Source organism: Saccopteryx leptura, chromosome 2, assembly GCF_036850995.1.
Source record: "Saccopteryx leptura isolate mSacLep1 chromosome 2, mSacLep1_pri_phased_curated, whole genome shotgun sequence".
NCBI classification, from domain to species: Eukaryota; Metazoa; Chordata; class Mammalia; order Chiroptera; family Emballonuridae; genus Saccopteryx; species Saccopteryx leptura.
Genome location: NC_089504.1, coordinates 373,420,685 through 373,473,927, shown reverse-complemented (window position 1 = coordinate 373,473,927; position 53,243 = coordinate 373,420,685). Strand labels below are relative to the sequence as shown.

At 47.2% G+C, this 53,243-nt stretch overlaps 1 protein-coding gene and 1 long non-coding RNA gene across 2 annotated transcripts; one reads left to right on the top strand and one right to left on the bottom strand.

Moving 5' to 3' along the window:
* Positions 1–14,319: 14,319 nt before the first annotated feature.
* Positions 14,320–35,159, top strand: ADAMTS8 (ADAM metallopeptidase with thrombospondin type 1 motif 8). The gene is made up of 9 exons (XM_066365243.1): positions 14,320–15,458; positions 23,082–23,321; positions 24,151–24,286; positions 24,900–25,067; positions 26,174–26,475; positions 28,477–28,660; positions 31,313–31,485; positions 31,626–31,801; positions 33,726–35,159. The coding sequence occupies exons 1-9, from the start codon at positions 14,697–14,699 to the stop codon at positions 34,294–34,296; spliced, it is 2,712 nt and encodes a 903-aa protein (XP_066221340.1). The 5' UTR covers positions 14,320–14,696; the 3' UTR covers positions 34,297–35,159.
* Positions 35,160–35,342: 183 nt separating this feature from the next.
* On the bottom strand, positions 35,343–38,663 carry LOC136392732 (uncharacterized). The gene is made up of 3 exons (XR_010748977.1): positions 38,587–38,663; positions 36,852–37,017; positions 35,343–36,628 (listed from the first exon to the last, which is right to left on the bottom strand). It is a non-coding gene; the product is annotated as an uncharacterized lncRNA (long non-coding RNA).
* Positions 38,664–53,243: the final 14,580 nt, after the last annotated feature.

Genomic DNA, 53,243 nt, shown 5'->3' with positions numbered 1-53,243 from the left:
ATGTGGAGAATGAGGCTGCCTTCCTGCCTGAGGAAGGGCTGAGGGGCTGGTGGACAGTAGAAAAGTCAGCAGGTACTTCTCCCATGAGATTATTTCATTTGATCCTTAACCAATTATAATGCAGGGCACTGGAGTTAGAGACTGAGTGCTGGTCATTGGGGACAGACCATCAAGCCATAAATTCACATCTAGTTTGAAGAGGAGTCTGAGGAACCCTGTTTTGGTTCTGGTTCTTGAGAACCTCCTTGACTTTAGGTAAAAATCAACTCTTTTCTTCTGGCAAAGAAGAAAGGCAATTAGGGCATGGAAGGCTTGCCTTACTTCTCCTGATACCTAGAATGTCTTTCCAGGACCAAAAGGCTCTGAGTTGAGTTTAGAAGAGGAGAGGACAGGATTGCGAAGCATAAAAAGGAGGTGGTGTGGAAGAATTTCAAACTTTTCTCAGGGAAGTGACTGCTCAAATAAACAGTTCTATTGTTGAAGGGACGAGAACGTTGGTTCATCAGTGAAGAGCACTTTTTACCCATTATCTTCTCCCCATAAAGGATCCACTCTTCCAAGAGCCCCCTGGGGCCTTGGAACAGGAAGACTGCCCAGATGCCTACAGTTCTCCAGGGGCCCCTCTTTAATTGAGATTCATGGGGCTGAAATTCATTATGTGATGAGTAAGACATGGGTGTTTATGCTCTCTAAATGAAAGGGAGAGTGTGCATATGGGAGGATTGTGTGCGAGAGAGAATGGGAGTTCAAGTTTACAAAGGCCTTGTGTGTTTGAGTGTTTAAAGAGGGCCTATAATTAAAGAGAAACTCAGACAACCGAGGGCAATCATAAGCCACTTATATAGGGCAAGCAATTGTTTTCCTATACCCAGCAGTTTTAATGGTGGGTTACAAGGTTTCCAAAGACATTTCACTCTCACTGTGATCAGTGGAGTTTGGCAACGGCTGCAGCATGTGAATCAAGCGTCTCCTTCCCCAATCACAGCCCAACTGTCTCACCCCTGAGCACAGAAACCCAACATTTCTGTGTGGACTTTCTCAAAAGCACTGGCATGTATCAAGCACTAACTCTGTGCTAAGCACTGCATCAAGAGTTTTATGCACATTATCTTATTTAACCGTTGTCTCTCCCTGCTTGGGAAGCTGCAGTTCTACTCAATTCGTGACTAGAGATTGGAGATCTGGGTATCTGCTGGAGTAGAGTATGTAGAGCACTAGAGCAGGAATTATGAGAACTTGAAATTGAGACTCTATTTGCATCACTGATCTGATTCTCTGACTCTTAATTTTCTTAACCTGTCAAGAGAGGATGGATTAACCTCGGTCAGAGGTCTTCAGTCACAAGACTGCATTAGAAATCTCGGGTCTAGCTAAAATCTAAGATCACTTCCAGATCAAATATTACATGACTGTTTGAGGCTTGTGGAAGGCAACATAGCATGATGAGGAAGAGCCCAGGCTTGAAGGACCCAGGAGTGCATCGTGGTCCCACCAATCTTAGCTGTGTGATCATGGATAAGTTAGTGTACTCCCCAAAGCCTCAGCTACTTCATTATTAAAATTAGGATAATACTACTACCCATCTCTAGAGTTAGTATGAGGACTAAATAAGTTAATACTTAAGCAGCGCTTAGAAGTGCTTAATACTTAGGAAATTGTTTCTTAAATATTATCTAACTGTGCTGTTAATACTCTCTATTACTATTACCACCACCAAGCCTTACTTGGCCCTCCAGGATGACTGCATCACCACCTTCTGGAGTTTTCCGGTATTCCTAACAAGGAAGGAGAAAAGCTCATGGGAACTCCTCTCCCGGCTCTGCTCACGGACTTCCAAGGGTACTTTGGCAGCCCTACGTCCACATTTGGACTCTATAATTGGCATCTTCTTGTTTCTCCTTGTCCTCCATGATCTTTGAAAAATAAAAAGCAACTCCTTTCCCAAAAGAAAGATTGGGGGTGAGACAGTTGGGCTGTGATTGGGGAAGGAGACGCTTGATTCACATGCTGCAGCCACATGCTGTGAAAGCAGGGTACCCCAGCTTGGCCTTTCATGCCCTTTGACAACTGGGCTGTCCTCTTCCTGCCCTCATGTCCCAGCCCAAGTGCCACCTCCTCAGAGAGGCCTTCCTAGGCCACCCAACGGAAGATGACCCAATCATGACCGTGGTTCCATGTTTTATCATCTCCAAAGCATCTACTTCTATTTAAACCTATTTTGTTCACTTGAATCTTGACTTTTTTATTGACTTCCTCCCCCTTCTCCCCCAGCCAGGATGAGAGCGGGACCTTATCTGTCTCGTTGACTGTTGAATCCCCCAGGGCCTGGCACAGGGCCTGGCAAACAGGAGCTCTTCATTACCACCAACTGAATAAACGGACTCGATTCTAATCTCGGCGTGTTCGCTCACAGCCTGCGGAACATGGGACAAGATACTTCGTCTCTAAAATGAGGATAAGGCTCTCTCCTAGGGAAGTTTGGAAGGCCTAACACACTGCTGCCATAGCTATAAACTTCCTGTACTTCTGTGACAGCCACCTTAGCCAGTGCCCCCGCCACCTGCTGCAGTTCTCTGATTTCATAGTTGAGGCAGCTCCGGTCCAGAGAGACCAAGTTCCTTGTCTAAAGCGACCGAGCCAGCTGCTCTGCCTGTCTTGTAAACTCATTTCTCTTTACCATTTACATGAAAACCTGGCTCAAGCGAAATTAGCTTGGCTTCTTCTGCTCAGAAGCTGTTGTTTTGTGTGCACAGCCTTGTGTGAGCCGTGCCTCCCACAGAGGATGTGCTCTCGTCCGGTCTCCGCCGGTGCACGTAACTACCACCTCCCATTCAGGAAGCAGCTGAATTGAGCTCACACGGACTTGACTGCTCCATCTTTCTCTCTTTCTTCAGCATACGTGTAATCCATCTCTAGCATAGGAATATCCCATATGAACTTACCTCCCCTTTGCTAATTAAACATGGAAACCCTTTTGCCAAGACTGGGCTACAGCTGCTCTGGACAGGAAATTCATCAAAACCAGGGCTTCTTTTTCTTTTATAACAGTCTCCCTGACAGTCCCCAGAGCAGGTGCCGGCAGCTTGGCTGAGCCAGGTGGGTGCAGGAGGTTCCAGGGGGAAGACGCCCAGTCCAAAAGGATGCAGCACAGAGGCCAGAAGGAGGTGCCACGGAATGCAGCGTGGAGACGTAGAAGCCGCTTCGCTCAGATCCTGGCCATTCACCAACATCGACACCAAGCCTGACTCTGCCTCCCTGGAAAATCAAGCATCCTGGGGCGCCTCCCCAAACAGGAATAAAGAATTAAGGAGAAAAGAGAATGGGAGCAGGAATAAGAAATAAGCTCTGGGATCTCAGCAAGGTTTTAATGGGAAAGGTAGTGGCTGAAAGAAATCTCTCAGTTCCTCAGATCAGATAGTCTTAAATCATGGACTTACCATGTGAGGATTCAGACCATGTTTGACACAGAAATAGATTTAAGAACTTACCATATTTGTGTGTGTGCTTTAAGTCTCCACCATTCTTTGTCAGAGATCCCTAAAAATCCCAGATGTGTTTATCTGCTCTTCATGGAAACTGTGCCACGGAGCTGGGCAAAGTGGAAGACATCTAGAAAGGCACAGGCTCTGGAAGCGTCTTGAAAGGCTCGGGGAGTGACTGCATCATCCTCTGGCTTCCCCCGATGCTGGTCCCCTTGGCCAGTCCTCTCCCAGATGTGGAGACAGCTGAAGCAGCTGGAGATTCATCTATGGACCTGTGAATTATAACTCTGGGCCCGGGGCCATCCTTCTCCACTCAGAGGAAATATTAACCCTAGTTTTTCCCTCTCAGGCACCCATTCTGGTTTTTTTTGCTCTGGGGCTTAACTCCTGGGTTTGTTGTCTTGGAGCTAGGAGGCTAGACACAGGGTCCTGACTAGACTTGGGGAAACACCAAATAACAGGTCCAGGCTACCTTCTCCTGGTACCTTTAATCCCCCTTATACAGCTGGGTTACTTGAGAGTGCTGGTTAAATGAGCTGTGAACTTCTTATCTATGAAAGAGGAAGAACAGTCTTACAATCATCAGTTAGAACACATTGAGTCCTCAGAGTGAATAACATTATTTGGGACTCTTGTAATTGGAAAGCACAATACAATTCTTGCTTCAGGAGGTTGAAATTTATTTGATTAGTTCTGCTGAGAAGAACTGAGCTGAGCCACAGACTCTTGCTCTCTTCATTTATTAGGCAAGTTAGAGGGTAAGTGCCATGTTCCTCCATTTTCATCTCCTCTTAGCACAGCCCTCTCCCTTCCACTTCTACACTCCTGGTCTTGCCTCACTGCCCCATGCTTTCTGTCAACCCTCTCTCATTCTCCTCATGCACCCTCACTCTCCTTTCTCAAGAGTTGCTGCTGCCAGCATCTTCGTATACACTAGGATGGAAAGATCCCATAACAGCTTTTAAAAGTTTCTCATTTACATATATTTAAAAGAATCAAATCCTTTTTCAAAACGAAGTTCTGATAGGAGAATGTCAGATAGTGACCAGAAGGGAGACTCTTTAAGAAGGGAAGAGGAAGAAAGGGGTGACCGAAAGGTCTCTGCAGGGAGGGTCACCACAGAGGTTGCACAGGGTGTCCGCCGCCCGGCACCGGGGGGGGGGGGGTACTATTCATATAAGTGAGAAACAAATGATTCCGTCTATCCTCCCTGCTGTCATCCACCATTCTCACTAAACCCAACAGGTTGGGAGCATTCTTACTGTACGTCCTACAATGGGAGGGTTGCCAATTCATAAGGTTACTGCCCTCAAAGTTTTTCTCTGACATCCATTTATAAATGCTCTGTGGGACGCATACCTCTGTCCCCATCTCTCACCGAACTTCATCAAAGCGCGTTACCTCCTCCAGGCTTCGTGCCCCTTCATTTCACTCTCGAAGTGGGGAAGTGAGTGGGCAATGGGAACGAGCGTCATAGATAGCCAAGGTGATAGCAGACAGCCCAGACTGGAAAAAAGAATCTCTGAGTGTCCACACCTCGTAGGCATGAGGCTTATACACGTGAGTTTTCTCTGATCCCCAAGAACATTAGAAATTCAAGGGCAGAAAACACTGGTATTTAACTAAAGAACATAAAACCACCCCTTAACCCGGGCCAGAGGCAGGAGAAAAGTTGTCTGTGGCTCTCCTGGCTCAGTCCACTTCCCACTGAGTGTGGGTCCCAGCGCGGGGCCCGAGGGCCCAGCAGATCCCACTCTCCTCCCACACCGTGGGTTCTCCAGTGCTCTGCAGAGAAGCCAGATGTTATCTCCTTTGAAAAAAAATAGGTGGTTCGTGCTTTGCCTGCCCTCACTTCTTCCTCCCTGCACCTCTGTGCAGCCTCCCTTGTCACTGTTGAGAGCCAAGAGGTGATGGGATCCAGTAATGTCACTTCTTAGCCAACCTGGCAGGAGCAGCCCAGCAAGTTGTCCAATACTTTCAAGCTGTGGTTGGTGAGACTCCAAACATCAAGTCACTCCAAGTAAAGATTTCTCCCTTCCTCCCCTTTTTCTCTCCGAGCTAGCCAGGAATCTTCTCCTGCACACTGGGACATCCCACCCTGACATTTTGAATCAGCCAACAGACCAACGGGAAGACTTGTAGACCACAGAGCCCTACTGGGGGAAAATCACTGCGTTTCATCAAGAAAAACCAAAAGTGCTCAGTGCTTCCAGAAAGGCCCCAGATGCAAAGGGGGGTGACAGCAAAAATGGTGACTGGACAGGTGGATTTCACCTCTGCTCTTGGAGCTGAGGAAAGAAAGAAAAGTGCAGGAATAAGGAAGCTGAAGGGGTGAGTGGAAATTTAAAAGGAAACAAAGAGAATCCCTAATTTCAGACATATTCAGCGTGTACAGCAGAATACAGCTTCTGGCTCCAAGTCCACATTCCCGGCCGCATCACTGCCCGAGCAGCACTGATAGGCATCCGACTCCACCTAGCTCCCCCAGAGGGTCCTTAACAGATTGAAAGCCAAACTCCCCTCTATGCGCATTCTCAAAACAACATACATGTACATACCTACCTACTTCCTCCTGCTTTCCTCAACTCAGCCACTGGCATCTCTAGTCACCTCACCACGAGACTAGTCATCCTCACCTCCTCTTTCCCTTGGCCCCTGCACCCACCACCAGTCCCAATGGACTGACTCAGGAAAGCTCCAATGTATTCCCCTCCCTCCCATCTCCGCCCTCACGTCCTTAGCTCAGACCACACCATCTCCGGGAAGTTCATCCTAACAGGTCTCAGCTACTCCACCTTCTTCCTTAATGCAATCTTCTTGCTACATAATTGCTAGAGTTATCTTTCTAAAAGACAAAGGCAGTCATATCAGTTCCCTTCTCAAAAGTCTTTAATTTAATGAGTCTGCATCACCCTCTGGTACCACTTGACTGATCTAACTTCATCATTGCCTGCCACTCCTTGGTACCTGCCATTTCAGCCTGCAGGATTCACTGCACTCAATTACTTTCCCAAATGCAAAAGGTTATCAGGTGTGTGTGTGCATGTGTGCATGTATCCCCACCTTTCTGAAATGGTTGATTGGTGATCTCCCACGCATTCATTAAGTTCAATAAAAAATAGCACTCAAATGAAATCTTTTTCAATCTGATCTTTGCCCATCAAAACCTGGCTATCACTACTTTCTCTGTGCTCTCATAATTTATTAATCAATTTACTTCACAAATTGTTTCCTAGATTCCCATTTTTTATGCCAGGCTCTTTGCATATGGCGTATTATTGTACTTGTAACATTATATTGTAATGATCTGGCTATTAAACTGTCCTGTTCAACAGACTAGGAACCATCTGGACAAAACAGATGATCAGAATACAGGAACTACCTATTGTATTTCTTTGCCCACACTGTCTAGGACCACTTCTGGCACATACTAGGTTTATGAAATTATTTGCTGGGAGTGAAAATACTGTACATTGAGTAGGGAGCTTATAATGGAAAATAGGAAAGAAGAAAATTCAGAAAGAGGAGAAAATTGAGTAAAGTCCAAGAAGAAGGGAGAAGACTGTGTCAGGAGCTACAGGGATAAGAGCATAAGAAAGTGGGAAAGGAGAAATGGAAAGGTGTCCACTTCTCCCATCACCATCGTGTGTGTGTGTGTGTGTGTGTGTGTGAGAGAGAGAGAGAGAGAGAGAGAGAGAGAGAATGAATGGGTATGAGTGAGTATGAAATGGGTATGAATGGGTATGAACACACATACACACACACGAACACAAGGCAAGACATGAAAGAGGCCCTCAGCATGGGAAGCACCATGCTGTTCCCATCCCTATGCCCTTCCCTTTCCTCCCCTGCCACATGGCTGCTTCAAATACCATTCTCTTCCTAAGTCCCCAGCCTCTCCTGTTTCTCCTCACTTTTTGAGACATCCAAGAGATACCTCCACATCCTGAGTTACATACAGTTAAACTTTTTTGTAAGTCATTAACATGGCAAAGTCCTAAGTACTTTGACTTCTTCCGTGATGAAAGATTCTTTTACTGAGGAAAAACAGACACACCAAAAGAGGAGTTCTGAATGAAGATAACATGGGCAGGTGAAGTGACAATGAGTGCTGAAATAGAACAGCATGTCCCACTGCATTGCACGGACCTGGCTGCTCCTGCCAGGCCCACCACCAGGCAGCTCTGTTACTTGGGTCATGTCACACAAACTCGGAGCTCAGGTCCTGCTCTGCAGAAGGGAGTGGAATTAGATGTGACATGCAGAGAACATGGGACTGAGGACCCCCTTTCTATCCCTTAATCTTTGTCGATCAGCTGTGTGGCTCTGAGAAAATGATGTCCTCATATGTCTCAATTTACCAAAGTGAGAGGTTAGAAAAATGATTCTCCTGGCCACCTCTAATGTCTATGTCCCTCTTTAAAATCCTCTCATGCCTATGAGCCTGATGAGACGTCACACAGAGCCAGCTGCAAGGAAGAATGTTCTGAAAAGAAATAATCCCAGAAATCTCAGGGAGTGGGCTTGGTGGAGAGCTACACAATTTTCACTAGATCTAAGTGCCAAAAAGATTTTTAAAAAAAGAAGAAGAAACTAGGTTTTCTTAATCCAGAATCAAAAGAATGCTGATTTCCTTTACTACCCAACATACTTGAACAGTAGGATAGATGGGCTATAATGTTCTCATAATCTCATCTCCCACCGAGCTCAGGGACCGCCTTCACACGCCTGCAGGTGCACCCTGTCTAACACTTGGGCACCTTGACATGTGTTCCTGGCCCCCGGATTTCTCCCTTGTGCTGTAGCGACAGTGTCTGAAATTCTACCATTAGTTGTTTGTTTCTTTTGGCTCCCCTTCCTTAGGTCTCTCAAAATTCAAACACTCCCAGCAGTACTTGTTATCACAGCAAAGTGTTCATGATTTGGATTCCCTTCTGTCCATGACAGCAGAAGATCAGGTGAGCACCCTGGGCAACCGTAAAAGGAGGGAGACCCTGAGGGTGAGGACCAGTGTCAAGATAAACCCCAGATGCTCTACAACTATTCCGTCTGGTGAGGTGGGAATATACAACTGTGTGACTAAAAAGACAATGATGATAGAAAACAGTATGATGACAACAATGATGATAGAAAACAATGAACATTTGCATATGCTTACCAGGGTGCAGAGCACTCTTCTTAGCTCTTCGCATTCTAACTAAGTGTAAGCACGTTTATTAGGAATGGATAGTTTTCATATCAAGATGGCCTTGAATAAGCACCTCATTTGCTCTGATATATCACCTTCCAACCTGAAATCCCGGCTCCTTTCCTTTGTCTCTCTTCTCTTCCATTTAAAACAAGCAGAAAGGGGTGGTGCAGCTTGGTAAGTTTGTACAATAAAACATAACATTTATACGTGTGTCTGTGTGTACGTGTGTCTGTGTCTATGTTATCAAAAGTGGTTAACTAGATCCATTGTTTAGAGATTTCAGACCTTCTTGAATCAGCTATAAAAGGTAAATGTGATGAGGCTCCCATCTGGTGGCTAGAATTAATAATGAAGATTTGGGGGAAATGTATTGTTGACATTAAATAATTAACCAGTATACAGAAACCAAACCGTTCTTGGGATTAAGATGGTCCCAGACTCTAAAGGCATTTCAGCTTGACCAGCTCGCCAAGACTGTCCAACTGGTGATTTGAGTTAAGAGACACTGGTCTGAGGAAGACTAGAAATCAAGATGAAGAAAGCATGGTAGGAAGGAGAGAAGTGCAAGTTATGTTAAGCCTGACAACCACACAACACCTCCTTCAGCTTTCTCCAGTGCCTAGTTGTAAGAACTCTAATGAACACCCAGGGTTTTTTTTCATTTGTACAGTTTTGAAGGACTGCTGTCTCAGACTTGCATGACATGATAATGATTTCTGACTTTTGGAAAAGTTGCTCTGAAAATTGTACAAAAGGATAAATAACAAGTTTCAACAATGCCACCTGCTGGCCATAAAGTGGTAAAACAAGCATGACCTAAGCCTCTGTTACCATCATGGCCATTGTTACTGCATGTGAGACTTAAAATGTGCAAGTAACTCTTCACCACCAGTCACATTAGGGATCACAGATTACAGGCTGCAATCACAGACACATTCCACATGGAACTTCAGGAACCTTTATATTTTTGGTGCCCCACAATGAGCCCAATTTGTGGCAGTTAATCATTGAAAATACAAATGATAGGAACAAAAAGATTTGTTTGCTTCTTGCTGTAATAAAGCCGGTTTGCTCAGTGGATAGAGAGTCGGACAGGCATGTGGACTTCCTGGGTTTGATCTCCAGTTTGGGCACACATGAAAAAAAACCATCTGCTTCTCTTCACCTCCCTCTTCCTTTTCTCTCTCTCTTCCTCTCTTGCAGCTAGTGGCTCAACTGGTTCAAGCATCAGCCCAGGCAGTGAGGATAACTCAGTTGGTCTGAGCGTCAGCCCCAGACAAAGGTTGCTGGGTGGATTCGGTCAGGGCGCATGCCGGAGTCTATCTCCCCTCCTCTAACTTAATTAAATAAAATAAAATAAAACCAATTAAAAGTCTGATCAGCAAGCAAGTCAATGTCAGTATCACACTAGAGTTTGTATAGATCTGGTTTTCAGTGCTCTATAGATAACAAGACTGGGAGCACACCCATTGAGAGTGTCTGTAAACAGCAGAACAGCTAGATGAAGGAAGGAAAACCGTCAGAGTAGTTAGCACTTTACAGGAATTAGGAAATTGAACTTGAAGTAGCCCCGTCTTCTATATACTGGGTGAAATTACAAAGGTTTCAAATGATAAAATATTTAGAATTAAGAAAGAATTAAACAGATAGAAATAAACAGTAATGCTTGTATGCATATAAATGTTGACCACAAATACCAAAGGGAATACCAGGTGAGTGCCAGCACAAAAGAGATGTCAAAAATCACACATGGCCTGCCTGGGATGTGTGCTCAGCAGCATGACGCATAAGGACAAGAAAATTCTCTCTCTGTTATAGGCACTGCAGGGCCATGGCGATTACACAATAGCCAAAATTAAAGAAATAAACAAGAATTGTGGCAAAAGGGTATTATTTTGATTAGAAAGAGAGAACTCTGTTTATATTTAAGTGCTAGAACAAGCTTTAATAAAAGTTGTTTACTCCCTTCTTTGAGATCTTTAAAAATGAAGTCCTAGAGTCCCTTCCAGCTCTGTAATACCATGATTTAATCTCTGATTCTAAACAAAGGAACACTAATTCAGTGTACAGCATCATCACCAGAAAAATATTAAATTTAATTGGTAGCTTACGAATGTGACCTTGGTTAGGAACACTTATTAAATGAATGACTCTAAGCAAGTTATATAACACCTCTAAATCTCTTTCTTTATCTGTAGGATATCTTTTTCAGGGAATTGTCATGACAATAAAGTGAAATGAAGTTTGTGAGCTCTTCAGCACAATGCCTAGCCCACAGCAAGCCCTCAAAAGTTGGAAGCTATTATTACTAAAAATTAAATTAAAATGAGTATTTAGAACAATGCCTGGCCCAGAGTAAGCATTTAATTTTAATAAGAAGGCATGAATTGCAAACAAAATTTAAAAGCAATATAGTTTCTTTATATTCAAGCAGGAGGTGCCATACTATCTTAAGAGAAAAGAAAATGCCACTAATTCTTCATCTTTGGGCAAGTCACATAAACCTCTACATTTCTGTTTCTCCTCTGCAAAATGCAAGTCTAAGTAGATTAGATGATGACTAATGTTTCTTCCAACAAGAAGGAAATTCTTGGGAACACCAGAGCTTAGGAGACACTATAAATTTATTTTTTATTTATTTATTTTTCCATAGTGTCTTTCCTAGCTTACATTCCCAACAGCAGTGAATGAGGGTTCCTTTTGCTCCACAGCCTCTCCAACACTTGTTATTACTTGTCTTGTTGACAATAACCATTCCAACAGGTGTGAGGTGGTATCTCAATGTACTTTTGATTTGCATATTTCCCTAACATCTAGTGAAGTTGAATATCTTTTCATATGTCTATTTCCCATTTGTATGTCTTGGGAGAGGTGTGTCTGTTCAGGTCCTCTGCCCATTTTTTAAATGGATTGTTTGTTTGTTTGTTTGGTGTTGAGTTGTATGAGGGCACTATAAATTTATGACATACGTTCTATAAAATTCGTTATAAAAATAGGAAATACCAGTTACTAATAGTTAATTAAAAACTCGAAAGTCACTATAAACCTATAACATAAGGTACTATAAACATAAAAGTCCTTTAATTATTTAAGGGCTAATTAAATAACAAATAATCACTTGATACAGAAGTAAAGATAAACATAAATATTTTTATTTTTATGTTATTTCCCCTATTTTTATATCATTTCATTTTTTAGCTTATTTCATAAGAATCACAAATACTGAGTCGAAATAATCCCACATTTGAAATTTGAGGACTCCAAATCAATGCTGCTTTACTGTAATTCAGGAGCCAGCAAACTTTTTCTGCAAAAGGCTAAATAGTAAATGTATCTTAGGCCCACCTAACCCTGCCCTTAAAGCACAGAAGTAGCCAATTTGTAAATGAATGGCTAGGGCTGCATTCCAATAAAACTTGACTTTATTTTTGGACACTGAAATGTGAATTTCATGCCGTTTTCAAATATCACAAAATCTTATAGCTTTTTTTTTTTTCAATCATTTTAAAAATATAAAAAACACTCTTAGCTTGTGGACTGTAGAAAAACAGGCAGCAAGCAGGATTTAACCCTCGGGTGGAGTTCCCCAGCCCCCGCAGGAATTTGTATTTGGGGAAAGAACGTGGTAATGTAGGAAATCCCGCAGATACCCCTCTGGGATTCAAACTGGTTGGTTGATTGGTGTTTGTTTTGTTATACGGGTTTCATCTGCCTTTCTCCCAAGGACTTCCACCACACACCAGTTTCTCAGTCCCAGTGGTAAGGACACAAGCTTAAGCATAACTAAGGCAAGCCTGACACCTTGAGGTCACACTGCAAGTGGCAGGCGCCACCCTGGCTGGGAAGTATGAATCCAGGTTGGGTTGGAGGGAGGGAGAGGGCAGCCATGCAGACCCAACCTAGCAGTGAGCCAGCCAGGAGTTGTTGAAATGGGGCAGGATAAAGTCATCTCTCCACAGGAGCTTCCAAACCGCTCTCTTCAGGGGCATTTCATTCTATTTTTAAAGAAAAACCTCCAGAGCCTTCCCAACTGAAACCAGAGGCCCCCAAAGACATTCAAGACTTTTCCCTGGTCTGCTTGGGTGTTCCACTTGTAGCCATTAATACACATTCAGGAGGAGAGGAAGGGAAACTGGGCTTCACCACTCCATCGCACCCCTCGCAGGTGCTTACAAAGGAGAAAGACGGAAGACCTATAGAGACCTAATTGCTATGAAAAATTAGGAGTTTCGCTCTGAGAAATGGCAAACCAGGGGCTTCAGGAAGCAAAGACCAGTGATCAAGCCTGAAGCAAAATGGGATTCAGCCTTGCCTGCCCGGTCACTCATTTTTGGAAAAGGATTGAAGAGGCCATCCTTTCCATTCCTCCACCTCTGGAAGTGTTTTGGGGAAAACATCCGAGACTCCAGTTATTCTTATCTTGTAAATTATCCAGGAAAGGCAATTCTAGAGCATGCTGGGTTGGGAAGTTCATCTTTTCCTTCATCTAATCCAAAGCCATTCTTCTGCTTTTCTGAGAAAGCAGAAAGGAATCTGGCAGGCTTCCTCCAGGGTTCTGTAGTCACAAAAATTCTTTATGGCTATGAGAGCCTTCTCTCTGGAGGTCACAAGCCCTGAGAGTCTCAGGTGCATGCCGAACCCCCACCGCTGTTGGAAGGAGTTGGATGGGCTAGGAAGAAATGTGGACCACTCAGCTGTCGGTGCCCCCAACACAGGCAGAACACTGGTAGCAGAAACTTGGAGAACAGGACCCTGAATCCAATCTCCAGACCTGTGCCATTAATACTAGGGGCCATGAAGTGCTGTGTTTTGTGGTCTGGAGAGAGGGCTATAGACTATGTCGTTCCCTTCTCTGTGTTTCAGTCCCCTCATCCCAGGGGGAGGTGACAGTGTGGGACAGAATGAGTCAACACTCATACTTCTTTGTACCCATAGCCACCTGTCATGAAGTCCCCCAGGGAACTGAGCAGAGTTCCAATCGAGTTTTCAGGACCAGACTCGCAGTTCCTGGTGATCTGCTGCCCTCCTAGGGAAAGGATCGCCTTCCCTGTGGGTGACCCCCTTTTGCTGCCAACCTCACTTCTGGTAATTTACCACCAGTGCTTGGTTCTGCCTGCCAGCCCCTGTAAGGGGCAGTAACAAGAGTCCTTGGTTCCATTAATGGGGGGGAGGGTATTTTTTCCCCCATCCCAAGCTTGAGGTGAAAATGTGGTTTTTAGTGGGAGGACATGGTTTTATTATGACTTCTCCCACCTCTTCACTATGAAAAGCTCTAGAACCTTCTCCTGAGACTTCTCTTCTACACAGTTATATGCCCAGAGTGACTCTGCAGGGATCCCAATACTATTGCTGGGGCCAAGGCGGGGAGCCACTCAGAGAATGTGTCCTGGGCACTTGGTCTTAAAGGAGGGAACGACTGGCCCTCCACAAGAACTGCCAAGGGCCACTCCAGCGCTGTAGGAGTTAATGTGGGACCGTGCGTCAAGGGAAGGGGAAAAAGTTGGAGTTGACACTTAAGGGGGGGGGGGGAGTGGAGAGGGGAGCAAGTCCCGCTGATTCCTGATTGGTTTTACATTTCATCCAATTTTTTTTTCTCTCTACACTCTCGCTCCCTCTTTTCAGTTTCTCTCTCCGATCCCAGGGGAGGGGAAACGGGAATAGTGAGAGATCAAAAATAAACTTCTTATGTCAAAGCCAGGAAGGAAGTATAAATAAGAAGGGCTCGGCAGCCCACTCGGTGCTTCTTGGGGTGGGGACGAGGCAGGGGAGGAGGGCGGGCGCGCGCGGCTCCGGGCGCCAGTTGCTCGCTCTCTGATCCGCAGGCAAGCGCGGTGGAACCGGCTGCGCGGCCAGAGGGGCCGCCCGGGGACCGCACTGCGGCCAGGCCCCCACGGGCTGAGTCGCCCAGCGGCCTGATTGATTTCCTTTTTCCTAGAGGGAGCGGCCCGGCAGCGCCTGCGCCGCCAGCACCTGCCCGCGCCGGGCCGGCTTCTTCTCTTGCGCGCGCCGCAGCCGGAGCCCCCATGCCCCGCGCCGCGCCGCAGTGGCCGCCGCTCCTGCTGCTGTTGTTGTTGCTGCTGGTGCTGCTGCTGCAGCCGCTTGCCCGCGGCGCCCCGGCCCGGCCGGGAGTCCCGGGCCTGGCCTCGGAGCTGGTGGTGCCCACGCGGTGGGTGGACGGCGCGGGCGAGCTGGCGCTCCACCTGTCCGCCTTCGGCCAGGGCTTCGTGCTGCGCCTGGCGCCTGACGCCAGCTTCCTGGCCCCCGAGTTCAAGATCCAGCGCCTTGGAGGCTCTGGCGGGGCTGCCGGGGGCGAGCGCGAGCTGCGCGCCTGCTTCTTCTCGGGCACAGTGAACGGGGTGCCGGAGTCGCTGGCAGCGGTCAGCCTGTGCGGCGGGCTGAGCGGCTCCTTCCTGCTGGACGGCGAGGAGTTCACCATCCAGCCGCTGGGAGCGGGGGACTCCCTGCACCGGCCGCACCGCCTGCAGCGCTGGGGACCCGGGGCACGCCGCGCCCAAGCCCACCCCCTCCCTGGAGGACCCGAGTGGGGGGTGCAGAAGGCCCATGATCAAAGGCAGGAGAGAGACAACGAGGCCGAGAAGAATGAGGAGGAGGAGGAGGCACAGGAGAAAGAGGGCGAAGAAGACGTGTCAGAAGACGCCAGCGAGCTGCCACCACCCCTGAGGGCCACGAGTAGGACCAAGCGGTTTGTGTCTGAGGCTCGCTTCGTGGAAACGCTGCTTGTAGCTGATGCGTCCATGGCAACATTCTACGGGACCGACCTGCAGGTAGGACTCGCTTTGCCCGGAGGTCCCCAGTCACCTCCCAGGGTGTCCAAATTCTTCTCTTCTCTGTCCTTCTGAGAAAGAGCAGGGCTCTGCTTAAATTCTGAAATCCAGCACCCCTCACCTCCCTTCCAATTTAAGATGGAGGTCCCAGCGCTTCCCCCTATCAGCTGCCTCCCACCCCATTCCTCCCATCTGAACCTCTGGCAGTGCTCAGCAAACTGACCTGAAAATGGATTTAAAAGCGCCCCTGGGCACCTGCCTCTCCCATTAGAGACCAACAATGAACATTTTGGAAGAACATCCACCCTACCCCTATTTTTTAACCTTCTATTGTCTCCAGACCTAAGAGGTTCCCATGGAAAGATGTAGCTATTTCATTCCCTTGTGTGCAGAACCAAGATTGCCACAAATGAAGGACCTTGTTTGGAGGGAACTGAACCTGGAAAGGGGCTGCCCCACTTCTGTGTGCCCAGCTGGTTCTGATCAGGGGGTGGAACTACCTTGCCAACCTGGCGCTCGGCCCTGTAGCACTTGGCAGTGCCAGCATCAGCGAAGAAGGGAGGGGAGCGGGATTTCTGCCTGGGGGCTCAGTCCGGAAAACTGCAGCTTCAGTGGGAAAGGGAGGGGAGAAGAGAGTGGGGATATGAACTTTCTTAGTTATTGTTCCTAGTGGGATCATAACTATACTTGATCCACCCCAGCTGATCTAAGCCCAGACACAGTTCTCTACTGAGCTGGGGCAGGAAAACTATGTTCAGGGGACAGCCTCTGTAGCCAGATGGTTTCTAACTAGAACCAAAGATGGTGTAGAGTCAGCAGGGGGTGTCTGTATTGCCCTGGCCCCAACATCTCCCCCACAGACCAGGTGAAGTGTAGGGGCTGCACTTTCTATTACTGCAGTAATGTGTCAGGTGGAGAAGACCTGACCGTTGAGGACCCTCTTCTAGGCTCAGCCTGTGCCTGACTGTTAGAAGCACCAAGCATCTCAGCATCACCTGTGCAGAATAGTCCAAACAAGGCACAGTCAGCCGTTCTGTTTCTCACCCCTTCTTTCCCACTCTACCATCACTGGGCAATGCATCCTAGATGGACCGATGGGAAGCACTAGTTGGTAAAAGGTCCATGTGTCTGCTCCTCTGGCCCCTGCAGGGGAAGCTTAAGCCCTGAGCAGGCTCCTCTGCACGCTGTCCGTCGCAGACATCACTTCTTCCAGAGCAGGGCAAGACAGCTGCAAGCCCTCAAGCCCTCAGGCTGTCTACCCCACAGGCTTTGCGTCTACACTGACTTAATATCTGTTTCCCTGCCTCCCCTGCAAGTCCTAGATAGGGTGGCAGGAGGGGTTTCTCCCATCTCTGGAGAGAACAGGCAAGCCTGGTTACTGGGGGCAACAACAGAAAGCAGCTGAAGTAGTTCATTGCAAACCCAGAGCTGAGCTGCTGAGCCCTCCCCTACCCATGGACCAGTGTCTACATCCACCTGTGAATCAGGAGGTATGAATAACATGAATACAAAGAAGCAACAGAGAAAGTAACTGCTTGTCAATCTCCGGATCCAAAATGCCCTTTCTAATGCCTTCCTACCATCTTGCTCTCTGAACTCTTCACCTAGAGTAGACACTTAAGATACTGAGTATTTGCCTCAAGGACGTATGTGGCCCCTGCAGACCTCAGAGCCATCAGAAGCAGGCTTGTTTGGTGCTAGCCTTCGGGGTGCCCAGACCACTGAGGCAGCATGCTTGGTTGCATTTTGATGCAGTTTGCTGTACCAGACAAGTCAACTTTCCTTTTGCAGAGCCACCCAGGATGATGCCTCATACAATACCTGGCTGGACTTAGCACATACTTATTTCATCCCCTCCCCCTCCAAATACATCCATAGACATGCACCTCTGCCCCAAGCCAGCCTAGGTCAGGAGAGCACATCGGAATGGACATCAGGCACATGTGATCAACCTGGGGCATCTACTGCTAGGTCTTATACCTCAAAGAGAAGTCCTCTCTCAGCTGGACCAGCCCTACCACTTCCCTTTTAGTCTCATTACGTCACAGCCCATGTGTACTCCAGCTGTGGTGAGGCAGGGGCTGAGGCACAGCTGTTTTTATGACTGCCCACTGGCCCCTCTGCTCTGACTGCTCACCAGCTGTGGAGATGCCACAGAATAAACCTGAACTTCTCAGCTCAGTCCCCTGAGCTTCCTCAATGGGTCCATGAGCTCCACCAAGGGTGAACATCAAGTCCTAGTTCCCCAAGAACTTGCCTGCTCAGACCCTTCTCCCCAAAATAGAATCCAGTTCTTTATGAAGTTCTCCAAGAGTCTCCCTGGAAGTTCATTCACACAGATGGAGGCACTTGTGAGTGGTTTAGCAGCTGGCGACACGATGAGGAAGAGGAGAGACTTTGCCCCGTCAAGGGCCTGGATTTGCTCATCTGTGAAAAGATACTCCTGGACAAGGTCATCTGTAGGCTGCCTTATGATGAGTCTTCTGGAAAGTTCAGCATTATATAGGGGAGCCGCTCTGAGTGCCTTCCATCTGCAGAGTGGTTGCCACGCTCATCACCTCAGTGGAAATACCTGTGGAGGAGTTAGACAAAGAAGGTGCAGCTCGCTGAGCATGTGTGACCTCCTCCAGGTCACACAGCTAGCAACCTAGGTGAGGGGCTGGGTGTGCCACACGAGCTGCTGACCTGGAGCACAGTGCTCCTCACTGTGCCCGGCTGCCTTTGGCTCGCGGAGGGCCTGTGACTCTGCGGCTCTGCGGACCCCCTGACACTTGTCCATATTGTGGGAATGGTTCCTTGAAGCCAACAGTCCAAAGACATGCTGCCAGATTACTGAGAAGAAACCACCGTGAAGGCCAGAGAAAGAACCAGCCCTGCTCAAGGCGGGTCTTGCTGCCGAGTGACAATGAAGTTTTCCAGGACTCGGTACACTTGAGTTCACTTAATCCCTTGACGGAGGGGCCCCAGCTTCCCACCTTCTTATCTGGTTTCAGAGTGAAAGAGCCCAGACAAAGGGGGCTTTCTGAAAGGAGGGACCACCTCGGAAGAGACCATTAACTCTGTCTGCATCCGGCTGCTGCTAATTGCTCTCTGGATGAAACTGGAGCAGGAGCAGAGCGAGTGGGGGCTGGGCAGCACCCACGCTCGGTCTGGGAAGTCTGTCCTGCTGGGAAAGCAACTGCAAGCTGAGCTTCCGAATTCTCTGCTCGGCAGAGAGGCTGCTGGGAGTGGCCCTTACTGTCCCCAGAGCAGACCAGAGGTTTCCCCAAGATGTCAAGCTACTAGGAAATGATTTCAGAGACAAGCTAAGTCATGGCCATCTCATCTCCCCCTTAACCATATCTTCTGGGGACAATGTCTCCCATAAACTCTAACACTAAAGTGAGCATGGATCCCTCCTTGCCCAGCATAATCCCGGTTTAGTACCGTCTCTAATAATCAAAAACGTCCTGCTTTGGAAAAATAACAAAAACAGGTACAGGCCCCACTCACTGTAGCCACCCAAGTCTTCACTGGATGAAAGACAAGTGTTGATTATGTGTGAATTATGCTCTCCCACATGAAGTGCTTTCCAAAAAAAAAAAAAAAAAGCCTTAATAGTAAAAGGTTTTTGATTCACTATTTCTCCCTGGGGGGAGGGAGGGAAAGGGGAGATGGGAGGGGGTGTGTACATAGACAACGGCAGGGCAAGCTCACTTGCTTGAGTCTGTTTCAGCTATGCTGTAGCTTTCTTTGAAACAGCAAAATCAGTGTCATGATTAAGAGGATAGGCTTTAAAGAGGAACACAAATAATGGTGTTCTTGAGCAAGTTACCAATTTCTCTGTACCTCAATTTTTCACCAGCATAGTAAGAACAATTATACCAATGTCCTGGCATTGTGTTGAGATGCAATAAAAAGTAGAAAGCACCCAACCAGTGCCTGGCACATAGTAGGCGCTCATCAAAGCATGACTGAAACTAGAGTTGCCTTCGGTGATGGCATTTGTCAGAGTAGGAGGCCAGTATGGCCGCATGCCATCGTAGCCAAACATCGCTATGTCAGCTCTGCTGTCCCACATAGCAGAAAGGTTTTACTTTTCAGCTTGCGTGGCTGAGAGTACTACACTTGACTCCTTGTGTGTAATAACTGTGTGCCTTGGAGAGGGGGCCTTGCCCTTGCTGTTTTGAGAATGAGGAGAAATTAAGGATAAACTGTGCGGAACTCTCTCTTCTCCTATTGCTTCTTTCCTTCTCCTTTGCTTCTACCACCTCCTCCTCAGCAGCCTCAGGCCCTACAGAGATTCCCAGAAGGAAAAAAAGGAAACAGATGGCACTGGCTGCTGAGGTCAGAGGGTTTCCACGTCCACAATCTCCTTGCCTCTCCCAGGCATGCTACAAGGAAACGCAGGAGGACCCACAGTGCAAAGAGCAAATGAGCAAAGCATAAGGGATGGCACTGTGAGCAGAAGAAGCTGCTAGAAACACGTGTGACCCAGGCCCAGCTGCCCCAAGACTCCCACCCTCGTGGCTTTGTCTGCACCAGAGCTATGGGATGGATCTTTTTGTTTGTAGTTCAAGGAATCAAAGAGGGCTGTATTGCAGCCATGCTGGCTGGGTTGGTTTTCTCTTTTCCAGGTTCTGGGAGAGCCAGTAGAGAAAAAGACTCCCTGAAAAATGCCCCACCTTCCCTAACACGTGTTAAGGGCATCAAATCCCCACCGCTGTCGTTCAAAAGGAGGGTTCTTTAACCATCGCGGGCCGGGCCGGCCGTGGGCTCTGTCCAGCCTACCTGCCGGGCTGGTGGGAGGCTGTCTGCTATACTGGGACTCAGCTCCACCAGAGGCACAATGTTACTCGCACGCCTCAGCAAGCAGCCTGCACTGGTGTGCAAGGAGGTACAAATAGACACCAGGTGGTGCAGCGAGCCATCTGACCTCCTCCTCCATGGTTCCTGAGCCCACCACCTGTGGGACGTAACTCAGGCCTGCCCTTTTGGCTCATGGGATTGGCTGAGAATCAGAGACTCACCAACTCAGTGCCACCACCCCACCAAGGCCTAGGGGTCCTTCCCTCTGGGAAACCTTAGGTGCACTGCACATATCTGGCATTCAGTGAGACAGAAGAAGGGAGGTAAGTGGGACAAGGTTTGGGGATTTTAAAGAAACACTGGACCCTGTTGCAGACTACCTGCAATGGAAATTATCTTCTGAGATAGCAACCAGAAGGACTTTCGGATCATTAGGTTTAACCTACCGCCTTAAAGGGTAGTGGCTTTCAAGCCAGCTCAGCCCAACAGCTATTCGTTGTCTGGAAAAGATGCTACGAGCTACCCAAACTGCAAAGGAGGAAACTCCCTGAGAACCTGAGTGTTGGGAAGCATCCCTGATGCCTTACCCCACCTTTGTGCAGCAGTTTACACCACAATGTCTTATGTTCCTGAAGACGTGGCCATTGCATGGTCCCCACTCAGCTGCTACCTGAGAGCCTTCGTCTGATCTGGTCAGCTTGGGAATGCCAACCCTTCTAAACCTCAAGCCTTCAGTCCTTTACATATTTCTCTGGGACCAGTAATGAGTAGTGGACATCTCTGATCTTCATGCTTTCTTTGTAAGACATCATCTCCCCAGTTTTGAGATTATAAAATCAGGACTCAAAGGAAAGAAATCTTACATGGAAAGTGCAGGTTGCCTCAGAGAAACCCTAGGAGTTGGTCCTTGGCCCGTCAGACTCTGCCCTTCTTAGAGTCCGAGACCAGGAGGCTTTCTGCCCGCTGAGAACAATGAAGACCTGGACAGGAAGTAACCTCAACAAGCTACCATTCCTCAGCCCTCACCCCCAGTTGCATAATGATGTGATTGCTTTTTCCCCTTAGGAATCCAACTCCAAGAGCAAGTGCCAAGTTTCAGCTCTGCTGATAAGATATTCACATCAGCCTAACATAGCTGGAGTACTTGACACCCTTAGTAACCTGCCAGCCCCTGTTTGTAGGGCTTACAAAATACCTGGTTTGTTGCCTGTTAGGTGAATGGGCAGATCCCATTCACAAATGATGGAATTCTTCTGGAACTCCCGCCCACACATGTCCTCAAACTGTCCCTCTCTAGCTTTTTGCTCTCCTTTATCCTCCTTCCACTCCCCTGTCCAGACCACCAGAGAGAAAAAAGGGAGGCTGACAGAGATGGCGCCCCAGAGCACAGGGAGCAAGGCAAGCGAGTGCCTGCTCAGCCGGCCACACTCATGGCTGAAGGCACACATGCCTGTCCCTTTGTCTCCTCTTCCACAAAATAACCCAAGAGAACTCACTTTTATTTATTTATTTATTTATTTATTTATTTATTTATTTTAATTTTAAGTGAGAGGAATGGAGATGGACAGACTCCCGCATGAGCCCCAACCAGGATCCATCCGGCAACCCTCATCTGGGGCTGATGCTCTGCCCATCTGGGTCCATGCTTGCAGCTGAGCTATTCTTAGTGCCTGAGCTTGAGGTCCCACAGAGCCGTCCTTAGCAAGAGAACTCACTTTTAGAGGTCCCTGAGGCAGGAGAGTCAGCTCCAGTCTGGCCTCCTCCAAAGCCGGGGGAGCAGCTGGCAGCCCAGGGACAGGACCGAGGCCAAGCAATGATGTCGACTATTTCAGCTGGCCTGGGTGGGACTGAAAGCAGGTGTGAGTCTAAGCATCTGGGTCTCATTAGGCCCACTGGATTCTCTCAAACCCCAGACAGAAGGGAATAAACCCTTCAGGGCCGTCCGGGCAAAAACCAGAAGGCCAAGTACTGGGAAACTTAATGGGAAGAAGGTGGACCTCGGACAGGGACACGCCTGGGCTGCATCCTGGCTCGAAGAGCTACGTGGCCTTAGAAGGAGGGATCGCAGTACATACTCCCAGGGTTATTGTAAGCATGTAACGAGGTGACATAGATCAAGTCTGGGCCCCACACCAAGAGCAGAGTAGCCTTTGTTCATAGTGCTTATTAGAGCAAAATTTTCAGGGTTAACATTCCCATCCTAAAGAGAAGTTAACTCCAGTAGACAACAAGAAAATGCGCAGCTGGATTCTAAGAGAGAAATTCTACTAACCTGGAGTGCTCAGATGATCGCGTCTGGGCTGAGAACGGAGTTGGGCGGGGGGTGGGGGGCCGCTGGCAGGGAGATGGTCGGTGTCAGGGTCCAGTCAGAATAACCAGTTTCCTCCGATAGAGCTTTCTGTGATGGAACGTTCTGTCTGCTCAGTCCAACACAGTAGCCACATTTCATAGATGGCTATTTACGTACTTGAAATGTGGCCAGTGTAACAGAGGAGCTATAATTTTAATTTCTTTGAATTTTAATTAATTTTGATTTACATAGCCACATGTGTCTGGTCAAGATGTTAAATGCGCTCGCTTTGGAGCCAGGCAGTCTGGGTTCAAGTGCTGGCTGTTCGCTCATTAGATTTGTGATCCTGGGACAGTTACTGAGACACCACTTTCTTTTATGAAAAATGAAGGACCTCAAGGGTGTGAGTTTTCAGCAAAATGCCGTTTATCAGATGCTCGGCACAGAGCAGGCCACGTGGGCTGGGGGAGAGAGGTGAGGCCGCGGGCCGGCAGCCAGTTGGGAGATTGAGCCCTTCACTCTTCCCGTTCCCTCCTTCCCGACAGAACCACATCCTGACACTAATGTCCGTGGCTGCCCGCATCTACAAGCACCCCAGCATTAGGAACTCCATCAACCTGGTGGTGGTGAAAGTGCTCATAGTGGAAGATGAGAGGTGGGGCCCAGAAGTGTCTGACAATGGTGGGCTCACGCTGCGCAACTTCTGCAGCTGGCAGCGGCGTTTCAACCAGCCCAGCGACCGGCACCCAGAGCACTTCGACACCGCCATCCTGCTCACCAGACAGGTCTGTGGACCAGCTCCTCCCGGGGAGGGCCAGAGCTGGGGTGGGTAGATCAAAGGGACGACCATGAGGCCTGCCCAAACATGGGGAATGTCTCCCTGCTGGCCCCAGCTGGACACCAGGAGCCTCGTGTGTGGAATGAGGAGGAGGAGGTCATGAGGACAAGTGTGAGGTATTTGCAAGGGAAGGAGAGGAATCTCATAAGGGCTGTTTTCCAAATGTTTGGGACCAGCTGTCTGCTGAGGTCATAGCAAGAGGAAATGGGCTCACACTGCCCAGTGAGAGATCTGGAGTGGGAATTAAGAGAGGAGGTCTAGCTGTGGTAGTTGTTCGGCACAGGGACAGGTAACCAGGTGGTTACCATCAAGATGTCCGCAAATCAGGAGACTGCCCACCCATCTGGTATGATTGAGACGGGCAGCCTTCTCAGTACTAGAGAGTGTGATAACGTGTGCAAGGCTCTGTTTACGCCTCAGCCCTCACAACAACCTCAGGCAAGTACTGTTATACAGTTCCCCATTTTATAACTGAAGAAACTGAGGCACAGAGTGTCATAAAGTGGCAGCACCCGTGGTCAAGCCCAGGCAGTCTTGCTTTAGGGTCAGTATACTTAACCACTGTACTGTCCTGCCTCCCAAAACAAGCTGTCCAAGTCCCAGCCAGCCCTAGCACACACCAACATAGAAAGAGAAACAGTCTCCCTCAACTGAGTGTCCTTTGCAAAGAAATAAGGGTTTGGGGCGTAAAAAATGTCCTTCCTGTCAGGCAGCAGCAGGAATAGGAGGTTCTGCACTGCGCCTGTTCTCACGATCTCACCCTCTCCACCACACAGAACTTCTGTGGGAAGGAGGGCATGTGTGACACCCTGGGCGTGGCGGACATTGGCACAATCTGTGACCCCAACAAGAGCTGCTCTGTGATTGAGGACGAGGGGCTGCAGGCGGCCTACACGCTGGCCCACGAGCTGGGTAAGCGCTGCCATGCTGTCAGAGAGAACGGCCTCTTCCCAGCCCAGGCTCCCCCAGGCCCAGAGGATTACACAACCCTCGCCGTGAGCCAGTTTCTCCTCATAATTCTGACAGAACGATGACATGCCAATACATATTGTGCTCTCTCCATTCCCACCCTGAGCATAAGGCCAAAATATTAAAATAGCATCCTGGACCATCGTCAGAGATCACCAGGAAAACGCCAAAACATGAAACAGTTGCTTGGGTAGAGTTGTAATGCGGTGTCCAAGTGGAGCAATAAGAACTCCGGGAAGATGAATTGTGAAGATAGTGTGCCTAGGAATTAACATGAACATGAGACAGGCTGAGGCAGAGGGTAAAGGGGTGGCAGTATTCTCTGGTACTCTGAAAAGGCAGCTGTAAGAAAAAAGCCCAGGGTGAAAAAATCTTGAAGGAATTAGAACAGGGCATGCTGCTTCTCTCTCTCTCTCTCTCTCTCTCTCTCTCTCTCTCTCTCATTAAAGAGAGGGAAGGAGCACTGGGCCATATAGAACGCCTTTGGAGCAGGGTGTGGAGGGCTGGAGAGCATGGAGGCTGTCACGGTCGACTGCGGGTCTCTCTCCGTCCCCAGGGCACGTCCTCAGTATGCCCCACGATGACTCCAAGCCCTGTGCACGGCTCTTTGGGCCCATGGGCAAGCACCACATGATGGCACCCCTCTTCGTCCACCTAAACAAGACGCTGCCCTGGTCTCCCTGCAGTGCCATGTACCTCATGGAGCTCCTGGACGGTGGGCACGGTAGGCATCCCTGGCCAGCTAATGGCGGTTGAGCTCTGCCCAGTGGGCCTCCTTAGATCACCTTAGGCACCTGCACGGTTTCTGGCTGAGTGCCATCACAAAGCATTGTAGCCATTTAGGATTAGAGGAGACTTCAGAGGTTTGTCCCATGCCTCACCCACTGTGCCATGGCCTTCACACCATTCCCACAAAGCATGTTCTTCCTCAACCCATTTACCAGCAGCCTGAGTTTAGGGCTGCTATAGATGGTTAGTCACAAAGCAGGTGGAATTATTTGAGAAGGTTTGTCTGGAGGAGGTGGATCTGAACAAGGAGTGAAGAAGTGGAAGAATGCCTGCAACACAGAGCAGAGAAGAGAGTGTCCAACTAGAGTGGCACGTCACATGATAGCTCAGACACAGCAACAAGAGCAAGGAGTCGGATGGGGTGGGGAGGGTGGGGTGGGAGCAGTGCGCCTGGGTAGAACAGCTTGACTTGTGGAGTAAAGCAGTGAAAACACAGTTTATTCCTGATTCTTCTCCTTGAAGGAGGCAGGGGCACAATAATACAAAACTAATGGCTTATCCAAACATCAGAACTTTATTTTGCATGCCATGTATTTTTAAAAGTTTCTCTATACCCCTGATTATATTGACATAGATTATCATTACAATTTGCTAACATTCTGTAGGTAAACACTGAATCATATCAGATGTTTCAGGCACCAAAAGAAATGCAATCCTAAAAATAAAGTTTGCATCTGATGGTCAAAAATTGGACAAGTTCTATCCGCAAAGGTGGATTTAACAGTGGGTGCACGCCCTGGGCCCCAACTTCTGAAGGGCCCTAACTTTTGTAGGGCCCCACAAAACCTCAACTTTACAGTTTTTTCTAATGTAAGGGGCCCAATATTTTCTTCTGCACCCGGGGCTCAACCGACCTTAATCTGCCTCTGTCTATCCAGATGATGGGTATTGAGTTTTCAGACTGAGGTCAAGGAAAGCGTGATGTCTAGACCTTATACGCTGTCAGTAGGGATTCAGGGGTAACATGGGAGCCATGGAGAGCTGAGAGAGGGAAACTCTAGCCCCTTGTTCCCTTGTTCCTCTGCTTCCTCCATTTTTCAGGAGACTGTCTCCTCGACGCCCCCACCTCGGCCCTGCCCCTTCCGACAGACCTCCCTGGCCAAAGGGCCCTCTATGAGCTGGACCAGCAGTGCAAGCAGATCTTTGGGCTGGGTTTCCACCACTGCCCCAACACCTCTGCACAAGATATCTGTGCCCAGCTCTGGTGCCACATGGATGGTGCTGAGCCCCTCTGCCACACAAAGAACGGCAGCCTGCCCTGGGCTGATGGGACGCCCTGTGGACCTGGGCACCTCTGCTGGGATGGCCGCTGTCTTCCTGAGGAGGAAGTAGAGAAGCCAAAGGTGAGGAATGGCCCCTGGGAGACACGGAGGTGAGTGGGGTGAGGGGAAGGCGGGGGACAGCTTTTTCAAGGAGGAAACTGCACTTGAGAGCCGTGAACTAAGAGACTGTGGGCCAGGCGACAACTCTGACCTCTAAGTAAAATCACTCATCTTTCTACAAACAAAGCAGAGCATATTTATTCAAACACAAGAGGAGCCCTTCGAAGCCGTACTCAGAGTACACGGCTGATGCCAGGGCGCCAGGCATTGCTGGAACTCCCCATTTGGGGCTGCTCTGGAGCTGACTTGAAGGCTTGTGAGGACTGATGACAAGTATGAACAGTCCAGCACAGAGACCAGGCCATGGGCACTCAAAAAATGAAGCCATTCTGAATTCTTTAATAAACAGATACGAGTGACTCAGAAGAGGAATATTTAATCAAACGAAGGAAAAGTATTCATATTATACCCATGTCTGAGCTGAATTCATAATCAGAGGTCAGGGCAGTAATTGTGGGATTCCATACTCAAAGAGGAGGAGAGGAGAAGGAATCAGACTGCCTCTGACGGGCAGAGGAAACTTGGCCCCGGACAAGAGCGAATTTGCCAGAAAAACCAAGGCAATGCCACTGGGAGTTTTAAGATTCACTTCTTTGCCCTGCTCTTAATCTTTCCAAACTGTGGGGCTGATCACATTTCTCTCCCTGCGAGTCACTGAACCGTCCCTAAGAAACGGCATCCGCTAAGTTGGGTAGCCTGGTGCCAGCCCAGCACTGAATCACAGGGGTGGCTCAACCACTCACTCTCCCAAGGGCTGTCCTCAGTGGCATGCGTCCTTTGAACTGAGTCTCAGGAACCTGCTCGGGCCAGGTCTGGCTCCCTCGATGCTAAGCCTGAGCCAGGGTGGGGTTCATGACTTCATCCTCAGCCACCTCTCATCTTCCTTCTCAGATGCTGAATGTCTCTTCTAGATATCCCCCACACACACCCCTGTAGTATGTGCTTCACACATCACTTAGGGAGGGGCGGGCCCGTGCAACCCTCCCCAGCACCAGAGCCAAGCTCCTTGCCGGGAGAGGTTAACATGGGATAATTATGAAATACTATTTATCATCTATTTTTGAAGGGAAAGGACAAATCATAAAATAATATATATGTGACATAATCATATCTGTGTAAAACTTTTTTTAAAAAAAACTGCATCTTTATGATTATATATGCAAAACAAAAGTATGAAAGAATATTGTTGGAAATCATGTCAATGGTTTTATCTGGGTAGTAACACTTTTTATAGCATTACTTTCTTCTTGACACTTTTCTGTACTTTTCTTTTTTTATATATACCAGTAAATAATTATTTTTGTAATTTTAAAAATTATTTTTATTTTGAAAATTCTATCACCCCGCCGATGACAAAGCTTTGTTCTCCTGGGTCAGTTGTAAAGTTGGAAGCAGCTCTGTTTATTTCCCAGGGCTCGCCTGCCCCGCTGAACTGGTAACTGGTTGACAAGCAGCGACACTTCCCAACGGCATTCCTTTAGACCAGGACTCCTCAGCCTCGGCGTTAGGGACATCAGGGGCTGCACAAGTCTTGCTCGTAGAGAACGTCTCATTCATTGTGGTTGTTTATTGTTAGGTGTTTAGCAGCATCTCATCATCTACCCACAAGAGGCCAGCAACATAGACCCTCTCCAGTTGTCACAACCAAAATGTCTCTAAACATTTGTCCCAAAGGACAAAACTGGCCCCAGTGAAGAACGGCTGCATTAGACCCATCTTTATTCCCATAAAAGACTTTCATTCAACTACAAACACTGAGTACCGTAGCAAGGGCAAGGCACTGTTTTAGACGCTGGCAGTCAGCCGTGAGCACGTCCAACACAGCCTCTGTGTCCACAGAGCCGACAGCCAAGCAGGCCACACATCCATGAAACAAATGATTCAGGCAATTTACTGAACTTCATGTCGTCCCCTCCCCTTCATAACTCAGCTCCTGACTCAGTGAGGCTTTGTGTGTTGCAGGCCGTGGTGGATGGAGGCTGGGCCCCCTGGGGACCCTGGGGAGAATGTTCCCGGACCTGCGGAGGAGGAGTACAGTTTTCACACCGTGAGTGCAAGGACCCTGAGCCTCAGAACGGAGGAAGATACTGCTTGGGTCGGAGAGCCAAGTACCAGTCATGCCACACGGAGGAGTGTCCTCCTGACGGTAATTTCCACTTACGGCCACACATGCAGGAACAGCTGTTCTTGTTGCTGCCTAAGATCCCAAAAGAAGAATAAGTAGGGTGCGTCTCCAGGGATACAGAGCTTTCTTGTGATCCAGACATGGATGGGTTCTGCAGGGCACCGACTTTTAGGGCAGCCCTTAGTGACCCAGAACAGCTCTCGTTGTGCTAAGAGAGCATGGGAAAGTCAAGGAGAGGAAAAGCCCTGGTCTTCCAAGAAGTGGAGGCAAAGGATGTCACTCCCAACCAAACTTACTTGATGGAGGAGGAGGCTTGCAGAGGCTAGCGTCTGGGATAATATTCCTCCTGGAAGCATCTGAACCCTTGTCTGTGTGCAGAATGGAAGTGTTTTCCAAAGCAAGTGTCAGAGCCAAACCTCCAGTGTCTTCCCAGTCAACACTCAGCCCAGTGCACATTCCTTCAGAGAGGAGTTGCCCATGTTCTCTTGGGGCCATAGCAACTGCCTGAAGGAATCTTCCCAGAAAGCAACACTGCCTCTACCTCCTTGGCATATTCCTACCCTGCGTACCTGCTAGAAAGCACATGTATCACCCCAGAGGCAGGAATGGCAGCAGCTGAACTGGTGAGAAAGAGCCATTAGAAGTTTTGTCCGTACCATCCCAATCAACTCCCCTCTGTGCAGCTTCAGGAAGTATTGGCAGGCAGCAAAAGACAAACAGCTTAAAAGCGCTCCATCCAAGTGCAAAGACACATTGGCATTGGGTTGGTGTCTAATGGGGGAATCTGTAGTTTTACAGTTTGCAAGATGTGAGACTCAGCAGCAGCAGGAGTCTCTAGTAACTGTGCCCCAGAATTGTGGGAGTTTGCCTGGCTTATGGGTGAAGCATTCACCAGAACTGTGAGAGTTTGCCAGGTAGGCATGGACACTAGTAATATCACAATTTCAGATGCACCAAGATGAGCCTTCTCAATCAACAAATGTTTTTAGTGCCTCTTGCGTGGTTAGAACTGTTATAAACAGATGTTACAAATTGTATTTTAAAAATGCACAAAGCATGATCTCCATCCTCAAGGAACGTGCCATCTAGCTAGAGATCCAAACCCCTTTTGAAAAGCAAATGAAACATAATCTGTGAAGCACAGACTCCAGGCTTATGAGGAATTCAGAACAAGGAAAAGCCTGGATTTGTCAGAAGCTTCGCGGGGAGGGAGGGCTGAGCAGAGGCTGGAGGACTGAGATGGCGATGGAGAGCAGGAGGATGGGCCTGGAGGCGGGAGGTTTGAGAGGGGCTGTGATTCACTCAGTGGAGTCCAGCGGAATGTCCCAGCATTGCAAGAGCAGGTGACAAAAGTCCATGTAAGCTAAAACAGCACATAGAAGTCCTCAATTACAGCTGTCCTTGCAAGTCACCTGGGAAGCATTTTCAGACATGGTGGCCCAGATCCACCGGATGCATGGAATCCATCTGTGGAGTGGGTAGAGCCATCTGGGACTTGAAAAGTCTCCATGGGCCATGCGGGGGTGCAGCTGAGCTAGAGAGCAGCTGAGCTAAAGAGCCACAGTCAGAAGAGCAAGTTTAATTTCAGGAGTGGGGGGGAAAGCCATACTGCAGGTGGATTGCTCAGGAAGCAGCATGTAGCAGGTTGGGAAAGGAGGCAACCATGTGTAGGAGGCTGGGCACTGGGTCCCAAGTGAAACCACGAGGCCTGGGCTTGTGAGAGGTGGCCTGAGGTGGTGAGAGCGGCACAGAGACATTTAACATCACAGGTTGTCCTGCATATGGTAGGATTTAATGGCAGCTTGGAAATGGAGGATGTAAACACTCAAATGCTCAGTCTCAGACTGGAATGTGGCAGTATCACCAGTGTAAATCAGTCCAGTTAATGGAGGAACCATGTGGAGTTGGGCTGTGCTGAGCCGGAGTAATCACAGCACCTATAATGGGGTCCTCTCTAGATACTCAGCATCAGATGGGGTGCAAGGCAGGATGAGAGCTGGAGCTACACATCTGGAAGTCCAGGGCCATGTGTCTAATGTCACCAAAGAAGTCAAGATAAAGCATGCTAACAGTGGCCCCCAATATAATCCCATGCATCACTCTTGGTTTTCTACACTTACCAAACTGTCCTATTTTCACCCAAGTTTATTTATATTGCTACAAAAATTAGGGGATATTTCAAAATGAATATGAAGCAGTAAAAAAAGGAAGCATTTGATTTCTTTTTTATTAAACAATAACAACAGAAAAGCAAACAAGTCAAATGAAGTTTTTCAATTATGCAAATAAGATGCAAAACTGACTTTTATTTCATTCATGAAAATGCACTATACAAAAGACTGAAAGTACTGGAGTATCTGCAACTTCCTTGATCCCTTAACTTTTGTGAGGAGTATAGTTGTAAAACGAATTAATCTTCTTCAAATGGAAAGGGTATTTGGCCCAGAAAACCCAGCTAAGTGGGATGCTCCCCTCCTTGCCCTTGTAAATGAGGGTCACACGTGGAATGAGGTCAGGTGTACCTAAAAGTGCTGAGCCCAGGTGACACTGGGTCTGTGTCCTGGGTTCAGGTAAAACCAGGAGGAGGAAAGGTGCCCTGAAGGCAGGCATTTCTCCAGCTGGGTCCTCCCTGCTTCCGCATGGCATGTTAACTCTTTTTCTTACTCTTTCCAGGGAAAAGCTTCCGCGAGCAGCAGTGTGAGAAGTATAATGCCTACAATTACACCGACATGGATGGGAACCTTCTGCAGTGGGTCCCCAAATATGCGGGGGTGTCCCCCCGGGACCGCTGCAAATTGTTCTGCCGAGCCCGGGGGAGGAGTGAATTCAAAGTGTTTGAGGCCAAGGTGAGAATCCTCCTGGAACTCTGATCCACGGATGAGGACGAAGGTCACCTGCCACCACCACCCCACACACACCTCCCTCCAGCCACGGGCTGCCTCTGTGCCCACCATGCCCTGTCCTCCTTTCCCTTTCCCTGCTGCAGGTGATCGATGGCACCCTGTGTGGGCCGGAAACGTTGGCCATCTGTGTCCGTGGCCAGTGTGTCAAGGCTGGCTGTGACCACGTGGTGGACTCGCCTAGGAAGCTGGACAAATGTGGCGTGTGTGGAGGCAAGGGCAACTCCTGCAGGAAGATCTCCGGTTCCCTCAACCCCTCCAGGTAAACCTCCTAGTACTTCAGTACCGAGGTGGAAGAACAGAACAGGCTTTGGAATCACATCCCCGTTTCCAGTGTAGCTGCTCCTTAACACCCATGGAATACTGAGCTTCAGGTTCTTGATAAAATATCAGCAGTCCTCTGTATACCAGAGCCATTGTTAAGAGTCATGACATGGGACACGCAGAGTAACCAGGATAGGGTCTGGCCCATACAGAGGACCATGCACAGGGGAGTCGGAGGCCACATGGAGAGGGATGGATCATCTCGGAGTCATCGGCAGTAGAGCTACACTGAGTAACCAGGACCTTTGCCAGGAAGCAGCTCTTCCAGGTCTGTTTTGGGAATGACACCTCCCCTTACTCCAGGCAAGCCTGTCCTGCCTGCAGGTGGTTCTTTAGAAAAGGAGGTACAAGGGAAGGGGACCTCAGTGGCCTCAGTTCCTTCATAACTCTCACAGCTTAGTGGTCTGCATCCTGAAAGCTCCTGGTTTTGCCTAAGCGATTCACCTCAGTGGCTGTGTTTGATTCTGAAAACAAGTCTCCGAGATGGGCAAGGCCAGCACTATTACTCCCCATTTACAGATGAAGAAACTAAGGTTTAATAACAGTACCTGACTCTTCTAGGCTTACAGTGATGATTAATAACATCCAGGAAGAGAACCAGGTTTCTTAACTCCTGGGCAGCCTTCTTCTTGTGTTTCAGGCACTTCTTGGAGAGGAAGGGAGGGTGGGTATTATACAGCCGCACGGCCCCTCTGTCTCTCCCTGGCTCACATCTCACCAGGCTCAGGAGAGCAGAATCTGCCCACAGCAGACCACTGGGAGGTCTTTTCAAATTGAAAATCAGGCCTGACCTGTGGTGGCACAGTGGATAAAGCATAGACCTGGAACACTGAGGTCACCGGTTCAAAACCCTGGGCTTGCCCGGTCAAGGCACATACGGGAAGCAACTACTATGAGTTGATGCTTCCCACTTCTCCCTCCCTCTTTCTCTCTTTCTCTTTCTAGAAAAAAAATTGAAAATCAGAGCATATAGAAAAAAGAAGCCTGGGATGTGGGGTGTTCAGATACTGGGTCTCCTTGCCGGCTCCCTCTTAGGCATTCAAATGGGCCCATGGATGCTTTCACACTGCCCCAGACCAAGCAGCTGGCCCCAGCTGGGCGGAGGCAGAAACAGTGAAGGGCCGACAGCTGTGGTCCTCAGTCCTTTCCACTTTCTTCCCAGCCTGTGTAATCTAAATGCTGTCACTCCGGAAGATAAGAATAAGAACTGAGGTCCATTCAGCCCACATAAAGCCCTACAATAGAGTTGAAACATTCCCCGCAAACAGCATCCTATCCACCCAGAAGCACAGCTCATGGTATCTGGGAACATCCAGAAGACAGCTCCTCTATGTCCCGGTTCTGGCCCTGGAGCCATATTAACCAAGTACTAAGAACTGATGGACTCTAAGAGGTGGAGTGAGGCATCAGATTCTGGAATGAGTGTGTGGAACACATTTTTCCACACGGTTTGGGCTCTGGGTATGAAAGTGGCCAAGCGACGTTTTATACCCGTGCAGAACACTCACTGTGTGGGAGATCTCATTTGAGCCGAGAGCTGCCAGGCTCGAAGCCCCAGGGCAGCTTTCCAAACCCCTCGGGGTTGCTCTCCTCCCTGTGCTACTGTCCAGACCCACACATCTCAACTCCCCAGCCTCAGCATCTGGGATGGAGTTGCCAGGCAGAGCAAAAGCCCATGAAAGCCAACATACAGAACATTCCTTTTGGCCTCGGCAGCGAATTTATTTAGAACTTGGAAGCAACAGCATAATTATTTGTTACTGGTTTTCATTTGCCACCCCCAGTCAGCAGCAGGTTAACTTCCTTAGGCTCTGGGCTGGGAAGCCACTGGTCCTAAGGGTATCTTTCTGTTCCTGTCCTAGTTATGGCTACAATGACATTGTCACCATCCCAGCTGGTGCCACAAACATTGATGTGAAACAACGGAGCCACCCAGGGGTCCAGAACGATGGCAACTACCTGGCATTGAAGACAGCTGATGGGCAGTACCTGCTCAATGGGAACCTTGCCATCTCTGCCATAGAGCAGGACATCCTAGTGAAGGGGACCATCCTTAAGTACAGTGGTTCCATTGCTACTCTGGAGCGGCTACAGAGCTTCCGGCCCCTGCCTGAGCCTCTGACCGTGCAGCTCCTAACAGTCCCCAGTGAGGTCTTTCCCCCCAAAGTCAAATATACTTTCTTCGTTCCTAATGATGTGAACTTCAGCATACAGAACAGCAAAGAGAGGGCAACCACCAACGTCATCCAGCCCCTGCTCAATGCGCAGTGGGTGCTGGGGGACTGGTCTGTGTGCTCCAGCAGCTGTGGAGCTGGCTGGCAGCGACGGACCGTGGAGTGCCGGGACCCCAGCGGCCAGGCCTCTGCCACCTGCAACAAGGCTCTGAAACCCGAGGATGCCAAGCCCTGTGGAAGCCAGCCATGCCCTATGTGACCTGGTGGAGCAGGGCCTATCTTGTGCTCATGGACTTGGGATATTGGGTTGCAGATAAGTATCCTCACTTTGACCACCCTACATGTGGCAGTGGCATGACCTGCCCAGGTCTCACATTGTACCAGCCCCTCTGGCACAGAAGGGCAAGAGAGGATGGGCCAACAGATCTTAATGTCTACTTTCTAGTGGATGGGACCTTGCTTGGGTTCAAGTAGCGGGCATAGGTTAAAAGGTAAAAAGTGCACTTGTTGATACAAACAGGAGACTCCGTTAGCCTGTTTGCAAAGGACTAGCAAAGTTAAACTTTAAAAAAATTGTTTTCTCTTTGGTTTCCCCTATAAATAATCTACCTCAGAGGGGAAAAAATTAGTCCCAGAGAGGTGTGGGGCAGAGAATTGTTGACGAATGTCAAAGCAAGCTCCTAAACTGGCTTCAAAAGTGACCATGACTCTCTTCAGTATTAAAACCCATCGCCTAAGGGGCCGCAGGACTGTGGAGAGCTGTGTTCTTGGCTTCCAGCTGCAGGGGTGGAGCCATTTCAATTACAGTATTTATACAAATGTCTCTCTGAACTAAAGTGTGATCTTGTGCCAACGTAGTGGTCTGGTATGGTTCAGTGTTTCTTTCTAAAGGGCAGGGGACCCCGAGCCCAAGGACGAAGGCTAGAACTAGGTCACTGGACCTTGGACACGCTGGGAGCAGGCACCTTGCCTGGGTCCTTTCAGGCCTTCCCCTGGCTTCACAAACACCTGCTGTATCCAGCTCATTCAGGCAACTGTTTGTGTGCATTTGCATAATCCAGACCAGTGGTTCTCAAACTTCAGCGGGGCATTAGGATCATCTAGAGAGTGATCCTTTTAAAACAGAGCTTGTCCCCTCCCCACCCCCCGAGTTTCTGACTCAGCAGGTCCAAGGGGGGCCTGAGAGTCTGCATTTCCAACAAGTTCCCAGGTGGCGGGGAGGCTGCTGGTTTGGAGGCTGCACTTTGAGACTCACTTTTCCAGTGGAAACTTCCAGCTCGGAGGAATGGCTGTTATGCCATGCCTCTGGGCTTGTTTTTCTTGAGAAAGACCATCCCGTTCTGCTCTGCATATGCCCCCATCCTCACTCTTAGCTCCTGACCACCTGCAGAGACAAGATTCTCTCAGGATCTGAGGAATTCTGAGCCCTCGGCTCTCTCTCCACACCAGGACCCATCCCCATCTCACAACCCCTTGGGCCCAATCAGCCCTTTTACACACAGTGGCATTCCTCCCCAGCCACGGGAAACCTACCAGAGAGCCTCCCAAGTCCCACCTTCCCTACCTGCTCCTCATCACTTGCCGGCTTAGAGGGGGTCTCTGGATCAGTCTTACATGGTCACAAACCTGTGAGGAGAAACAGACAGACAACATCAAGAAATTATATTCCAGCGAAAAGCAAGAAAATATCTAAAATTTTTTCCTCCCTCACCTTTTACCGGTTTGTCCTTCCCTTTCGCTTTCTCTTAAAGCCCCTTCAAATACATGGTGACATGGGCAGAGAGGATGCTTTATGGAACCCTGTGTGAAAGGGGAACAGCGGGGACTCCGGCCCTTGGGTACAAAGGAAAGCTAATGGGATTTCAACCCCTATAGTGCCCTTAACTGGTCACATCTGTGTGGCACACGGTGGCTGTTGACCGCGAGTGGACCGCGTTTCCCGTCCGCCTTTCCTGTGTGCCGACTCTTCAGTGAGTGGGCGGCCAGCTCACCTAAATATAAACAGGCGCGCACGCAAGCATGTGGATGACGACGAGGGAAACCAGATTTTCCCCTGCTGCACACCGGTTTTGTTGAGGCTGGTATCTGTTTCTGCAGTTCTTCATCTCCTTTCATTTTTCATTCTCCCCAAAACAATCGAGGCCAAGTGTGTCCCCCATGAGCTGCCCCCGCCCATCCAGCTGTGCCATCCCTCCCGCCCGCACCGTCACCAGGCGCAGCTCTCGCCCTGGCCCTCAGCTGGCAGCGGCGCGCTGATGTGCAAAGCGGAATGGAATCCCGCTTGGCTCCCCCTCGCTGTGTGGGCTCGCTGGGCTCACAGAATACACGCTTGTTTGTGTCTGGAAACTCAACAGCTGCAGCTCAGGGACTCAGAAAACAGATCTGCAGAGAGAGACCACATCATCATTTCCCACAGCCAAGCTCGACCACCCTTCTTTCCCAGCGAAGAAACAACAGCATTTCTTCTGCCGAGAATTTGCATTTTCCAGTTAGTGCTCCTAATGGAAACTGGTGCTGCTGCCTCCTAATGGAAGTCCCCGTGGCCCTGACTCGGCAGGTAACTTGGTCATTCATCTGTGTCCTCCGAGTACCTGCCAGAAATATTTTAAAGGTGGTACATTAGCATCAAAGTTCACTTCCAAGCTTTTATCCTTAGGATAAGTAGGGTTTATTTTCTGCCATTATTCCCCTGTAGCTGACCAGAGGGTTTGTGAATTTACAGAAGTATACAACATGGCTGTTCCCTAACCCATTTCAGCAAACCTCCCTCTCTCCCAGGAACATTTTCCAGGGGTGGTGGGACCATTGTCTTACCAGCTCTACATCTTTCTCTCTGGTGATGTCCACTAGATTCTAGTGTTTGGGCTTTTGAACCAAGCAGGTCTTTTACTGCAGACTGTCCTCCTTCCTAGCATCCAAATACATAGTGCTTCTTCTTTCTTCTGGACTAGTCTTCCCTTTTTTCCAAGCCTCTCCTCTCCTGCAAAAAAGGAGACAAGAACAATAGGAAAGTTTTTAAGAATATGTTGGCTTTTGCTTTGTCTTGATATTTTAAATGTGTGGTCCAAGAAAAATAGAGAGGCATTGTCACCACTGAATTCTTGGGTCTGTACAGTGGTAACACGGCACTGTCGCTGATAGGTGCCAGGGTTTCACTCAGCCCAGACTGCGTGTCTGAGTCTTCCCAGTTGTAGGAAGAGAGGCTCAGACCCCACAGCCATCTCTCTTCCTCATGTTTGGCTTCCCATCACCAGTCCACTCAGGAAGCAGCAGTGTCCCCTTTGCTCTTTGGAAGTTAGGAATGGTTTATCTATAAGAGTGACCGGAAATCTGGAATTGACTAAAGAGAATCAGATGTAGTATTATCCCTGAGTTTCCAGATTTCTGCTGCCACAGCTTTATTACTTCCTTTCGCCTCTATTGGTGAGTTGAAGCTAAATTACTGAACACATGGCCAAAATAAAACACAAGAGAGCATTAACGTGGTGAAGACTGTGAAGGTGACATTTTAGGTAAGGTTAGATGACTGTCCCTGACACCTGTCCTCCTCCATGTAAAGTGGAAGTCATCCCCTAAGTGAAGAGAAGTATATTCCCACCAGTATTCCCCACCCCCAGTTCCACTACCAGTTAGACAGTAAGTCACCTCAGGACTCAAAGGGTCTCTGCCCATGGGTGCTAGGATGGAAGGTAGGATAAGGGAGCACCCCTGCCCTTGAGAAATATAAACAGGGACTTGCTTGCCTTTGGTGGCCCTTGGCTGAAAGATAGCATGTCTTTATGAGAAAGCAAACTTCTAGAATGGCACATTTTCCCATGGCCCCTTGATTGAGCTGGCATGTGGAATGCAAAAGAGGAAGGTGTCGCCACCCTAAGCTGACATTTTTTAAAGCCCAATCTGTGTAATCACTAAAGGGACATAGTGTGGTCACATTGACCTTACATCTGAAAAAATTCTAAACAGAACAAAATACCACACCGAGGGAAGCTAAGCATTGGAACACTGAGTGGGCAGAGTGTTTGGGCTATGACCCCCATGTTTCCTCTGACTCACTGGACCTTGTCAACCTTCCCCAAGTACCTGTCTGCTTTCTTGGCTAAAAGTTCCCAACAACCTGGCCAGACTCATCAAACAGGTGTGCCCTTTCACAATTCGGTTCATTCTTCTCCAGATATGGAGCTTTTTTGATATTCCATTTGGGACGTAGCTAGTTGGCCTTCCTTCTTTAAATTGAGTGGCAGCCAACCCACACCCCCCAAAAGAAACTAGGTCAAAGGGCTTCTCACAGATGCAGCTCAAGTATTGGGACAAGAAAGAGGAGACATTCTGCACAATAATGCTAGTGCATGGAGAAAGAAATACAGGAGGTTTCTAAGACACCTGTCTCTTTGAGAACATACTTTCCCTGAGGCCCTGGGTTGGGCTCAGTGATAAGAGACAAGAAAGTTCTGGCTCATCTTCCATCCCTGTGAGCTGCCCAGCCGACCCTTGGAAGATACGCAGTTGCCCCAGGAGGGGAAAGAGTAAAGAAACCTTTCTCAGATCTCACCATTCCTCATTCCAAATATCGTGTAAGTCCCAGGCTCACTGGAGAATTTGTCCTCAGCCAAACACAACTTCCTGTTTCGAAGAAAGGGAAGAAAAAAGTAGTTGAAAGGGTTTTTGGACACTGGAGATTTCAAGTTTTTATAAACGCAAATGAATCAGACACATGTGGAATAAATTTCTCCGGAAGTAGAAAAGATGCTGTGGGTTCCTCTGGCCGGACCAAAAAGTGGGAAAGGGCAGCTGAGATGGGATGTGTACCAGACACCGAAAGGAGGAGAAGCCCTGTGAATGTTGGATCAAAGAGAGGGTCCCAATGATGACAAGGGTCAATGTGGGCCCTCCCAAGGCCACATCCTGAACTTGCTGATTACTCAGAACTTCTTCACCTCTGAAGTCATAAATTCAAATAGCCTGCTCCTCAACCACAACTTCCTGTCCTTCCAGACCCCTCCCTAGCTCCCACTACTCATATATATTGCTCACAAAAATTAGGAGATATTTCAAAATTAATATAAAGCTATAAAATATCCCCTAATTTTTGTGAGCAGTAGAGATCCCCAGATCTTGGGTCACCCCATATGCACACGTTCCCCTGTCTTTATTTCTCCTCTGCCTCTACATATTTCCCTGTGCTGCTTAGAGTCCACGTTCTAGCACCTCAACATCAGTCTTGCCAACATTCCCAACTTGCTTGTCCCGTTGACTTTTTGGGGTGCTCCACCGGGGATGGACCAGTCAACTCTGCCTCAGTATCACTATGCTAACAACCAGGCTCCACACCACTGAGGGACATCACACCACTGAGCACATAAGTGACTCTATAAAACTTACAGTTGCCAATGGAAACTCTGACCAACCCACCCAAGCAGGCTTCCTTAGCCAGCTCTATTGCTACTTCTCTACCAAATTATTTTGAATTTTCTCCACTCTCCTCAAGTCCATGATTCTGCCACGTTTCCCCTTTATTGTGAGTCGATGACCTCACCTCCTTCTAATAAATAGAAACCAACACTGCATCTCCCATGAGAAAAGAGAGAGAGGAGACACAACCTCGCTGTCAACAGATCAAGTTACAGGCACAAATTTAGAGGAACATTATCATTCTACCGTATTTTGTATTCAAGAGGCATATTCCAATTGCTATGGTGTCCAGAGGAGGGTGAAGATTCAGAAGATAATTTCTCAACCTTATTAAATTAATCTCCCAGCCCCTCTAAAGGGCACAGCGCATCAGGTCTAGACATCCAGGATCTCATGTGACTCAGTTTCCCCACCCCCATCATCCTTGTCAACCCCTCTGTTCTACCCCTCCTCCCCAGAATAATGCATTTTTTGGCCTTGGCACCTAGCATGATTTACAGCCCCTTGGTTCTGTCTAGCGTCACTACTACATAAAGCTGGGACTTCAGATTTCAAGGGTGAGGTTAGGGAAGACAAGGAAAGGATCAAGGACACAGGGACAGGATCAAGAATAGCATGTCTTAAAGATAATAGACCAGGGGTTGGTAACCTACGGCTCACGAGCCAGTTGTGGCTATTTTGATGGCTGCATCTGGCTCGCAGACAAATCTTTAATAAAAATAATAATAACGTTAAAAATATAAAACATTCTCATGTATTACAATCATTCATTTCCTACTGCTCATGTTCATGGTTGCAGGTGGCTGGAGCCAATCACAGCTGTCCTCCGGGACAACACCAAATTTTTATTGGATAATGCGTAACGTACACGAGGTGTTGTATGGCTCTCACAGAATTACATTTTAAAATATGTGCCGTTCATGGCTCTCTCAGCCAAAAAGTTTCCCGACCCCTGTAATAGACTATGCACTGTGCTAACGTTGGCCTCCTGTGAGCCTTTCTCCTCTGTGTTTCAGTGCTGAAAGAACGTCTCTTCTCCATCTTCATTTACTTTATCTAAGACTCCTCTTTTCCAAGCCTTCCAATGTGCTCCACCTCAGGAAGGGGGATGCAGTGAAAGAAAATAAACCTGCCCACAAGAAAATAAACATCATCACACAAGAATACTTCTTGCCACCAATCCTTAGGTCTCACCTGTAGCTATATCTATCCTTTTAAAAATCTATCTTCTTTTCCTTTTTCTGTTACATGGTGAGGTGTTTTCCTAACAGTGGAATCAGTCCCTTCTAGATACCACAGCCCTCCACATTCTCAAGGTGCTCAAACCATCGACGATACTTTCTCTCCTGCGGATTGGGCTTCTCTCTCGGCTGGCACCCCCCACCAGCATTTGGAGGTGCTGCACCACCTCGCTGTGCAGCTTCACCATCATGTCTCTTCATTCTCTTCCTTGCTCATGAAACCCCCGCAGCTCCTCCAAAGTATGCGCTCTTTTCTCCCTCCAGACATTCATACACAGTCTTCCCTCTTCCTGGTATTGCCTTTTTCCTTTTTCTCCTCTCCCCACTTTAACAAACTCCAAGTCCCAAATTCAAGGTCACTTCCACAAAGGAATTCTGGAGTTAGGGTAAGTCCCTTCTGGCACTGTGCATTTCACATTTTAAATACGCAACACATGGGCGATTTTTCCTGTCTCCATTATTGGATCACTCACTCCATGAGGCTGAACCACAACTTGTCACTCTCACCTAGCCTAGAGCTTGTCATACAGCAAACACTTAAATCATGAGAAGAATGATCACCTTTTTTCCACCTTTGCCTGACCAGGCGGTCGCACAGTGGATAGCACGTCGGACTGGAATGCAGAGGAACCAGGTTCAAAACCTAGAAGTCAGTGGCTTGAGCCCAAAGGTCACTCACTGGCTTGAAGCTCAAGGTCATTAGCTTGAGCCCAAGGTCACTGGTTTGAGCAAAGGATCACTCATTCTGCTGTAGGCCACTGGTCGAGGTACATATGAGAAAGCAATCAATGAACAACTAAGGAGCCACAACAAAGAATTGATGCTTCTCATCTCTCTCCCTTCCCGTCTGTCTGTCCCTACCGGTTCCTCACTCTGTCTCTGTCACCAAAAATAAAAAATAAAAGGTATTTTCCACCTTAAAAACAATGTTCATATTACTTATATTCCTCTCTGCTTCTTTCACCATCACACTTGAAAGATCTCTCCCCTCCTCACCTCCTAATAAGCTGCTCCACCAATTGGCCATGGAAACTCTCTTGCCCAAGTCATCAATGACCTTGTGCAAATCCAGCAGACAGTCCTGTCTACTACTGCCTGTGTTCTGGCCTCCTTTGTAGTTTCTGTCCCCCTGACCCTCCATTCCTAAGTTGCAGAGATCCTCAGGGTTTTACTCAACCTTCCTGGGTGGTCTTTGATGCTCCCATGTTTCAGTTTTTTCTACATGCTGATTGCTCCCAAATTTAACACGTGAGGCTTTGTTAGGGGTCCCCAAGATTAACCCATCATTCAGAGATTCGCTAGAACTCACAGGACTCAACATGTAGTTTTCTTATGGCTGACACTATTATGGAGATGTAGTAAGGACATGCAGCTGAATTGTAAGGGACCAAGACACAGGTGGAGTCTGCAGAAATCTGTGGAGGATTCTGTGTGCTCTCTTCCTCACACAAAGGGGCAAACAGAGCTCACCCCCCCCCCCAAGAAACACACATGTGTGTAATGTTTCTTTCCAGAGAAGCCATGAAAGGCTCAGTGCCCATGGTTTTAAGCGGAGGCTAGTCATGCAGGCACCCTCTCCCTAGCATGTACCAAAGTTCCAGACTCCCAGAAGAAAAGCAGGTGTCCAGCATAAATCATATTGTCTGCACAAACAGTCTAGCCACAGAGAACCAGCCTTATCAGTTGACTGTTGAATGAGGACACTCTGAGAGCCAAGTTCCCATACACCAGCCAAAGGCCAAGTGCAGTCAGGACTTTCTAAGGACAGCAGTGGCAGGCCTGCTGTGTTTACTCCTTTCTGCACAGGCTGGATCCGTCTCCTGAAACACAGGCTCAGATATTTCCAAGATCCCACCAGACTCACTGTCCTCAAACTTACCCTCTCCCTCCCAGCTGTTGTACTTATGACCTACCTTCTGTTCCCCTTTCTTCCCCACCCATCCCATTCACTGGTCTTCAAATGCACCCACTTCTCTCTATTCCTACTGCTGTTCAGGATAACCTCATACCAGCAGGGCTACGTCAACCCTCACAACAAGCCTCTCCCATTCCATTTGACATCTGTCCAATCTGATTCTCACGTTATTCTGAGTTATCTTTTAAACATGAAAATTGGATCGTTTTATTTCTCCACTTAAACCCTTTAATAGCTCCCTAATGCACTAGGAATATAAACGTAAACCTCTTAGCAAGAATTACAAGTCCCTGAGTGAACCGCCCCTAACAGCTCCCAGTCTTATCTTACCTCACTCTCCCCCTCTGGTGACATTGGTATCTTGTCAGTTTCTCACCAAGCTGTTCCTCATTGCAGGGCTTCACACACACCCTTCTGAAGGTGGAGACACTCTTTTCTGCTCATGCCTGGCTCCCCTCAACTCATTCTTGGGGTCTCAGGTTGAAGGTCATGTCCTCAGTTAAGTCCTCCCCCACCTCACCCAATCTAAATGAGGTCCCCTTACTCTCTTTTATAATTAGTAACTATACATATTTGGTGTGGATTGTTCATTTCATGACTCCCTCTCCTCTCCAATAGACAGTAAGCACATGAAGACAGAGACTTTGTTCACCACCAGATAGCTGGAGCCAAGCTAGAGCTGGTGGTGTGGTGTGTGTGGTCCTCATCCATTCCAGCTGCACTACAAGGTACCATGCTAGGTGGATTAAACAACAGAAATTTGTTTCTCACAGTTCGGGAGGCTAGAGGTCTGAAACCAGGGTTTCTATTCTTCCTGCTCCCCAGCTTGAAAGCCCATCTCCTGACTTCCACATTACCCATGTGCTCCAAGATCAAAGGCTTCCCGCTCAAGCACTTCTCCCGCCATATTTTCTACTGCTCCCTAGACAGCCAGCATTGCCCTTGTCATCTTATCTGCCATCCCACGGGATCAGTGTGGATCAATAGGTCCATTGTTTCTCTTGTCTCAATCACCTCAATTTATCTGCTAATGGAAATGAAGAATTGGTTGAACTTCAGCCTCCCACCATCTTCCAAACTGAAAGCTGACTTTAATGTCACATACGTGGTCAAGAGTTAGCATGTGTATTAGAAAAGCAGCAGATCTAATTCTTGTATTAGATGATCTGGCTTCACATTTTGTCCGTTATTCATCAATTAGGTGACCTTGAATAAGCCACATAGTCTCTCTGAGCCTCACTTTCTTCATCTAGAAAATGTCTTGCCAACCTCAAAAAATTTGTATAAGGATTAAATGAAAGAATGTTATTTGTAAGTGCTTTGCAAATTATAACATGCTACAAAACTTCAGGGAATTCAATACCTGAACTCTGAGGAGATTGGGGCATCAGTTGCTCGAAAAATATTTTGGTTACAACCAAATTCTTAATTTGGATGAAGAGGGAAAAAGAAAAACAAAAAAATTACCTAATTTAATGAACACCGGAATTCATAGCATACATTCTCTGCGTGGTGAAAAGTTGGAGATAATTAGCAGGAACAAAAGAGCAAACCGGGATGTGTTTGCATCATTGATCTGGGACTTCAAGTCCACTGCCAGTCTTGACCAACATGTGGAGGGTGGACCACACTATTCTCCCCTCTGAGTGTTAAGCCTTTGGAAAATAAATACAAGATCTGAGGACCAAATAACTTTATTTTTCATATACATAACAGCAAAAGATTGGAAACTACAAAATTTCCATTTGTATAGGGCTAGTTATATAAATCATGGAAATTTATTCAGTGAAATACTCTGTGTACAAATGATGTGTTGTAGAATTGTGCACCTGAAACCTGTATGATTTGGTTAACAAGTGTCATCCCAATAAATTCAATTAGAAGTATATTTAAAAAGAAATACTACAGAGCCATTTTAAAAGGTAAAAACACAACAATATATTGAACAAAATATACAGAATGCCCCAATTGTGGGAAAACGTATGTACATATATGTAGGTATTTATTCACCATAAAACATATCCAGAAGAATTTGTGAGACACTGTAAACACTGATTGCCTCTACAGAGATGACTGAGAAGCTGGGAGACAGAAATGCAGGAAGACTTTTTACTATATGCCCATTGAGTCCTTTGAATTATGAACTGTGTGACTGTGATACTGCCTTGTGTGCATGTGTGTGCCTGTATATGTGTGTGTATATCTTTTTTGGACTGGATAATCACCTTGGATCAGAAATCAATGGGCTCTCTGCTTCCTGGTACTTGGATCTCCACCCTAAGCTCAGACACCATGACCCACACGTAGGAAAATCAAATCCAGACAGCAGCATGAAAGACAAGAGCAGCAGAATACATGCGGTCAGGCCCTGGGCAAAACAGCCGAGAGCGATGGACAGCAGCACCCCTTTTCTCAGCCTCCACAGTGGGAAGAGAGGGATTAGAAGTTTCTCCAACAGGATGTCCACCCTTGCTGTGGCAGTGTAAGGAGTGGGATGGTGAGCATGCTCCCTAATGGTACAGAAGTTAGCAACAAGGGGAGGCGCACAAGATGGGTCACATGCGAGTCAGTGGAGCTGGGGAAGGGAATGTCGAGAAGGAAGCTGATAAGAGGCTTCAAGGCTAAGTTGAAGAAATATGAGAAAAATCAGTGATGTCAGGGAGTCGTGGGTCACAAACATTTTTGAGGGACAGAAAATGAGAGACTGGCCCTGGAGACTCAAATATTTTGTATTGCATCCGTTAGTGAGATCAAAGAGTAAAGGGTATGTAACCTTTGCCCTGGCACAACTAGCGAGGATGCTGACAACAGGACACCATGACACACATTCACCAGAGCATGATTCAGTCTGGTTCTGAGGAACCCCTCCCTTTCCTGATCCCCCACTGTCCTCCACTGTGTCCCCACCCCCCACATTTAGAAAAATCTCTTCGTTCAGTGTTCCAGCATTCTGTTTTACATTTGGTTTTATTCAACAGCAGCCTATGCTTAAGTCAATTTCTTTTTGGGAGCCAAAGCACCGAGAACTACACCAGAAGAACAGGGCCAGGGCAGGATCAGAAAATGCCAGAGATTTTGCCACCAAGCCTCATCCACCAAGCAAGACTGCCAGCAGAGTTTTGCAAGTGGAATCGATCTGAATGTGACTGATGAGAAACATCTGAATGAGAAAGAAGCCAGCACAAATAGAAACCGTTGAGTTTCCCACCTCTATCGCCTGGAGTGGCTTTCCCCAAGTTTCTACTCATATGTGTTTGCCTTTCTATCACAGGAGGACACACGCTTCTTCTTGGAAGTGTCTCCAGATCATGCTGATTAACACTGACCTCGCAGACCCCACTTTCCCTCCTGTTCACTTAGTACTTTGTGCCGTAGTTGGCCAGGTGGCCCTGTCACCATGTTTAATACTGTTTGTTTGTTTGTTTGTTTGTTTAAATGAAAGGAGAGGAGGCAGAGAAACAGACTTCCACAAGTGCCCTGAGCAGGATCCACTACCAACCCTGTCCAGGGCCAACACTGGAATCAACCGAGCTTTTTTTAGCACCTGAAGCCAAAGCTCAGACCAACTGGCTGAGGGAGGAGAAGAGGAGAGAAGGGGGAGAGGAAGGGGAAGAGAAAAGTATGATTGCTTCTTTTGTGTGCCTTGACCAGGGATTGAACCCGGGACATTTGCACACCAAGACAACGCTCTATCTACTGAGCAAACCGTCCAAGGCTGTTGGATATGTTTTAGTAGGAGACAGGTAGAGGCTGATTTTGTTCACAGTATGATGCTTCCTTTTCCCTGGAATTTAAAAAGTTCAGAAAACCTCATCCAATGACTAAATATGTCTTTATTACCCTCAAATAAAAGACCAAATCAACTCTCAAACATAGTCAAGGAATTTGGAGCATTCTCCTGTAATTTCCTTCAAAGAAACATACCTGATATCAAACAAGCGATGACATCATTTGCTGTAACATGTCTCAGATGAGGTTATAATAAAGGAATGTGATTATTTGCCTAGAGCTGAGGAGAAAGACTTAGATAGTAAAACCTGGACAGAGGTTGTCTAGCAAATTCCAAGTAAGAGAACACCCTGATTCTAACTAATACCTGCTATTGGAGCCCAGACTGCTGCCTCTTCAGAGTGGAAAGTCAGCAGAGATACTAACTTTAGACAGATGTTGCCTGGCAGTGCCCACTTGCCTTCCCCCATCCCATTTTCAGCCTGCAACTTTCTTCTTTTTTTGCGACAGAGAGAGGGACAGACAGATGGAAGAAAGAAAGATGAGACCCATCAAGTCTTTGTTGCGGTACCTTAGTTGTTCATTGATTGCTTTCTCCTATGTACCTTGACTGGGGGGCTACAGCAGAGCAAGTGAATCCTTGCTGAAGCCAGCGATCATGGGGTCACTACGGTCAAGCCAGCGACCCCGCACTCAAGCTGGTGAGCCCATGCTCAAGCCAGATGAGCCCGCGCTCAAGCCGGCGACCTCAGCGGTTTGAACCTGGGTTCTCTGCATCCCAGTCAGACGCTCTATCCACTGCACCACTGCTTAGTCAGGCCAGCCTGCATGCAGCCTTCTTAATTTTAACTGAGAGGGGTTGGCCAGCTCCAATCACCCTATTAGATCATGGCCTTTAGATACCTTGACATTGTGCTGTATCCATCAGGCACTCTGTGTTTAGCCGGCATGAACCTGGGCAAAGGCCACTGGGACCGGAGGTGATTGATGGTGCTATGACTGAATATTTGGAGCTGCCAGTTCAGAAATAATTAAACCATTGGTCAGAGAGTTGCTCTGCTTTTTAGGTTCTCTGAAGGATAACTTAGCTATGCCTTACTCGGAGAATAAACATTATGCTGACCTTGATCCAGGAATTTAAACAGTGTCACTTAACGTAAACGCTAGCAAATACCTTCTTGCTGAAGTGGTCTGTTTCCAGGGTGGGTTAGGGTTTCTTCTCTACTAAAGTACTTTGGGGCACTGGATTTTAAACTCACTGTCAGAGTGCATTTCATCTCTCCTTTACATCGCCTGGCCTTCCAAGCATCAGTACCGCCTCCTAAGGTTGGAGGGAGCCCTCTGCTGATGGCTTAGGTGTAACTACACAGCACACAGCAAGGAAAACGGGCTGAAGTCTCGAGACATCCCAAATCTGAAAACTATAACCTGTCTCAACCTAGAGCAGACTTTTGCTATAAAATCCATGCTCTAGAAATGTCCTTAATTTCCTCAAAGTATCCACATTCTTTCAAGTTTTATTCTTTCTGGAAATAGAAGACAAAATATCTGGAAGGCGTTCTAGTCCTATGCATTAAGAGAGCTACACACACACACACACACACACATACACACACATAGACACACACCCGCTCACACTGCTTCTACAGTGCCATGACCCACTAAAGAAAGGCTCTGCAGTGTGTGTGTCCTGGAGTAAAGGGTTGGAGCTGCCTAAGTATATATAGAACCCCAGAATCATGAGACTGGATTTAGGAACATGTACCCTTTGCAGCATGTCCAGATGAAGAACTCTGATGAGGCCACAGCTTGGAAGAGGAATTCTCCGCAGCAGCTGTGGCCTTGATGCCGGAGGTTAACAGCTTCATACCAGGGTGCAGTGCCCAATTCCAAACTCTGAAACTCATGGTGACAAGGGTAGGCTGCCGGTGAAGGCCTGTAGTGTGAAATCCAAAGAGAAGCACCTTCTATTTCGAGACTGCTCTCACTCCATGGTATGCTGTCCTGAGCTTTGATCCTGTCCCACCTCTTTTTCTATATGGTCCTTGGTCCAACTCTTTTGTTCCTAAACTCTTGAGCTCTCAACCCTTGAATGGTAATAACAGCTTATTCTCTAACCCATTTAACTGACCGAAAATAAGTCATGAGATAATATGAATCAAATACCTGACCCAGATGTCAACAGCTAGAAACAATGGTATAACTCTTCCCTTGCCAAAAGTATCAAAGGGAAGAGAAAGGAAATGAAAAAATAGGACATCAAACCTGGACAAAAGGGGTTAAAAGCATGATAAGGTCCTTCTCCTCGAGATGACTCTCCTGAAATGAATGAAGAAATGAATGAATGAATGAATGATATAACCCACACTACCCAATAATGGCACATACAAAAGGAGCCATCTCTGGAAAATCAAAAGACCTTCAGTATTCAAAATTCTTCAGTGACTCCCCATTGCCCATGTAAGATCTAAAGCCTTCAAGAGGATATTCAGGTTTCTTTATGTCTCCTGCTACAATCCTTCCTATGCTCCCTAACCTAACACATGTACACACACCTCACTTTCTCTTTAGCTATTGGACTACTTTCACCTCATGTTTTTACTGCTGCTATTTTTTTCCTCCTCTGTGTCTAAGGGGACTGCGCATCCTTCAAGAGTGAGGTCCAGTGTCCCATCCTTCATGAAGCTTCTCCAGCTCTCCCAGACAGAATAAACTCTTCTCACTCCTATGTTCCCAAAGGATGTTGTTTATGTCCACCTTTCACTTCTATTCATATACTTATGAATAGTCTTCAGATTTCAGTTTCCTCTACAGTTTATAAATTGCAAGCAACTCACATGTTTATTTTTGCCTCCTCCCTCAAATCCCCACCTCCACAATGTCACCCCTTCTCTTCATTCTGCATTCTCATTCCTGCTGTCAAGGGATTATCTTTGCATTTTCAAAGATAAGAAAGACAAAAGATTCTCAATAAATTGTTTTCTATTAAATTAAATTAGTAACAAAGAAGGTTAGGAGAGAATACAGTTCACTCCAAAGACAGAAGAAATCCAGTACCATGACAATAAGCAAGGGAGATACCACTTCAGGTTCTAAATAATAAGAACTCTCATCAATTCCAAGATCGCTCATTGAGAAGCTATCATATTAAAGATTTTTAAAATTTTATTTACTGATGTTAGAGAGAGAGGAAAGCAGACAGACACAGAGAAACATCAATCTTTTTCTGCATTTTCCCTGACCAGGGATTGAACTGGCAACCTTTGCTTATCAGGACGATGCTCTAACACCAAGCTATTTGACTAGGGTTAGAAGCTGCTCAAGATTTTGAATTTCTACAGTTTATGGACCTTGCCTTTGACATGTGACCATGGAGCATTGAGAACAAGCTTTGGACAACAGTGAATTAGGATCCACTCCCTTTACTCCAGATACTTGACTGCTGTCTGCTAAAAATTTGTCATAAAAACTATCGAGATATGCTATGAGCAGGGCGAGTGCTGCTCCCTGGAGCTGTGCAATGCCCAGAACTAAGTGGCCTTACACACAAGAAGTTGAACATACCCAGTCGGTGTTTGTCCTTCAAGGTGGTCAGCATAATTGCTCAGGAACTTTGCAGTCTGACAAATTTTATTTCAAATCTGATGAACTAGTCTAACCTTTAGTTTCCATATCTCTAAAACACTGCTAATAAGATCCCTCATCACAGGATTACTTTATGATTAAAATAATTTGGAATATCAGCTATTAATAACTCACAACAAATGCTCAGAAAGTAAAAGCTATTATTATTACAATAATTATTCTATAACTTAATACATTCCTGGATGTTCTCTTTTAGAATTATCTTCAAAGCCCTTTTATAAGCCACATGCAACAATCATAGGGTCTTTTTCTACTTTTACATTCCTTATTTTGTGCTAAAATAGTATTATAGTTGAGTCCTCACTTTATTTAGAGGTTAACAAGAGTCAGATCACTGCTTATTTTTCTAATTTATTAAATTGATGAGGTGACATTGGTTGATAGGATCATATGGGTTTCAGGTGTACATGACTATGATACATGATCTGCATATTGCATTGGGTGCCCACCACCCAAAGTCAAACTACCTTCCATCACTTACTTGACCTCGTTTACCCCCACCCCACCATCCCTAGATTCACTGTTTAAAGAAAAAGTTCTGCAATTGTTGATTTAATATTTTAGGTACTTATGGAATTCTGATGGCATTGTTCAAAAAAAAAAAAGCATCAACATCATCACATACAAACATGCCGGACATTCTCCACAATACTAATAAAAGTTGGATGGACTCTTCATTACTTAATTCAAATCATCAAGTACTTATTGAATGTGAATATGAAGGCTATTGAGGAATGACAATTGTGAAAAGCTGGTTTTCTGAATCAGAGTATAGAATCCCAAGAAGCCTAAAACTGTGGAACTAACTCAACCTGGGAGCCAAGTGAAGCTGACATTTTAGATGGCTCCAGGGATCTTCACCAGAGTAACAGTCTCTCAGCTCCTTCTGGACCTGAGGACAACTTTAATTATTACCTCATATTCTAATTTTCCACTGCTTAGCCAGAGAACGCCCTTAAAAGGTCCCAGCATTCACTAATGGATACTGCTAAAGCTCTGCTTTATTGAGACTGGGTTATTATTTATTCAATCAGTAAGCACCTTCTGGCTCCCCTAAGGTGTGTACTACATGGTACTTAACACTATCAGAGTTACAAAGAAGATAACGCATGAACCCTGACCTCATGGGGTTTCCATTCTGTGGGAGACTAGGATCCAGAATTACAAATCTAAAATCTGTCCATTCTAATCAGGATGTAAAACAATAAAGAATTTATCTTAAGTAATGTAATTAGTCATTAAATAAAGGGTAGAAACAATACAAGTTATGGAAAGAAGGATACCAGCGGATGGGAACAGTCATAGAAGCCCTGAAACTAAACGCAGCCTTAATGTATAGAAAGGCTTTCAGTGGGGTAGAGAGAAGGGGGACTAGTCTAGGGGAGGAGACCCCTGCAATAATGGTGTAACGGGCCTTGGAAAACAGAGAGTAGACCAATCTACTTAAATAGAAGCCAAAGTAAGGGGGCGGTAATTATAAGACGGGAAAAGTAGTTTGGGACCATACTGTAAAGAATCTGAACAGCAGGAATTCACACTTTATCCTAAATAAAGTAGCGAGGGGCACTCCCCTGTGGTGCATTGTAGAAACTGGGCACGGGATAAGGAAATGCTGCACTCTCAATAGGCCCTTTGGACATTTGCTCCATAGTCAAAGGGATTCACAGGCAAATGAGTCTAACTCTTCTGCCTAAAAAAAAAAAAAAAAATGCAGGGATTAGCTGTACATTTCAGTCTCCCATGTTCACCCTGGCTTGTCTAACCAAGAGTTATAAAAATGGGCAGCTGAAGCAGGAAAATCCAATGAAACTCAGAGCTGCTGGTGGCTGGAAAGAAATGGTTCCTGGCAGTGAAACCTGCCCCATCTATGCCTGGGATAAAGCAGTGGGATTAGGTGGTTTGCTGGGCCCCACAGCGCGGTCTGTGGTGCTGTCAGCAGCCTTTCATCAAAACAGGATGGTGGAGCACACAGCGGTGGCTGGTTTATGTTCTGGATATTAAATGTAGGCTATGTGTCCCTCTATTTATACATGCACACAGGCCTGCTGGAGGACTGCCATCTCATTCAAGGGAGGTAAAATAAAACCCTCCCTGCAGCACGCTGAGACACACCATGCATTCCTGGAAACAGCAGGCAAGGAGGTTTGACCTCCAACCACAAAAAGGAATCCCGTAGGGAAACCGCACTGTGGCCTAACAGACCACAAAGAGAACTCCATTCTGAGTGTGGAAAGCCAGTCTCAGTGAAAGCAGTAGACGGGATTTTGAACAAACCATACCAACTCTGAAAAAAGGGAGGTCAAGCTGAGGGGCACTGGAGTCACCGTCTGTCCCGTTCACATCAGCTTCACCCTCAAACTCCAGGCTTGTTAAATTCCTGCCTTTGGGGAACCACAGAGTTTACACTAACTTCGTTCCCTGATTCTTCGGGCATATCCTACAACAGTCCTTTCCCAGAGACTAAACCCGTTTCAACCCAAAGGACAGCAGAGTACAGAAGTCACAGTGGTTGGTTATGCAGGAACTGACTGGACTGAGTTTGAAGGGCCCAGAAGACACAACGGGAGGCAGCATACCCTGACAAAATCCACTTCCACATTGACCTCTAGTCCCAAACCACCAGCCTCCCATTTCTCTCTGGTTCCTTACCCTTGAGCATTTATGGACAGATACACATTTTTTTTTTGAACAGATACATATTTTGTTTTATTGGCTACTCCTTCCTAATGCTTTCCCAGATTACTAGAACTGAAAACTTTCTCTTTCAAATTTATTCTAATTTCATGGTACTTTTCACAAATCTTGTGTTTTATCTAATTATTTATATACACAACTTTCTCCAACTAGTTTGTGAACTCCTGAAGGAAAGACATCATCCCCCCCCCCCCTATCACCTTAAACATCAGAATTATTCAGCCTGATCTGTGGTGGTACAGTGGATAACCTGTCAACCTGAAACACTGAGGTCACCGGTTCAAAACGCCGGGTTGGCCTGGTCAAGGAACAGATGAGAAGCAACTGTGAGCTGATGCTTCCTACTCCTTCCCCACTGCCTTACTCTCCTGTCTCCTTCTCTCTAAAATCAATAAGTTAGACTTTTTAAATATTTTTTAATTAAAATAACTTTTTATTTTTAGTGAGAGAGACAGATACGGACAGACAGGCAGGAAGGGAGAGAGATGAGAAGCATCAGTTCTTTGTTGTGGCACTTCATTTCTTCATTGATTGCTTTCTCATATGTGCCTCGACTGGGGGTCTCTGGCAGAG

Coding starts and splice junctions, on each gene's coding strand:
- ADAMTS8 (XM_066365243.1), top strand. CDS start 14,697: ATGCCCCGCGCCGCGCCGCAGTGGCCGCCGCTCCTGCTGCTGTTGTTG. Junction 25,068..26,173: donor GCTCCTGGACGGTGGGCACG/GTAGGCATCCCT, acceptor TCCATTTTTCAG/GAGACTGTCTCCTCGACGCC. Junction 31,802..33,725: donor GGTTCCCTCAACCCCTCCAG/GTAAACCTCCTA, acceptor TTCCTGTCCTAG/TTATGGCTACAATGACATTG.